General features: G+C 44.6%; 1 protein-coding gene and 1 long non-coding RNA gene across 22 annotated transcripts; one reads left to right on the forward strand and one right to left on the reverse strand.

Annotated features, from left to right (window-relative positions):
* Positions 1 to 1,054: 1,054 nt before the first annotated feature.
* LOC135918737 (uncharacterized) lies at positions 1,055 to 46,924 on the reverse strand. 19 transcript variants are annotated; one of them, XR_011510298.1, is made up of 10 exons: positions 46,618 to 46,924; positions 44,228 to 44,274; positions 42,145 to 42,267; positions 41,737 to 41,832; positions 39,929 to 40,218; positions 30,821 to 30,882; positions 23,614 to 23,676; positions 15,233 to 15,283; positions 13,731 to 13,842; positions 6,176 to 8,777 (listed from the first exon to the last, which is right to left on the reverse strand). XR_011510298.1 is itself a non-coding variant. In XM_070530296.1 (8 exons), exons 4-7 carry the CDS (start codon positions 41,816 to 41,818, stop codon positions 23,649 to 23,651), a joined length of 462 nt encoding a protein of 153 aa, XP_070386397.1. In that variant the 5' UTR covers positions 41,819 to 41,832; positions 42,145 to 42,267; positions 44,228 to 44,274; positions 46,618 to 46,924; the 3' UTR covers positions 1,055 to 1,115; positions 23,614 to 23,648. The 19 variants fall into 19 exon arrangements, 7 of the variants coding, with proteins under 7 accessions (XP_070386397.1, XP_070386394.1, XP_070386393.1 ...); XR_011510300.1 differs by lacking the exon at positions 15,233 to 15,283; XR_011510299.1 differs by lacking the exon at positions 13,731 to 13,842.
* Positions 15,278 to 23,581, forward strand: LOC135897084 (uncharacterized). Of its 3 annotated transcripts, none has more exons than XR_011510312.1 (3): positions 15,278 to 15,903; positions 16,268 to 16,571; positions 23,166 to 23,581. It is a non-coding gene; the product is annotated as an uncharacterized lncRNA (long non-coding RNA). The 3 variants fall into 3 exon arrangements; XR_011510311.1 differs by having other exon boundaries at positions 15,278 to 15,592; positions 15,623 to 16,571; XR_011510310.1 differs by having other exon boundaries at positions 15,278 to 16,571.
* Positions 46,925 to 72,089: the final 25,165 nt, after the last annotated feature.

Genomic DNA, 72,089 nt, shown 5'->3' on the forward strand with positions numbered 1-72,089 from the left:
GGCAGCGACTTCAAATAGAATTTTCGACTTATTGTACCAGAAATGGTTTTATTTCCAACAAACTTTGTTGGGTGTCCTCAAGGCGAAAAGCTGCAACATACAGCTTTAACGTGCCTGAAGGCCCTTGCATGGCAGCAGTAAGTCTCCTATCGGCAAATGCATAACATACGAAACACTAATCTATCAGGATATACATTTACAATGTAGCAAAAGAAATGTGTGAAATCTAAAGAAACATTAATCTTTTCAGATAATTACATAGTATTTATAAAATAAATTCTTAATGCGCAACAAAGCCAAGATGCATATTATATGTGTTATATGTCCCAAAAGATCACATTTCAAAAATAAGCACTACAGACAATGTCTAGTATGTACACTCGGCCACAAAATATTACAGGGTGCGCGAGCGTGTGGAAAAACGACCCTTCTCCCCTTCTAGCTGTGCACCCACGGTATCAAGTTTGCACGCATGCGCATTCCTCCGAGACTGCAAGCGTGCATGTTTCTGCACTTCCTCCTTGTGCGCCGGCAATATCCGAATGTAGCCGTGAGGTGCCTCTCTTGCGATGGGCGCGAAACTATGTGAAGCCTGAGCTTGCGCGTGCCACTGCGGCTGCTTTTTGTCGAGTCACGAGCGCCGACGCGTATGGCCCGGTGGCGAACCCAGCAAGTAATTTTTTTTTTTAGCTGCACCATTTCGTGTCCAATCTTTGTTGTTTCTTTTTATGAATGGGGCATTCTCCCACAGAAGAGTGTGTCAGAAAATGCCCTTATAGAAGGAGACAGTGTCAACTCCCATTGAAGACCAGCAGTTAGGACACATGGACCTGTGACAGAGAAGCTGACGGATGGATCTGGGACAGCGATGCTGGCCTGTACTTTCCTATCGTCTCCATTATCCATGGCAACCTGGTATGAAGAGCATGTGTTAGCCATTTATGCTTGAACTACTTTTTCCTGGAAACAGTTAACAAAATGTTTTGCATGGAACAAAGAAGGTATGTTCACCTGCACAAGTATTGGCTCATAGGGAAGGCTGGCACATAGACTGGAGGGATCAAGGTCGGACATGTTGATCTGGACTGCACTTTTAACTCGAAGTCTATGGCAGCCTGAAAGCAAGAGTGCTTATGCTAATTTTCTGTTTGCCCTACGACATAGAATACACTGCCTACTTAAAGTACTCGGTAAAGCTGTTGAACAAGTCCAACTTAGGAGGAATTGTAGAAGCCCGGTAACCTGGGAAAGTTGGTATGATTTCACTGAGAGGGAAAATTAATTTGCACCCATTCAAATCTGAACTACTGGAGGCACCAGCACCTAAGCCAGAGAACCAGGGGTAGAGAGGCTGGCCAAGACTGCTTTCATCAAAACTCGTAGTAACATGATGGGAAGACGTCTGCCAGCCAATAACCGCTTCAACTAAAACTGTGCAGCATAATGTGGACAAAGCAAGACATAAAAGCTATAGAGACAAGCCCACGATAACTATGCTCATCCCTGTAATGTTGTTTTCCTTTTTCGATGATGCATGGCACAGTTTTACTTCAAACTCATGTTTACAAAATGGCCTCATACTATGTTTTATTGTGGAGTAACTGTTTATTCCATCACACAGTCAGCGAGATCATTACAACAGTCAAGTGAAATGTTTACCTCTGCAAGCAGCAACAAGCTTTCAGCACAAGCTTGCATGGGCTGTGAATATGCACAGAGTAAGTGTACGACATGGCTTGTTGTGTCAGGTGTACTGTCACATTGGCCAAGTGTATGAGGAAGCTTGGAGGTTCCAAGCTTGAGAGTATTAGTTATAATAATGGGAAGAATGTCATATAGCAATAATTCATTACAATTGAACCTTGTTATATGAAACAATTATAAATAGAATTATTGCTTAAATAACAGGTGGTGAATCACCAAGAGAATTACATGTATATGAAACTTCATACATCAAACTTGCTCAGACATTAAATGGATATATTGAACTCCGCAGCATTGGACATTGGGACACATATTAAAGGCTTCACTGCAGTACATCGGCAGATCCTGGTGGCGCAAATAGGACCTACAAATTCTGCATGGGCTAAAGGGCAGAAAGCGCTGCTCTGAATATATCTATGTAGTCAAAGCCTTTTTAACAAAGTGCTCGCACCTTCAAAATCCTTCGCTATGCAGGTCACTTTGTTTTAAAGGTTGCGCAGCTCACTGCTCACAATAGCTAAGCACTTTCAACAAAAGAAAATCTTTAACAAGAATTCAAGAGAGACTTAATGAAATAGACCGCTAATCTTTCTCTGCAAAATATCCCTGACAGCATGTTCTACTGTAGCCACCCTGTGCTCCATTGAGGTTCCCAGCTTGCTCTCCAACCAAATGCAGGAACCATGCAAAGCAAAGCCCCCGATTGTCTAGTACCCCAAGCCTCCCTTGCTGCAAAATTTTTGGTCGCCTTCGTTGACATTCGCAGCCTATCCATGCATTCGTCAGCCATTGATCCGTTACAACAAGTAGCATATGAGGTGAGTGAATCCTGGGGCAGAGCAACAGCACTAGTAATGTCAGCACGCTCTTCAAATACACTGCTGTTAGCGCTAGCGCACAGCTTACCCTGGTGACATCTTCGCGGGGCAGTGGCGGCACTGGTGCGGCATTCGTTTTATAAACGTAAATCAGCCACCATGGACGCATTGGTTTCTTTGTACTACAGGCAAATTAATTGTGGTCTTCATTCTAGAGCTGTTCGATTGTAATCTAGTGCTTATGCTGACGCTACTTGCTGCATGCTGCGGTTCGTTTTCCTCACGTGATAGTGTGTGACGCTGTTGTATCTCAGCTTTTGGACTTTTGGAAAACCAGCAAGCATCTAAAATGTGCTGCATAATAGACAGTTTTAGTTTAGCATACATCACTGTGCATGCGCAGAATGCTAAACGACCCATTGCGTATAGCGTACACACACTATTTCTCAGATTGAGCATTAGCGTCTTTGTGTGGTTTGCGGAATTGGCGTGAAACATGGCGGCGGCCCCGGCTGCCAGCTTTGATCGAATTGAATTTGGCGTTGCTTTTGTAAATGGATTTCGTTCTTAGCAACTGACTGTGTAAATGGCTTTTGCTTAGTCTCAGGCTGCTTCGATGACAGAGTATTATGGATAACCTTGTGGTGTTTCCGAGATCGCTTCTCGTTTCGAGTGAGTCGAAGCCTAACGAAAGAAACATCCGACATGTTAGCACCACCTATAGCTACAGTAGGGAGATAGCTGCAATGACGGCACATGGCCTCTGAGATCTGAACATCTCACAGGCCAACTAAAACTAAAAAAAATGTGTGCTGCTTAGCATACGCTATATATACTATAGCGTATAGCCTACGCTATAGTTGCGTACGCTAAATTAAAGCTGTCCAATGTCAGACCCATAAGTTAGCTTCATCCCAATACAGTGGTGTTACGCATTCAACCATGCACTTAGCATTGTGATGAAGTATACCAACAGTGGGAAAGGGTCACAAACACTGGACATAGCAAGGTTACGCGGTCAAGCATACCATAGCGCTGAAGCATACTGAAAGTGGAAAAAGATAAAATTACATGCAGAGCATCCTGTCGGAGTTATCTAAATGATGCATAAGCATTTGCTACTGATCACCTACTGTTTTGTCGTCATATGCTGCTGCGTTTCATATAATTGCGAGAAATGCCACGAAAAAATCATGAAATGGAGAAGCGCAGATGCAACACCAAAATGTTAAACCAAGACCAGCATAAGTATGAAGCAGAGGCCAGTAGTAGCACTCTTCACTTTTTATATCATGGTGCGTTTGGATGATGTTTCTGCTTCATGGAAGATGAGCATTGGCCAATGCGTGCTGTTCTACGTGACGTAATTGTACAGTGTCACGTTAGGTAGACGTCATACGTAGATGTCAATGATGCTGCCTCCTCTCGATGCAAACCATTATCAACTGTACATTAGCGGCCGCTGCTTATGGCGCGGCTGCGCAGGCCCGATCTTACAATTCGCTCGCTCATGCGGGCCTTATCTTGAAAGCAATCATCTTACGTGACGGACGAGTTTTTTCATTGGGTAAGCATAGAAACCTTTACGCATTTTGTTTTAAAGTGAAGCTTTCTTTGTCTCTTCTTTTCACTTTCCCACTCCAGCTGCTGATGTCACACACACCACGTCGGAGGGGGGAGGGGTTGTTCAGAGTGTGTATATACATGACAGGCACAAGTAAGAGAGGAAAGGAGATGGGAGAAGCTTGTTTTCACCCCACCGCATCGAATGTGCACAATGCCCTCTGGAGCTCCCTGGCCGTTGTCACATTAGCCACCTGACAGCTGCAATTATCCGCGACTCCTTTCGGAAGCACTGAAGAAACTGCAATGCTTACGTGCGAGGCCAGAGGGGACACAGATAGAACTGTAGAGAGAAGAGGGAGAAGAGGCAGTTCCCATATAAGATGGGGGAAGTGACGTGAGAAGGCAAGGAAACTCCACTAACATACAACAGCGATTGCGGGGTGCTTATGTTCAAGGCACAGTGCAATATGTTGCTGCTATTTCTGAAAAAATAAACACCATGCAAATATGTCAAGCGAGCAACTCACACAGGGCGTGCAGAAGCAGAGCCACATTAATTAAAACGCACCGCAGCGTCCAGGAAACACTACAGAAGTGGTTGACCGTCAAATCAACACTTCTGTGCCCGCTGCATTAGCTCTGCTGCTATGGCATTGCGAGAGGTCATGGATTTGATCCCAATCGCGGGAGCCACATTTCGACAGGGGCGAAATAGAAAACCCATGTGCACTTAGATTTTGGGACACATTAATGAACATCACGGTGTCAAAATTAATCTGGAGTCTGCCACTATGCTGTGCTTCATAATCTGAGTGTTGTTTTGGCACGTACAGCCCCACAATCCAAGTTTAATACTTCCGCCATAACGCGATGTGCCATATGAGGAAATGACAACACTCAACCTTCTCAGGAGTTATAAGATATGGCCCACAACAATGCCTCATGCAAACACCCCTCCCTGTGTGTTCTGCCTATTGCGCAGGCAAACAGCAGTGGTGCCCACAAGGTAACGTTTAACATCAATTCGCCAATCTCATGTTAGCCTAAATGTTGAAGAAATTAAGCTTTAGCCGTCAACACTGCTAATTATCGTCAATCAGAGCATCCAGCATGGAAAGCTTCACTTACATCAATTCCCACAGGGTGTGGGATCTGCATAATTTTTCTCTTATTCCTCATTTTTGTGTGCGTAGCATGAACAGGAAGATGTTCCAATGAGCTAAGTTTTGAAAATATACTATTATATGTGCAATCTCCGGTTACGGTAAAAGTACCGAGACCCTTAAGAAGTGTACAGGCAGGAATTTAGGGCTATTTCCGGCAGGGTTGTGGTGATTTGGGCCCTTGCTTCGCCCATATGCAAGCTCCGTATACGAGAATGCAACACAGCCTTGCACATGTTCCCGGCTATACATGCGCACATGTGCCGTCATCTGTCGCAATATGAGCACCGAGACATCTAATAACTCACCTGACACCCATTCAAAGCTGGTTCTGACGTTGCTGCAGTGATGGACCGCAATACATCACGGAAGCTCCAGTGCACAACACAACTGCATTGCGGTGAAGCTCAGTCTAGGGCATTGGCATTGAAACTTGTTTAAGCAATCACATTTCCTCAAGCCACAACCAGCATGCGTATTCGTGCTCTTAAACTGCACAAGGGCCATCCATATGCCGACGTGTCGGAATGTTAAGTCAGGTGTAGTTCGGACCAGAATGCACATATTGTTTGGCATGTCTAGAAAGTGTTCCTTAAGTCACCTCTGCCGCATTACAGTTGAGTTAAGCAGGGAAGCTTATGCAATGTATTGCATTGAAGCATGTTAAAAGCAAAAAATTGCAATTTAATTGCTGTGGTGATTTAAGCCCCTTGTTTGGGGGGCCCATGACCGTGCCCCTCTGGAGGGCACAAAGGAGTGAGGAATCATGGTTGGAGAGCATGACACGAACCCTGGCGATGGAGAAACAGCTTTGATGACCTGCTCTACAGAAACTGCACTGCTTGTTCAGCAGGCGTTAATCAAGAAGCTAGAAAAATGAAACCTAGTGGTCCGGATATTTATTGACTACAGCAAGGCTTTTGACAATGCAACACAAGATTTTATTAACAGAGTTCACTGCCAACGGTGTACACGGAATGACACATTTTGTTGTGTTCGTATCTGCTTGATTGCAGGCAATACATTGTCATTGGAAATAGTATTTCCTTCGACAGGGCAATATTGTTAGGTGTCCCACAGGGCAGCATTTTAGGTCCCCTTCGACATTTACGTTAATGACATGATAGACATACGAGGGTTGATCCAGAAATAAGGTTCCCATCAATTTTAGAAAAAGACAACATTGTTTATTCTCATAGAAATTTACGTTATTGGAAAGATGAAACTTACATAATCGGCATCTTTTCGGCAACTTATAAGTAAAACTTTTACAAGTAAAACGAAAACATATAGCTTATTTGTCCATAAAGCATCTAAACATGAACTTGTAATGCGTTACCGGTCCATTTTATCCAGTGGAAAATAAACCCCATCTTGGAATGCATCTTGGGGAATGCCACGTGATAGCCAGCGAGCTTGCATTTTGCATCCAATCTGGTCCTTTCTGATGCTAACGTGCTGCACAGCGTGCATCACATACTCCCGCGCTGCGAGGTTTTCAAATAGGTCAGCATGCGCACCTTCTAGCAGACATAAGTCTTCGTCTGTGCAAATCTATCTTGTAAAGAGCAAGGCAGGCAAGGTGCCTTGATGCACGAGCCAGAGTGGATGTGTGCATCGACCACCCTTGCTAGGAAAAAATGGCAGCAACCTTCTGCTCAGGCAGCTTGTAAGCAAACCGTGTTTCTGACTCCGCCAGCCCGCTTGCACCTAAGCGGAGGGCACATGTGCATTCGCGCTTCCGCTCAGCTGCTTAGCAGAGTGTAAAAACGGCAAACTCTACTAAAGCAACCAGATCACTTGGCTTCATAAGGCACTATTTGCACCCGGCTAACTCCAAGACAAAATTTCTCGCTTACTTGACTCCGACTCTAGTTTGTGTCGAGGCCTACCTCGAACACAAACTAGTCCTTGCAAAATAAGGTTGCTAGCTTCATCACAAGAAACTACTCGCATACATCTAGAGTTACGGAAATCAAATATTAAATTAATTTAGCTTCTCTCAATATACGCAGGCTTCTGACAATATTGTCCTTCTTTCATAAACTTTACTCCAATCGGTTGTCCCACGTTACTCTAAATATCAGACTAGCTTGTGACGTGTGTCTTGACGGCTTGATCACCAACTTAAAATCGCACCCATCTTCGCCCACACTAATCTGTTTTTCCACTCACCTCTCCTCCTCGCTATCTGACACGACTCATTTGTACATAATTTGAAGTTGTTCCTAGATATCTGAACTACCTCTTACCTTGCTGTTCTGTTCCAGTTGCATTTCTTGATGTTCTTATTTAATATGCAATTTTGCTTTCCTGTTTAGGAATCTATACTTAAATTTTTTTCCATTGTTTTGTAATGTGAAACAGCTCATTGTGATAAGGCAAGTATTTTAGGAACCTTGAACCTTGTCATTACTATGTTTTTTTCACACACTGTATATACCCTGTAATAAGTCATTTTTTTGCACTAATTCATGTTGTTCCAATTCATATTTCTTGTTTAGTTGTGTACTTTTGGTATTTTTTGCTCCTTTCATTGTAATCCCTGTAAGAGTTGGTGTCTGCCATGAAAAGGGTACCTGGCCCATACCATTGTTCGACTCATTCATGCTAAGGATGTTGTTGAAGGGAGGAACTTGTTCTCATTAAGAATGAGGAGTAGGGGATTTATTTACAATATCTACATGAAGGGTGGAGAACATTACATCTGATCAGTCTAGCATGACTGAAATGCACACTGAACAGCCGAAAATGCTTAAACACTCTCTGTCCTTACTAGATCCCTAGGCCAGGGAAAGCTGCCATCCAACCTTCATCCAACCAAAGCGTCCAAAGTCGTCGAAGTACCCGCCTTTGAGGGTGAAGGTTCACACACTCTCTTGCACTTTTGTTTTACTGAACACACCAAAATGAGTGGGGCCTCATAGACAGGTGTTGTCGCGCTTGACTCAAGCTGGCACGTCTTGGTTCCTGAGCTGACTCTGCAGTTAGCTGCTGAATCTGTCATGACTGTGACTTTTACCAGAGTACATGGGGGAACGCCATAGAACAAACATTTCCAGGAGTTTTCTTGCTCCAATTGGTCCGTGAAGGTGACAGCGAACCAGCTAACAATCCTGTCCGCCAAACGTGTCTAGCCTTACTGGCTCCGAAGGGCTATTCGAAGGGGGCGTGTTGTTGGCTTCACGAAGCGATTTATTGCAGCGAAGCCAGAAGGTCACTATCCCCGCTGGCCAATCGTAACATCCCCCACCCCTATGCCTCCTGGGCTCTTTAGAGTACTTGAACAAAAAAAAGTGTTATGGAAGTTAATATGACCGGTATAAACAGCAGCATTGCAGCAACACGGACTGCTGCAGACGGCAGCACCAGGTGTGCTGATGACATTCTGATCATTACAAGCTGATACTGCTCTTTAGTGCCTTATCCATCTACGTCAAACCATTATGCGCTGCGTGGACCATATCTTGAACGCCGTGTTCTCGTCGCTTTGCCTTGAAGAGCGGGCCCATATCTTGAAAGCGATCTGCGAAAGGGGCACGGTGCGGTGTGTGCTGAGAGATTTGCGAGCGCTGCTTCGATCTCGTGGTAGCGACAGGCAAAACAAAGGTAAAGCCACTTGCTGCTGCATGCTCTATCTATATTGTATGCACTTTTCACTTTGTTGAGTGCTTGAAGGCTGTTCACCTCCGCCGTGGGTCGGCCCACATTTTTATCTTGCGTGATGGAGGTTTGGTAAGCATAGAGATGCTTACACATTTAAGAAAATTTTAACACCCAGAACCAGCCAATTGGTACCATGCCAGTATGTTGCAAGTACTTTTATTTAAGTAGGTAGAAAGCCTTTGTAAATAATTAAATAAAAGTTTTGTGGGCTAATGAAAGCAGCTGTGTGCCTAGGCGTCGGAGAGGTAAGAAATTACAACTGCACTAAAACAATTCGCTCTGTCACAAATAACAAAAGAAGTGAAGGTGAATGTCTTATGTGCATTGCAAATGACGCATGTGCTTTCATATGCACTATGGCATATGCACAAGTGTATTACACCCGATAACAATGCAAGAAGCTCGACAAGAGACTGCCGCGAGGCTATGAACGGCGTCCAGAAGGAGGGGCCATAGCACAAATGGATGCAAAGATGGCAGTGGTGGACACAAACAACATTGCTACCATTCCATGCACTCTTTTGTTACAAGGTGGTTTGCTGGCCTCTGCAAATAGATATGAGTCGATTCATCAGCTAACTGTAGCTTTAGTTGCTGATACCCAACCGACCTGATGAAGCGGTGCTGATTAGGGCCAATGGTCAGGGTAGTGTGCCATGAAATTAGCTTTTGTTGATTGTGATATGGGCTGCAAGCAGTCGCAGGAAGCATGGTGTTAATATATTGGTACGATTGGCGATTGTTTCCGAGATCATTCGTATGGGTTTTTGATAACTGATGAAGCACTGCTGTATGAGTGCATAAGATCGCAGCAGATCTGCTTTCCATGTGAAGCTTTCATCACTTTAACTTGCATATTATTCTACTATATGCAGGGCTCACAAACCATATACGACATTTTCCGGACAATAATTTGAACCTGGCACAAGTAACCTCCCCCTCTTTTCACAAGTCAACAACCATCACAAGTGTGCACAGAAGTTAGTTTCTGTACTTAAAGGATCACAAATCGCCATACAGTTCTGAACCACGTGCAAGAACACATGTATGCAATGCAAACTGTGTGCCTTCCAGTGGTCAATGGGTCTCAGCGCATGCCATTGTGCTTGCTATGAATGCTGCTTTTGTCACCGTACCCTGTTAGCATTGCATATAGTATGTGCTTCGATTGGTGTTGACAGCCAGGACGAATTTTTACTGAGAGAGGCATGCCTGATAATCAGATCGTGGTATTGGCATGTAAAAACGCAGATTTGTTTTGTGTTCTTGTTTAGAGACAAACCAAGTGCCCTTGAAATGCTGCATGCAATGCATTGACCTCGGGCAATCCATTGCATTACTGCAAATATTACTCAATATTTGAAAAGTCTAGTAGATGATCCATCTCAAACTGAATTACTTGCACGTTCACTATTTGTTTCCTATATTTAAGTCTTCTTCTCATACCCCTGCTGAAAACGCTGCGTTGCCCTGAAAGCGTGAAAATACCGCACCTTTGCGCCGTTCACGTAGCCAGGTTTCAGGCAAGTTGAATAGTAGCTAAATGGTGTAAATGGTGTAGTAGAACCACCATTAAGCATGTGCTGGAAGTCCAGTGCTTAAGTTAGAATAAACCACCCGGTTATCTTTTTCCACAGCTACAAGTAAACAAAAGCTGAAGCGGCCTTCAAGTGTTAAGTGTGGAAAAAGATGTTTTGCGGCAATGGCTGTGACTGAAGACAACACATGTATGTATGTGGTTTTCCAATTCAAGCACAGAGGCCACGACTTTGAACTGGGTCGTGTTTTTCTGTCCAAGTCGGAAAGAACTGCTATTGCTGGTAAGAAACCGCTTTTGCTCTGCTTTATAATACATAAAGAGTGGTTGAGTTTTCAACATCCCAAATACAAGGCAATACTCATGCCAGACCATGCAATGAAATTGGAGCACATGTTAGTGCATTTGAAATTCAATGATTTCCACATAATTCGAGGCCACCTTTACCGACTGCAGGGCATTATAGTTAAAGACATCATAAACATGTTTATCATTTTGCTACATTGTATCAATGCCTGAAGAGTTCAGAGAGAGAGATAGAGAAAAGGGAACCGCTCTCCAATTTCACAGTGGTAACAACTACCTTGGCACAGCCAGTGGCCTATATTTGACCTATATGGCTATTCTTATTGCAGGCAACGACTTTAGTTATTTTATACTTGTTTGCATCACTTCATGTACCAAGCAGGAAGGTGTAGTGCCTCCTGGTGCACTGTAGGCCACGCAGCAGACTGTGGCTTTTTCTCTTTCTGCTTTATTTTTCAGGCTTGCAGTTAACTGGATTGGTATGACTTATGATCCTAGTGGGATTCAATGTCTCAAAATAGCAGTAAGCTGGAATAATTTCCACTTGGGATTACTTAAGGTGCATTGTACATAATTATGTCTGCCATTTTGCTGAAACTGATGTGCAAGTATTACAGACATTGATGAAACTGCGACCTCTCACCACTACTGTAGGTCATCCACAGCAGATGTGCTTTCCATGTGAAACTTTCATCAGCTCAAGTTGTATTTTACTCTACCATATGTAGGGCTCACAAACCATGTGCCATACTTTCTGGACTATAATTTGAACTGTTGTACAAGTCACCCCCTTTCCCCCTCTTTTCACAACCTTCAAAGAAAAAATATGTGTATATAACTCATTGTATAAGATGCATCTATTTTAACTTGGGTCAGCATCGTGAAATGCGATTGTGCATGTTTATACACTTATCCTAAAATGTCGTACTTACCCATTTCAGGGCAATAAACTTAAGTAAAAAAAATTTTCATGAGCCGCACATTCTAGCAGGCAAAATAAACTGCAAGCACATTGCTGGAGAAAAAGATTATCTCATGTTGGTCTTGCATATATAAGTTACACTGTTGTATAATACGCTTGGACGAAAATGAAAAGAATAGTGGCACCTATGGTACCTAAATATTTTGAATGCTCATGAATCAGCTATGTGAATAAAACATGATTGGAATGATCACGATAATTAGGCTTATACCCCGTCACACGGCAAATCTAATGTCATTTCCAACAAATGACATTTCTCGCGATTAATGTCATTATCACAGTGCGCTGTCACACGGCGAAAACTGTCATTTGAAAATGATGACAATGACGATAGTAAAAAAAAGACACGGCTCAAACCCACTTTTGTCCAATAATTATTTTCCAATATGCTAAATTCCACTAGAATATGTGATCGTTGCTTTCAAACCGTAGCGTTTGATCACTGACTTGTCGACATTGCCAACGAAGTCGAGTCCAGCTAAGGCAAGCAACAGGGCGAAGAGAGCGATACGTGCGTCCGCTACATCTGCTAAAGTGGTAAGAGAAGGGCAGTTGCATGTCATCGCCGTTCTGATGTGCATGTGAGCTTCTAATATCCTCATTCTTGGAGCGTGCCACAGGAAAACACGTGCACGCTTTTACGCCAAGTCAATTGAAGTGGCCGCAGCCGATGCTCCGGTGAGAACCAACACAACTGCTGCAGCGAAAGAGGGCTGTCTGGTCACTAAACTGAGAGTAGTTTTCTGAATTTACGCACGTGATGGACTTTAATGTCGTTAAAGCAATAATTAGGTAATAAAATGGATAGAATAACAGTTATTTCTTGTTAAAACAAAAAAGAAGCATGTACTGTTTGCAAAACACTGGTAAACTTGTGGTGTCGAGGATACGCATTCAGTTCCAAACGAATGCAAATGACTTTGGCGAAGTCATTTGTTTGTAAATGTCAGTTCCGAAAATGTCCTTACGTTTTACCGTGTGACACCAAAGAAATGGCATTATCAGGAAATGTCATTCGTTGTAAATGACATTAGATTTGCCATGTGACAGGGGTATTCAGGGTGCCTACCAACCGGGAATACCGGGAATTCTCAGGGATTTTGAGTAGTCTGGAAAAAGTCAGGGAAAACTCAGGGAATTTGGGCCTCTATCAGGGAAAATTAGCGGCAATTTTATTGAAAGGGTCGAAAGTCGCGGTAATGCTGGCTCGAGTAGCAGACAGGAATCGTAATGACTCGTCTTTGACGCCCTGTCGTTGGCAGGAGGAGTTGCCAGTGTACAGTCAACGAGCGACTTTCCGGATTCCTGATAATTTGGACGGCTTCGCGGCGCCACCTCGTACCCCATAGTGTCAACGTATCAGAACGTGTGAAATTTCCGACGTAAGAACTCCTTGCCGTCCGATTTTCCGGACGTTTTGCCGCGACCGCAGGTTCGAAACGGCGTTAATCAAAGGCACCACCGCTGCCGTTTTGATTACTTCGCCGCCTCGAACCGGCACTCGCACGCAGATCCGCTGGCACCCGTTGCCACCACTGCGGCAACGCTAGGCCTAGCTGCTTCGAAGTTCGCTACGAAGCTTCTTGCCATTAGGTGCCGAACTTTTTATTGAAAGAATTCGCTGCTGTCAGCAATGGCACGGACTCCACCTTTGTGGTCCTTGCGATTGGCTTAGAAACTTGGAAAACACTGCGTTGCATAATGCCGGTTCGTGAAAGTCAGCTTCGCCTCTGTACAGAAATGTTACTCAGTAAAGCTTACGGAAAAGTATTGCAGTGAAGCATAACAAGCGTGGGAAGGGGCTATTGCCACGGAATACAGTATGTATAAATTACGCACTCGGGCACCCGGCATTTCCTGTCACAGTACGAGCACAGGTATGCCTAATATGTGTACCGACAGGCCTTCAGAGCGTTTTCGAACGTGCCTGTGGCGGTTTGAGCCCCTAAGGGCAGTAAATGACACGCATTTATTTTTTTCCAACTGACCGATTTTTCGGACGTTTTCGCAGCCCCAGGGAGCTCGAAAAATCGGTCGTGGACTGTGCAACTGATTAAGATGCTTCAAATGGTCCTTGGGGCGGACAAGAACAGAAGTGACCTACGCATTGAGGAATAAACGAGAAAGGAAGCTTGTTGCCGCCGTTTTGAAAGAGCTCGAGCTCAAAAAGTAAAGTTTTGGCTGAAGCCGAGATGCAGGTGTCTCTCATCCAAACCAAAATACACTCTTTGAAGCAGTGCAACACAACACTCGGGCGTTGTGCGCGGGCTGAGAGTATGTCAGGACTGTTGAGGTTGACTTACGAGCTGTTGAGACAGAATCTCAATTGTGAGAGTTCAGGCCTCATGCCACTGAGGTTGCTATCAGTTGATAGAAATAGCTCATATTAGAAAATATTTGCCTTTGTATGCATCTCCTTTTTATTCGTATTTGATGATGTCCGACCCTATTTGCAATTGTTTTCGAAGACACTTTATTTGCTGTGCATTTTAATAACCCCTGCCGTCTATTCTCTTTTTGAATAACATAAACACTGCTCCTTAGTATTCAAATTGGATTAAGTTGCTTTTTTTTTTCATGTGCTTACTAGAGAGTGACAGCATCAGGTGATATGGTTTCAGCCCGTGTTGATATAAAACATAGTTCTGCATCACTCAGGGAAATTTGCTATGGCACTCGGGGAAAACCTGGAAAACTCAGGGAATTTGGAAATGTCAACTTGGTAGACACCCTGGGTATTAGACATGAACTCGTAAAACAGCTTCAAGTGTCCAGTCAGTACTCTACTTGACTGAAATAATACCTTTAACTCAAAAACCCACATGACTGCATAGCCTTCAAAGCATACGTTCACAGGTGTGTCTGCTCCGTAAATATGGATGAGTGACTGATAAATCAACTCTATAAATAATTGCTGAAAGCTTTAATTGAAAATTTTTATATTGACATCAATCAAATTATGTCCATCAATGCAGTCAGTAACAGTGATGTTAATATTTAAGTTAATCTGGAAATGCTGCACGTTTTCGATTGCCGACTCTGTTTTGCCCTTCTATGGTGGCATGCCACTATGGAAGTGGCAATAACTTCTGCTATGGAATGTAATTGGAAAATGAAGTTCTAACTGAAGGATAGAAATTGTAAATAATGGCAATATTTAGTAAAGGAAATAAAAGTGGAAGACATTTTTGCCCTGGGTAGGATATGAACCACAATCTTCACATGTCCAGTCCAGTGCAATGCTTTCACAATGCTTCAGTAATGTCTTTTGTGCGGACAAGGTTACCAACAGTGAAGGATGAAATTGGCAGCCTAGCTGTAAACTTGGTACACACAATAAATTTCTTCACTTACGTACCTGATAGCACTGGTGCAGATAATCCCTATGACGGTTTATCAATGACACCAAACATTGAAACACTTAAATATGTAATCTTGCCTCTTCAAATGTAATGTAATCGTGTAGTGTAATTCAGAAATGTAATCTTGCCTCTTCAGCAGCTGAAGGCTGCATAGCACCATGTCCTTGCAAAGAACTGACCTAAAAAGAACAAAAATTGCGACAGCTTGAACTATTTAACACACACCATTGCAAAAGGTTTTTGTAAGGCAATGTAACTCATTATTCAATTAAAGGAATTCTAAATAATGATATTAAAAATGTTCATCAGTGCCCATTTCACTTCGTTGCGTGCTCGGTAATAGTTACTTATGCTTCAACTAATATACACTTTTTCTCTACTCTCTCAAGACAAGCTGCGAGAAGGCGTGTCCATTGATGCAGTACTGGATAATGTGCAGTCCAACGTGGATGAGACATTGCACCGCATTAACCTGTTAAGCAAGCAGGGTCTCCGCAACATAATGAGGGATGCCAGAGGTCTCCGCAACATAATGAGGGATGCCAGAGTCTCAAAGACCGAGCGGCTGCATGATAATGACTATGTGAGCGTGCAACTCTGGGTTGAGAGGATGCATAGTGAAAAGGAGAACCCATTGCTCTTCTTTAAACACCAAAAAGTGACATTCTTTTAGAGAAAAAAATGAGGACCTTTTGGATGACAGATTTTATGCTAGTCATCATGACCATACCACAACAGGAGCTTTTCAAGAGGCTTGGAACTGATCGTGTATGTGTCGATGGAACACTTGGAACAGCAGGTGAGCAGTACTATATAAATGCACTAATAATAAAAGCAAAAAAGAGGGAATGCTGTCTGAGAATAATTGCAATAGATTTGATGAGTAGTATTCCTTCACACATGATTTTTCTCTTAATTTTTCTCACATTTTTTAATTGATGCAGTTCTCGATTATCAGTAACAGAGCAAGAATGAATTCATCGCTCTGTACACTGGTGATATCATTCCATTGCTACTGTCCTCATCGCTACATGCCCTGCATATCCTGTCTGTATTGGCACCACGCAGTTATGATAGGTCACATAATACAGCTCTTATCACATTTGTCTTGTGGGGATGCGCGACTGTCGCACGTCCCCTGATATGTTGTTTTTCCTGTATAGCTTCCGTCTCCTGCATTGCGGCTTCGCCGCGGGCCCCAGGCCATGCGAGAGATGGCGCAAGTGTTGCACTGCCAACGCCGCCTCACGGCAGGGTTACTTGGGGGCGCAAGGGAGAACACGCTTCCTCTTTGGTTTGGGACGGCAAGCAGCGCGGACGTGCCACGCGTGCACCGATCCATGCTTCTGCAAGACCGTCTCGTGAGGCCTTGTGTGAAAGAGCCACCGTTCGCGTGACCGTGCACACGAACAACCAGGCGTTGGGATCCAGCAAGGGGCAAACATATTCGCTCGCTATCCGGTCACGGTGAGTCGGACTTCCGCGATTTGTCGCGCGCCCATTGGCATGTTTTGTGGATAGCAACTTGGCTAGCAGGCATTGATCTATGAAACGTGCAATAAATTCCCTTGTGATTGTTTGCACTACTGTACTGTCGTCCCTTTGACCCAAGAGTAAGGGATGAGAATCCCACAGTCTAAAGTGCATAAACAGTGCATTGCACTGTGTATTAGTGCCTTCTGTCAGAGGTACAGCTGTCTCGAGGCTGTTTGGCATCCTGAACTGTTTGCCAATTAGGCGAATCACTGATTACTGCTACAGTCAAAGGTGCTTTTTCTTGGCGGCAAGGGGTGGTTCCCTGAGGACTGCAAAAACAAAACATTTAGAAAATCAGGCAGTCCAAAAAAAAAATTTATGCATGCCTTTTACTGCCATTTAAAGGGAGGTGCTAGTCGAAAACATAACAAGAACCTAGAACTATGAAACCCCAGCTGTTTACATACTCTCTTTGGGTAATTTGAAATACTATATAAATAAGTTTTATAGCAACTTGCATAGGTTTTGTTCTGTACAACGACAATGTGTAAAACGTAGACATTCTTGCCCCCACTTTTTTATCTCTAAACTTCCATAATTGCAGACCAGTGATGGCGCATAATCCTCCAAATCAACTGTAGAATACTGAAATATGTTACCGAAATTGATACCAAAATTGTTATTCACTGTTATGTTTTAAAAAGTGCATATAACAAGTGTTAAATTAGAACCTGTGAAACCATTTCAAAATGTTTAGACAACCAGTAAGTGTTACTGAAGATTTTATCTAAGTACATAAGTGATGTTGAAGATCAACCCCTCAGTGGTGGTGGTCAAGACAGTTTAGGATTTCAAGCACAAAGTTGTCATTCTGGAGCAGTTTAGGAGCAGAATTTTTTTTTCTACTTCGTGTTCCAAAAGATTTTGGGACATTTGGAGTAGTACAGAAGTAATCTAGCCATTTGGTGGAGCTTGTTATTACTGTGCAGTCAGTAAGTGCTGCTCAAGAGTGAAGCAAGACACAAAGCCAACAGCAACCAAGTAAGCTTGCCTTCCCAAGGACGGTATACCATGCACATCATGTTGCAAACATTTTTGTTTGGATAGGCAAGGAACTTAATTTTGTACCCGCCCTAGTTGCTTAGTGGCTGTGGTGTTGGCCTGCTAAGCACGAGGTTGCAGGATTGAATCTCGGTCAGAGCCGCCACATTTCAGTGGGGCCAAAAGGCGAAAACACTCATGCACTTAGATTTAGGTGCACGTTAAAAAACCCCAGTTGGTCGAAATTTCCAGAGTCCCACACTACGGCATGCCTCATAATCAGAAAGTGGTTTTGGCACACAAGACCCCATAATTTAATTTTTCTTAATTTTGTAAACCAACCACAACACTTATTAGGCTTCTTGGTGCTTGTGCTGTAACAGAAGAGAGTATGTATGTGTGTAAATAAAGAAATGTAAATCATACCATGTTACAATGGCCCCTTTCCACTGCTGGTATGCTTCACCACGATACATTGCATAAGCTTCTTCCCGTAGCAAGCTATATTGCAGCAAAATTGACGCTTGAAAACCGGCATTATACAACACTCAACAATGGTTCCAAAAATCCAAAATTTCAGCTGTCCTTATAATTAATTGCCTCTATGAGGTACGTGGCTGTGTTGCAAAGATACCCAAATTCTCATGCATGCCCAAAAAATAGTTTGTTGGGTGTATTTCTGCTTGGTAATGAAGACGGCTATAACAGTGCACATTGGTGACACAACAGTGGCCAAATGCTCAGATTTCTTTTAAGTAGAGTGCTGTGTGCTTTTATGACTTTGGTGAAGTTAGCATCTGAATTTGCCATACACACGCCTGCAAGTTATCTATTTATTAAACTCACGCACACATAATATCACTATAATGAGAAATGCATAGTGTTTTAGCTGTTCCCTGCAGTATGTTTTCTGACAACTGCTTTGATGATGGATGGATGGATGAATAAATTTCTTGCGGTCCGTTGGTACATGCGATTGGTGCGCAGCGGGCCAAGCCCACGTCAAGACAGAGAGGCCATGCCCCTCCGCCGCGTCGCAGGCTCGATGGACAACCCAGAGCTGTGCTTCAAGGTCCGAGCTGTGTGGAGCTTGGTCCCACTCTCCCTTGGTGGTCCCGGCACCAGGGGGCAAGCCCAGAGCATGTGATCAAGGCTAGCTACATCCTTACAGTAGAGACACGCATTGTGAGGGTGCGCATCCGGAAAGATTTTGTGCAGGAAGGCCGGGCATGGGTAGGTGCCCGTCTGAAGCCACCTGTACATGACTTCTTGTGCTTTATTGGGCGCTTTGTGTGGTAGCAGCATGGTTCTCTTGACTAACTTGTAATGGTGGGTGAGATCGTTGTAAGTGACGAGGGGATCGCGCTCGCTTGCCCATCCTGCCGAGAGGGAGTCCGGGCTCACACAGCGAGTTAGATCTTGTGTGGTGTCGTGTGCTGTCTTGTTGAGGTCACTTTTTAAGAACAATATTTGATCACGAATATACTCTTAATGCTTCACACACAAAACAATTTGTTACCTTGTTGTGTCCATGAAAGGGTTGTATTAAGAATAATTTTTGGCAGCCTTGTTGACAGTTTGACAGCATTAATCAGTGAATCCTTAACCCTTTCAGTGCCACTCCCGAGATAACTCGGGCGACCACACATGCACACCCCCTGCCTCGCCCGAGTATACTCGTTTTGGCTTTTTAACTCACTCCCTGCCGCTCCCGATAATACTCGTCTAAAAGAAAAATATACAAGCATGTAGCGCCATCTATGGAGATCCCACATAAATAACATAAAACCAGTAGGATGATTTTTCAACAGGTGGCGCGCATGTTTCTACGTCCGCGTCGCTTCGTCTTCGTCTCGGCAGAGCAGCGGAGCAGCCATGGCGAGGCAGCGTTCCACGTTTGTCCGCTCTTTGACGGACGAAGAAATTCAAGAACTGCTTATGAATTCGGACTCCGACGACAGTGACAGCGAGGAAGCAGCCCATCTAAGTGCCTTGTCGAGTGATGAGAGTGATGATGAGCCCCTACCACCGAGAAATCCGCGAAAGAAGAGGAAACCTGGCGAGCGGGATTTCTGCTGGAAGAAGAAAGAGTTCAAGCCCCAGGAGCATGCTTTCGATCCAGCTCACTCAGGAATCTGCAATGACATCACAGCGGCGTCCAGTGAGCCGTCCAATGCCGTCCAGCGGCATCCAACACGGCTGACAGCGCGCCACTTCCTGTCTCTAATACCACTGACTACCGCGAAGCAGAACCCAACACGAGTCTGCCGCGTCTGCGCTAACACACAGCATCGACCAAAGCAACGAAAAGAGTCTCGCTATCTGTGTTCTAGCTGCCAGGTGCCGCTTTGTGTGGTGCCTTGTTTTGAAGAATACCACACCAAAAAAGTATTCTAAACACCTGGACATCCTAATTAGCAGACAATTATTGCTAATTAGTTAAGTGCCAATTTCTTTAAGGAAAACTGGTATCTGCGAGATAATCCAGAATAAAAATGTTTACATGACGTTAAGAGCATTGTAGTGTGTTACTAGCATAGGATTTTCAAGAAACTAACATGTAAAAAAAAACCTGGCAGGGAGTGTGCGGCAGTGAGGAAAAAACCCGGCAGTGAAAGGGTTAACAGGCACTCTGCAACACTTTTTCAAGAAGGAAAGCCAACCTACTCAGTCTCCAACACATGCGATTTCACATTTTGTCACAATCTTAATGCAGCTGGCACATCTGGGTTCAAGCTTATATAGTGCTAACTTAGGCAAGTTGGCACATGTTGCAGCACTTCATTTGTCTCCTTTATGTCCTATGTGTTGTAATGTTATGTTTTTTATTCAAGCTCATACTTTTGAGCAGCAAGCAAAATGCAGTTAACTTCATTCCGTTAATTCGACTCTGACGGGACTGATGAAACAGATTGAATTATTTGGTGGGTCAAATTTAAGAAGATGCAGAAGAAATGCCAACACGCATGACTGATTTATTTGCCATGGTTTACGTACAGATTCTAACATGCCCCAGAGTGAAACACACGCCCGCTGTCTGTGTGTCCAAAGTGTAAACTAGCATAGAAAGGACAAAAGCCCCTAAAATGAAAGAAAAATCAAATGCGCACACAATTTCTATTTAAAAAAAAATGGACTAGGGTCCAATGTGTTGCACATTGCAACCAATTTTCCAAAGTGAGCTTCGCCGCAATACATTCGTGTTATGCGGTAAAGCATACGAAAATCGCCAAGGAAGTTTTGTTAAAGATGGCACATTAGAAATGGGTAAATAACACAATCAGACGTTTTGATCTGTGATTACTGCTTGGAGCTCCTCCTGGGCAGGCAGAAAATAGGCATTTCCTGCAGGAGATAAAGTCTGTTTAACACATCTACTGTCCTCTGAGGTGTGTCACCAAAGGGGTCGCTTATTGGGTTCACTGTAGGGGTCGGCATGCATGCCGACTGCTCAAGTTGGAATTATTGGGTGAAGGCCTATTTTAGTATCAAAATAACTAAAGTTTGGACCTATAGAAATGCACGTGTGTCGGCTGGGACTTTCAGCCGGGATCAAAGTCTACTGTTCTGCAGCCACTGAGCACTGCAGTATGCCAATATTCTGCTATGTGTAGTAGGAGATACATTCTCGCTGCGAAGTCCACTGCCTTATATATGGTACAGTCGACTTCTGTGAATTCGACTCCGGGTAATTCAATCCTGGCCAAAGGTCTTGGCCAGCAGTCATACATTTCTACAGTCCCGAATCTCTTATTTTGATCGTAAAATTGGCCTTCGCAGGATAATTTGAACTTGGAACAGTGACTCGCTGTTGACCCCTATGGTGAACCCAATAGCGACCCCTTTAGTGGCAGCACGTCTACCTCGGCGATGCTTAGGAAACAATGTATGCATTCAACACGTGTGATCGCGTGTCAACAGCTCCCATTTATGCTTGCCCTAGGAAACTTTTCAAGCAAGAACCATATATCACAACGTTTAATTACGGTATTTACCTGATTCTAATGTGTGCCTCATATGTTAGCACTAGTAGAATGCAATAGTTGTACACTTTTCTTTTCAATGACACCCGCCGTGGTTGCTCAGTGACTATGGTGTTGGGCTGCTGAGCACGAGGTCGCGGGATCGAATCCCGGCCACGGCGGCTGCATTTCGATGGGGGCGAAATGCGAAAACACCCGTGTACTTAGATTTAGGTGCACATTAAAGAACCCCAGGTGGTCGAAATTTCCAGAGTCCTCCACTACGGCGTGCCTCATAATCAGAAAGTGGTTTTGGCATGTGAAACCCCATAATTTAATTTTTTTTTTCAATGACAGTGGTAAGCTCCCAGCCATAATTTGGTAATGCCTGCCATATGCATATCAACCCATTTTTATTCTTAAGTAAATTGCCTTTTCATGATCAGGGTCCCTTGCGGGCAACTGACCTAGGTAAAATTACTCCTGTACAGACTCTAGAGGCTGACTGGCGATGTGAATTCTTGAACATTGTCTTCTGCATATTAATCTTCAAACACACTCTAACTCTTTTTTGGTCAAGGTCACTAGTAATTTGTCCCCACTGTTGCCGAGATATTCACCATTGATCTGCAACTGCAGATTTGAAATGGCATTAATCAAAGTCAACACCGCCGTGTTATCTCGCCACCTTGAATTGACACTCTCACACGCAGATCCACTGGCCACTGTAATCACCATGGCGGGAACGCTAGGCCTAGGTATGCTATTACGGTTCTTGCCATTCAGTGCTGTCTTTTTCATTGAAAGAATTCACCGCTGTCAGCAATGGTACCCACTCTGCCTCTGCAATCCTCGTAAAGCACGGCGCGTTGCATATTGCTGGTCCTCGAAAGGCAGCTTTGCCTCAGCACAGTGATGCTACGCGGTGAAGTGTATGGGACGCAGCACATATACGTGCACTTGCCGTCGCCTGTCACAGTGCAAGCACCTATATGCCTAATAAGTGTACTGGCAGACCTTCAGAGCTTTTTCGGACGTGTCTGTGGCGATTTGGGCCCTTAAGGGCAGTAAAAGACATGCATTCATTTTTTCGGACATTGTAGCGGCCCTTAGGGACTCTGAAAAATCGGACTGTACAACTGATCAAAAGGATGCTTCAAATGGTCCATGGGGCGAACACGCTGTGGAACGAGGACAAGAATAGGAAGGACCATTGCTTTGAGGAATGACGGGGAAAGAAACTGTGCCGCCGCCTCTTTGAAGGAGCTTGAGCTCAAAAAGCAAAGTGTTGGCTGACACTAAGATGCAGGTTACCCACATCCACACCAAAATAAACCCCTTAAACAGTGCAGTGAAATGCAACACTGAGGCATTATGTGCAGTCTGAGAGTATCTCAGGACAGTTGAGGTTGACTTTCCAGTTGCTTGGAGAATCTGATATGTGACAAAGTTCGGGCATAATACCAATGAGCTTGCTATCAGTTGATACAAATAGCTCTATTTGCTTTTGTATGCATCTCTTTTTATTTGCATTTTAAAATGTTCGACTATTTTCCCTGAGCTAGACCACTTTTTTTTACAGTGAAGCTGTCTATTGCGAGGATCTGGCGGATCGCATCCGCGCATAGACCAACAATTTTTCATACGATGGGCCGATCCTGAAGAAATTGCAATACCAGGCCAACCCGAGGCAGAAGTGAAGCAAGCATTAAGCACTCCCCATATGTGGGCTGATCCCGAAGGTCGTGAAATGAAGCAGGCTTTAAGCACTCCCCACACATGGGCCAATCCCATAGGTAGTGCAATACCAGGCTGACCCGCAGCAGAGGTGCAGTTCACCATTAAGGGGCCCACATACGCAGCTTCGCTGGTCAGCCTTCACAGAGTAAAGGGGCACCGGGTTTCTTTCGAAGATATTTTAGTAGCTGTGCATTTTACAAACCCCTCGTTTCAGTTTTCTATTTTGAATAAAATAAACACTACTCCTTACTGTTCAAACTGCATTGTTTTTATTTTTTTAACATGCTTACCAGAGAGTGACAGCATCAGGTGACATGGTGTCAGCTCATCTTGACGTGAAACTTGGTGAAAACCTGAAAAAAATCAGGGAATTTGAAAATGTCAACTTGGTAGACACGTTGTTCTTCTAAGCATGCAGTATGGCACATAAGCCTGGAGGTTAACGAAGAATCTCGAGAACGCGTTAAGGACCGTACAAAGAGCAATGCAATGATAAATGTTAAGAGACAGGAAGAGAGCGGTGTGGATAAGAGAGCAAATGGGGATGGTCGATATTCTAGTAGACATTAAGAGGAAAAAATGAAGCTGGGCAGGCCATGTAATGCATAGGGTAGATAACCAGAGGACCATTAGAGTTGCAGAATGGGCGCCAAGGGAAGGGAAGCTTCGCCAAGGATGATGAAATTTGAAAGCACAAGTTTTGCAGGGAGGTGCCTTCGTTCTGCATTGAACTTTAAGATAGGATGATGATGATGGTGAATGCGTGCAACTCTTTAAAAAGAAATTTGGGCCGGAAATAGCTTGCACAGTTCACCACGACACAAAACCAAATTCGTATGCTTTGCCACTAACACGGATGTATTCCAGCGAAGCTAACTTATGAAAAGCGGCCACCATTGTGTAATCATCTCTATTTCATTGTTGGAACAGCTTGCGAAACATAGCATGATGTGTTGGAAGGAGCCCCGTAACTTTTTTTCCTTTATAGCCGGCTATAATATGCACATGCTGAATTTTTTATAATTAATGCTATGTGATGTGCAAATTAAGCAGCAATTTTATCCAGTATTAAAACGTACCTTAGTGTAACAATACAATGAGAGACGTAATCAAGAATTTGTATGTATGCACATCTGAGTGCGCATGCATGCGTGCTGTCATTCTTGAGTGCGCAAAGACGTGAAACTGGTCTTAGTGCAGCTTGGTAGCTCATAGTTTGTGAGGGGATTCGTAATGGCAGTGCTCCACCACGCCACAATGCAGCAGTCAACGCTGATGGTGTATCCACACGACGGACGGCTCCGCGCAAGTCTGTGCCGCAGATGCTTAATCCGCCGCCCATCCAGACGATGGACAGACTGAGCAGACGACCGCGCCGGAAAAATAAACATGGCGGCACCACCCGAAGCGACTGCCGTCCGCCTCGAACCTGTGAAGTCGTCGTCGTCCACTGTGTGACCCGTAATTTTCAAACTGAGGCTTGTATTTGGTTTAAATTTGTGTCCAGAAGCTTCGACAGCAATCCATTCGTGATGAGTGGGCACCGTTTCTGAAAGAGATACTCAGATTCTCGGCGTGTAGGCTTAGAGTGGCTGTATGGCTGAACATGGCGTCGACGATGTTGTGGCGGCCCGGGCGGATCTCAGTGGACGTAAGTTATTATGATTGCTTGTTTCTACTCACTCTAGATGGCGCCATCGGTGTAACAAAGACTTTGTCATACGTGTTTTTCACTCTGAATGAAAATGGCAATCGAAAGGAAACGACGGTTGGCCGCAATGGCTGTCGTTTTGTCCGAATTGGATGATGACGAGTGCTTGTTTCATCGAAAGAGGTCTTGTTACGCTCTCATGTCCGCGTTATCGGTGAGTCATATCCCACAACGCGGCGAACTGCTCCACAAGATGTAAGAACAAAGTTACCTCGTCCGCTCAGGTTCATTTCAGTCGCTCTTGTGAGAGTCGCATGCTCGCGAACAGACATGAATGGTGTCAGCAGCGATGAAGCTGTTTCAGAAAGATCCCAAAGTCGCGCTTGTTGCCACACTGTAGAGCATGCTAGGCTAAATCCGCAGCGTTCAACTCCCAAAATCCGGATGCGAAAAATAGCACGGCATTTTCCGTCCGTGGGGGTGGCGGACGACGCGCGGACGGTACAAATCAGTGACGCATAGTCACGTGATGCGCCGTCCGTCGCGAAAAAGACGGATTTCGTCTGTCGTGTGGATCCACCATGAAGAGAGGAAATGCTAATCTTACCGACACTGCACATGCTCAACAGGCCAGTGAGAGTGCTGACACGTGAGCTTGAAGCTCGGCAGATCCATCTAACAATTTGCGCGTCGTACATGACAGCATAATCAACATTTAATCATCGATTTATTTCAACTACCATGTACGTCGACGTTGTCTCTTTAGTGTTGACCCCCTCCCCTTTTTTCTTCGAGGATACTTCTGACAGTGAAAAATAACACTGAATGTCAATGTCCTGTTGATACAGGAACGGGCACAAGATGCAACCACTTGCAACCTTTTTAACAGAAGCTTGTATTGCCTCACTGGTGTCGGTGTTACCGCGCGAAAAAACCCAAGCTGCGCAAAAATAGGAATTGCTTATCAGGCTGCGGATTTGAACCACCGACCTCCGGATTGCGAGACCACCACGCTAACCGATTCAGCCAACGTCAGTTCATCAAACGCTGCCTTTAACCCATTGAGGGTCGACGCCGTAAATATACGGCGCCGCGAACAGGTCCGAAAATGGTCGATGCCGTATATTTACGGCGCCGTCTGTACGTTTAAAACGCGCGCTAATTTCATAGCTTTTTCTTGCCTGGCATGTGGTGCTAGTATGTGGGAATACATGAAATTTTTTTCTCGCGTCTCTCTCTTTCAATTTTCGTTCTATAGTTTTTTCTTGCTCCGGCGCGTCTGCTACTGCTCGCGCATTGGCGCGCTCGCGGGCGCGCGGCGGTTAGTTTCGGTTTTGTTCCGCACGCGGTTTCGGCTTCTTTTGCTCGCAAAACTGATGGCTATCTCGTTCTTGTCACTCAAAGGGTGACCGCCTGTTACCCGCTCGGTTGCTGCTCACAGGGGTCCGCATACGAAGGATGCCGCCGTGCATGCGTTTCCTTTTTTGGCCCTTTATTCCGAAGTTGCCTCCCACGTCTGCTCAGGGAAGCAGTACCCAGAGGAGGTGCCATGTCTGCGCCAACACCACTTGGCAGCAAAAATATCGCGAGGACACAAGGTACATGCGCGCTGAGTGCAACAAACCGCTCTGCGTGGAGCCATGCTTCAAGAACTACCACACGCTGAAGAAGTATTAGTGCAAAAGGAACATTTGAGACTTGCAAAAAATTTTCGTGTGCGCATTCTTCTTGTGTATTTTTCTCGTGTGCACATTGTGTATAACAATGCGCCAATTTTTTAAAAATCTTATAACTTTATTTGCTATTTTTATTGTTTTTCATGAATAAACAGTCCATCTATGCCAGCGCCAAACATTTTTTTCTCACTTTACGGTCACCCTAGAAAAATTACAGTAATTTTTTTTCGAAATAGCTCCCTCTGAAGAATTTAAATGTGCAATAAAAAAAAATCGACACTGAGTGGTCGCATGTGGCGAAAAAAATCGACCCTCAAAGGGTTAAGGTGGGTAAGTAGAAGCAGCGCATGGCATGAGCCAATCACGGGCGTCCCCTTCCTCCAGAGAAGGGAAAGGGTGTGTTCGCGTGCCTGACACCAGTTCAGGCCCAGCAGTCAGATGGGGAGGCCGCGTTTGGTCTGTTCTGCCAAAGAGCAGGCTGCATTGAAGGAATGGCAGTGGGAGCAGGCCACGTGTTGTGCGTTTGGCCAAAGAACAGGCAATGTTTGATTGATGCCACCGGGAACTCATTCGAGAAAGGGGTCAACGTTGATGTGCCGCTCTCGCCGTGAGGCGTTACAAAGAGCAGCAGATCCCAAGCTTCGCTTGCACCCCGCTTCACAGCAGTGGAAGGGCAGTAACTTTTTTGGCCTCCATCCTTGTGTCATAGTCCAAGCATGCTCTTGCTAAATAGAATCATTCTTGGCAACTAAAGGTTAGTGTTTAAGTGCAATTAAAGCTCGTCATTGGAACAGTCTCCAGGACTTCAGAATTTCACAATAAGCAGAATACCATTTTGTTGGTAAGTACCACGGCAGAGATAGTGACCTATAGGTAGATACTGAAAGAGCCAGTATTCAGTAAAAACTTATAAATGTAAAAAAATTCGGCCTAGTCTAGTTTAGAGTAATTGGCAAGGATACCTGTTTTTGCAGTCTTATTCTAGTGAAGGTTTAGCACTACAGGACTGTGCCAGTTCCATTCCAACTAAATCTGCCCAATTGATGCCATTATAGATAAACATTACTGAATATATTCTGCAATCACATTATTTATTCATGAATTACACTTGCGCAGGTAACATGCATGTACTGTCAAAAAGAGTAGATATGAGAGAGATTATACAGCTAGCAACGCACTGCAAAAATAAAAGGTCACAAAGCGAATATGTTCTCGTTAAAGAAGCATAACATTATCTGCAATGTTGTCAGAACTTCAAAAATAAGTTTTTTGTTGAAAGGCACAACTAGTAAACAACTATAGTAAGAATTTCATTTAAAGTTGGAGAAATAGTACAACTCTTGGCATTCTGGGGAGTTAAAAGGAGTGGAATTAAGAAATCTCAACTTTGTCAAGTAGGAATGAAACGGAGGGCCCGCCCCATTCTGCAACTTTACTGTGGACCAGTGTACGCCAACATGGCAAGTAAGAAAAAAAATTTGGGTATTTCATGGTGCGTGTAGATCCATAGACTTTTGTTCCCAACGGTATCTTTTGATGACATGCTCAGGCTTTTTTTTTTTTCTAGTCACTTGTTGCACTTTAATGCGATAAAATCTACTTGAACCTCTTGTGGTCGCAAGATCCGCAGGCGAGCTCGTTCCCTCAATCGGCTGCCACCACCCAGCCTCTACTCAACCATATCTTGTGAACATTATATATTTTTTTTTGCCTCCTAGCATTTTGGGTGATATCCTGAGTGATGAAAACAAGCACTTCATAAAATCAGCAACATCTATCATTACGACAGAGTCATAACAATAGTGCAGCCACTACATTGTTTTAGCTTTCCATACTAAATAAACTCACTGGGTCTGCGTTAGTGTGGGCAGGGGTAAGCTTGCACACGTAAGTTTTTGTTAACATTCATAACAAAGCAAACAAGCTTTCAGGACTATAAACCTTTGAGTCGCATCAGCTACGTGGGAGCAAAATATACATTCAAAAAACAGGAAAAATAGGCACAGTGTTATGTGCCACTAATGCTTTCCTAAAAAGCTGCAAGAATTTTAGGCGGTTTTGATAGAACTATAGCATGGCACAAAACTGATGGTGCTGTGCATATGGTCACTGCAAGCAGCTGTACATTGTTAACCTCTCTGGCCAATCATGTCTGCTGCAGAAGCATCCCTAGTATGTCTCCCAATTTCAAGATACTTGATTTAGTGCAGTATCACTCTTTGTTGGCCTTTTTATCAGACTGACGCAGAAGTGGGAGCACTGTACACTGTTCACATTTTCTTTGTGCGCAAAAGATAAGTATGCGTTGCATTCACCACTAAGAGAATGTATTTAATGCTGTTCTTAAGTTTACAGCACATGACACAGGTATTCATGACAAATCTGTGCATGTCATACAGACCGCTGAAATTTCAAATGAAACACCACTTTCCTCCCTCTCGAGAAAGTGCCACACCCAGCCAGAGTCAAGGCAACACAAACAAAATAGAGTCTTAAAAGTGTCGCTCGCCATGACGCATTACTTAGGTAAATCGCCCAATTCAGAATGCGCAATGCCACGGTGGAAAATGTGCCATGCAACAAAACCGGATAAGGAAAAAAAAAGCGGGTGGTGCTAGTCACGTGAACCCAATGTGGTTCTTCGGCTCAAGTATGTGACAAGACGAGGAAGGAACGTCGCTCGCGGAGGCTACTCGAGGCAGAGTGTCTCTCTGTTGGCAGTCATGCTCACCTCATGGTGGTGTGGTAAGAGGGCATTCAATTTCTGCTGTCTCCTCTAATAATAAACCAGTTTAAAAGATTATTTCTGTAAAGAAATGCCAGAAGTCTGAAGTCGTTACTCCAAACATTCATCGTGGATATGAAGTCCAATGCATGTGGAACTGTCGAAAGTGGTTCACTCATATTCTTCTCATCTACTTTCAAGAAATTTCACACTAAATTGATGTAGACCTCTGCATTGTCACAAACAGCAGGACGCAACCTTGAAGTCTGTTTTGAATTCCTCATTAATGCATGAAAATCCAGGATGCAGCAGCCAAGTAACAGTCTACTACACATAACTCCATCTTCACCTCTGCGTTCAGGCAATGAAATGCAGTTTTTACCATAGCGAGCATGAGATGTTTACTTGGAGATGCAGCTCTTAGCCTGTCTACGTATGACTGTGATATTTAAAAAAGATGCCAGTTATTTAAAACTATGTTATTAAAAAAACATCTTTCATGTTCGAAACATGCCTGGAGGCAATAATAACCAGCTTGAAAAGTAATTATGTCCCATGGCTGTATTCGGGTCTCAAGAAGCTTTAAATTGCAGTGTAAACTAATAGCGTCCTCGATCACTCGCACCGGGGCGCCTTGCTGCGCACTTTAATCCTCGATCACCGGAAGCGCACCCTGTTGGAGCGGTTTTCCATTGCCCCGTCTCGCACCGAGAAAATCGGCGGTGCGCCGGGGTGCAATCCCAGCAAGCACTGCGGGACGCGCGCGCGCACTGCCGACTGCAGAACCGTGGATGCTCTGGCCTGATAGCTGCGGTTGCAATGGAGTTGACGGAGTTAGCCAGTGGAGATGTCGGCAATGAGAAAGGAAGCGCTGCTAATTGCCGCAATCGATGAGCTTTTTTCAAGTTCTTCGGACAGCGAAGACAGCATGCTTATCGACCTCGTCCAAAAACAATGTGGTGAAGAGCGGCCGAAAGTGGACAGGTTCGTTGAAAGGGTCGCCAGGATTATTTATAAGATCCATTGGTGTTTGCTTGCAACCAGGTATGTCGGAGCATGCAGTTTGACAAGGTTTGAGCGCTTGCCGCAGATGCTCAGCACCTGCAAACAACAAAATGTGCGCGCGCGCGCGCGCGTTCGCGCACGTCTTGCGCGCCAGGGGCAAAATAGCGCTGCATGCAAGCACCCTGCAATGGGTGCAGTTTTGTCCTCGATGTTGACCCTCCGCAGTGCACCACCACGGCAGTGCAAGGCGCACCATTCTGGTTTCAGCGCAACCTCGGGGCAAGGTGATCGAGGACGCTATAAAACTTGCTAGGGGGCCTGATGTAAGGCCCTCAAAAAACAGGCCAAACAGGGGGCTAAATGTTTCTTCAATAGGATAGAAAGTTTGCGCTGGAAAGTTAACACCAAATATAAATGAAAATATATTACTTCAGACTTACCACCAGACTTTCACAATTCGAGTCTTGTTCTCCAAGGTGCATTGCCATTCCGACTTGTCCAGCTAGAGAGAAATGCAGTTCGTATTGCCTCCGCCAATGTGTTGCACATGCACATGTGATGAACTCTACAAAATGAGAGCAGCATTGAAGATAAACTGAGCAGCTGAAAGTGCGCGCACTGTTTCTTCTACGCACAATATGGAAACAGCAGGGGTAAATTTCGTTAGAAGATTTGCGTAACACTTCATTCCCGTTCATATTGAAACATAAGTCGACTCTGAATATAAGACAACCCCTACTTAAAGACATCGCATTACAGTTCCCTTTATAATGGAAAACTACATGTTCTATAAAAAATTGGGCACTGAAAGCACCATGCCCCGCTTTGCATCAGTTGTTTCGCTTAAATCTTTTGTGTACCCAGCAGAAATTCTAGATTCTAAGCATTTGTTTTAAATGTAACGAACCTCGTCAAATTTGGTGCAGTGGTTGCCGAGAAAAACGAATACTCCGTTTACATGTATTTAGATTGGAACACCCGAGCTAAAGCTTCCTCTTAAACGCGCCCTCCACGCGGAGGCATTGCCGAGCCCGAACCGAAGGAGCAGTATGGTATCCACATTTTGTCTGCTGGAGGCGCCGCCAAATTATACTAAACAAAGAAACATTGCGTACACTTAGTACACGTACAAATTTCCTCTTTATAGCGACAAGGTAGGGGACTGTGGCTAGCAGTGGCAGCCGGCTTTACCTATGCGCCGCCAGTCTGGTTTCTCAGACGTGTAACGATTGCGACAGTGTACGCGGCGGAAAAAGCACCTGGGACTCCTGCAAGACCAGACAAAACCTTGCCTCTGTGCATTATCTAACTCCTTCTCATTACCGTTAAACAAAACTCGAGAACGCAGTCAAGAATTTCGCATTGAGGTGAGATAAGCAACTGTTCAATAACTAGAATAAATACGTCCACTTGCCTGTCTGTTCACGCCAATACCGCAAGCTCTATTCAGAAGCACGAGACGGGCGCTGAAAAGCGTCGAGACATTTCACTCGGCGAAATTAACCGCTTGCATTTCCAATGCAGCGAAAAATCAAGTGAACGATCAGAGTGTATTAACGACGTCGACGATGCAGTCGGCCATTTTGGGAAGTTTTAGGCGTGGATCGGCTTGGCTATTAGCCCCGAGAACGAACACGAGCGGCGCTGCGAGCGCCGCTAGCGTGACGTCAGGGCACGGACTCTCGCCTGTCGTCTGCTACAGTTCGGGCGTTGTCCGGGCGCTTTCTGCGGTGTTTTCGTTTGTTCGCCCTCGTTCTCTCTGCTTGTATACTTATGGTGGTCGTCTCAAATATATTTTTACGACGTCTTCCTTTGAGAACATTTATTCAAAGAGCTAATTTCTTAGACAACAATGCAGCTCTCGAAGGCAGCGCTACAGTGCCAGCCGAAGCGACGCAGACCAGCCCGTTGCGGGTTTTTCATACGCGGATAGACAATCGCAAAAGCATAGCCTATAGGAATCCAGTTATGATACCATACCTGCCGCGGTGCAACAAGTATGTCACAAAGCTGGCTATATATGACTTCTACAGCAGTCACGTTGATTTTATTCCGCTAAAACAGGTTAGCTCACGACGAGTAGTTCATGGTATAATATCGAATTTTTGCATTTCCTCACAGAAACGCTCGGCAGTAGCACGGGGACTTAACTAATACTGGAGATAAGATTCTACACGCCTCACTTGCTTCTTTACCTGCTTGTCAACACTAGGCGGTTCTTCACGTGTTTATTTTTTATACGCGGCGGAAACTTGAAGTAAAGTTAATGAAGGCTTACAGCTATTTACATAGTACAAATAGGAATGTACCAATATATATTCCCTTTTCCGTGCTACACGTTCAACTCACCTCTTTGGAGCACGTTTGTTAATGATTACAATGAAAGCTCGTTAATTCGAACTTCAATAATTCGAATTTATGGATAATTCGAACTGTACGATTTGGCCCGGCCAAGCTCCACAGAAGTCTATGTATAAGAAAGTCCGTTAATTCGAACGCGAGAAGGTGCCCTCACGGATAATTCGAACTACGCTCGCCTGGCACACGGCCAGAGAAACGCGCCTACTGCCTACACACAAGGCTGTATTGCCTCCGAAACGGAGAGAACGGCGACAGAAGGCAAAATCGGAAAAAAATCTAACCGACGCGGGGTCAGCCAGAAGGCAGCGGCGGCTGCCGCCTCTCCGTTCTACGTAACCTCCGAGACTTCTTGCCCGTTGCGAATCTCGGAGGCTTTGCAAATCTTGTACAGCTGCTAATGTTGTGCGGAGATGGCACGGCAAGCTCCGAAACACAGCGAATCAAGTACGTCGCAGCTGCGCTTACAATCAAGAACCTACGAATCAGGGCCTACGCCACCTTCACATGTTCAGCGTCTTTGTCTCGGCAGTCTTCATCGGTTGTGCACCTCTGTTTTCAGCTTAGGAGGTATCGGCCGTCGCGATTCATTGTGATGGGTGTTAAGCCTCGGCTCACGTTCGTTTCGATGGGCATCGGTGGTGTGGCACAGTCGGACCCGGAGCTTCGACTTGAAGATGGCGTGTGCCCGCAGCACACGCCATCACTTTCTGACATGCCCTACTGCTTCCAAATCGCAGTGTACTAGTTGCCCTCCTTCACTTTCATTAGTTCGAACTTTCGTTAATTCGAACTGAAGAGGCTTCCCCTTGCGGTTCGAATTAACGAGCTTTTACTGTAATAATGTTTGTTATGTTCCTCTTTTTTTGTTTATGGTACCTAGTGTATATCATTTATTTATTTCAATGCCGCAGTGTGTTTTGCATTGTTATTGTGGAAATATTTCACTGTTCTTTCATATATTCTATAACTGCAATGTTTTATGGCGACTATATAAATGTAATTTATATGGCGCTTGATGTGTTACCCCATGCAGCCATATTGTACCTAAGGGGGTGAGGTTACCTCAAGCCGCGTCTGTGCGGCTTTTTTCCCTCATCCACCTCCATTTACCACTCCTCTGTACATGTGTGTGTGTAAATGGAAATTAATAAATCAAATCAAATCAAACTCATTTGAGAAATTTACTAGTGCTTGTTGCTTGAGGAATATACATGACGAATCTGTTTGGCGAACTGACACAGGCTACTCGGCCCAATTTTTTTAGTGAAGCATGCCTGCTGGACCGCATAGCTGCAGCTAGAAAGAAGTCGAAGCGTCAATGACTAGTAGTATGGGACATATTCAAGATATCGAAATTCCCCCGGTGGAGGGTCAGAAATTAAGTGAAAGTATATGCAAGGCTTGTGGTGTGGTGCTTTCTTTATGAATGTTTGCGATTGGATTGGAGCAAACTTAATTTAGCCTGCAAGGTTCTCTTTTATGTACCGACGAAGCGAATTGTTATCCGTTTGTATAATTAAATAACGCTGGATCGAGACATCATGAGACAGAACGTGCTTGAATTTTCCTTTTGTAGGCAATCTAAGCTGCGGTGTAGTAGCTCGAGAATACTTCAGCCATTCCAGTTGGCGCTGTAAAAAAATGCTTTATGGTTTTAATTCGAAGTTGTAGTGAACTGATGGGTTTCGCGATCATAGCGTGCCTCGCTATACGGACAGTCGATTGCTACCGTTACGTGATCAGGGGTGTGCCATATTGTCGATAAAGGCTACTTAGGGCCACTATGAAACATTTCATCACTTTCAATTGAGTGGCTCTCGATCTTAACAATGAAACTTTTCTCTCAGGTGATTGCTACTATGGTGTTTGTGAATTAACTATGTAAATACTCTACATGACGCGCCGTCGTGTTAGCAGCCATGAGCAATTTGTTATTTGGAGGCCTGTTTCAGAGGGGGATGAAAGTAGCAGCAAACTTTTTCATAAGAAATACGCGCCTAACTATTTTTTTACGCATTAATGAATGGGCATATTTGAATAGAACAACACACCAGAGTAATAGGAATCATGATGACAGCTTCGCTGGGCAGTGTCTTTCTAACATCGGATGACATGTTGACGCCAATTACCAAATTTTTCTTCCACGTAAAATGCAATGCCTCTCATAGCTAAATACTAAAGGAATGTTAAAGGGAAGCTGAAAGGTTTTCCAGAAAAAATGAGTGAACATGTGTACATAATGGTTTTCAACCCTCCGAATTCGAATATCGTATCGAAATTGAGCGAAAGAAAGCGCAAATATATTTTATTTCGACGAAAAGTGCAGCAGCGGACACGCCCAGCTCGCGCGTCTCGTTTCCGCCTGTGATTGGTTGGGCGACCCGGGACGTCAACTTTAGCGACCGACCGCTGCCGCTCCCCATGAAGCGCGGTGCCAGGTAGTTTGGTGCCGTAATGGAAAATTAAGCGGTAATAGAAAATTGAGAGAGACTGCGTTTTTCTGAAGAGTTCGGCGTTGCTCCCTACATGTACGAGCCGATTGCAAAGAGCCGGCCTCTCGAAGAAGTAAACGATGCTGGTGCGAGCAGTGCTTTCGACGAGAACGAAAGCGAAGTCTTGGGATCTCCTCGTGTTGGAAATGCTCTTTGGTGAGTATGTTTTTTGCAAAGCGATCTAGTGATCTCGCCGATCTTTCGCCGATCTAGTGAGCTCGTTTCCGGTCAAACAACTGCAGTGTTGTGTTCCTGCATGCCTCCTCGTGGAACGTAAGCGGGGATGCGATCGTCGGCATTTGTGCGCTGTCCAAAGCTGTCGGCAACCTACAAAGACGGTTCAAACGCGTGAAAAGCTTCCCGGTTCATGCAGTACGTGTAGTGACCTTCATCTGTGCGCCATCCGCACACTACTCATAACCGAAGTCGTAAAGGCGGCGAATTCCGTCGGCTACGTGAGACGGTCGGTTTCTCGCTGTGCGCGAGAGACGGGGGGAGCGTAGCATCCTGGCGTGCGCCGGCTTTCCAGAACATGCAAACTCTACATTTGCACTGCGTTATGGTAGCTGCGTGCAGGCTGTTTTACAACACACGTGCAAATAGAAAATTCGCGGCGCTTTGCGACGAAACCTGCGTCGAGGGCGGGAAATAAACATGCACCTTCCGTTCAGCGTGCTGACATGAAGGAGCTCGCAGTAAATCAAAATCCAGGTTTGGGCGACTTCGTGTATTCATAAGGCCTTCCAACACCAGTTATCATCAGTCAGTCCGCACTCGTGCCGTCTTTGTTTTCGTTGCTCCGATCTTTTCGCGCTGCGTTTAGAAAGCCTGCTAGTGGAAATTCTGGTGATAATCGTCGTCACGGAAATGGTTGCAGCACAGCAGTGTTGTTCTTGAGGGCTTGAAATTCTTTCTCTTTACAGCAGCCTCCCACTTCCTTAAAAGCTTCTTGTCTTGTGGGAAGCAATGGAAGACAACATTGTCGCGGCCGCTGGTGTTCGTGCAACCGTAGGCTGCACAGAAAGACGGCATGATCGGCCCACCACATCAGTTGATGCTGCGCACGTTGACCACCACTCTACATACACACAGACGCAACCACAAAGAAATGCAGGGTTGATCGAAGCAGATTATGACGGCACGCACGCAGAAACAAGCACGGTCAGGCACGGTCGCGCAGGCTGCGAAGGAGCAAAACACTAAAGTTGACGTCACAACACCGCGGTTTCCGGTCTCCGCTCGCATCGTCAGCGTCAGCAGCAGCGCGCGGCATTCGACGGGGGGCGGAGCTACAGTGCAATTTCAACCGACGATTACGTCGCTCCTATTTGAAAAAAAACCCCCAAATTTGACCTACATGGTTTATAAGGTTCCCGCATCCGTATATGAGCGTCTTATTGAATTCGACAGACTCTTCAGCTTCCCTTTAAGTGTTTAGCGAAGCATCACACACAACTTCGCGCGTTGAATTTGCAGATATTCTTTTTTTTGTCAAAATTTACCGATAGACACGGCGCATATATGCATTGCAAAACCTAGTAGACCCCTTTAACGCTGCTTAGCTTGCGATATCCAAGCCGCAAAGTTTCTCGACTCACACGCTTTTGAAGAAGAAACTGTGGTTAAGGTATGGCAGCTGAAAGAAGCCGACGTATTCTTCAATACGTACGGCTCGAGCCACCCATACCCCAAGCATACACGAAGGGAACGAGCGCGCGCGGCAACCGAGCGAGCCAGAGCGAGCGGCGTCCTGGCCGTGACGTCACTCGCGAGAGGGCGCCACTCCTAATTCTCGCCGCTAATAGCTGCGCACAATCTTTGGAAGCGACCTTTTTTTGTTGTTGTTGTCGCCAGACGAAAATCGCTGTGTTACTTTTTTTTTTTTTACAGAGAAGATATGTTTATACTAAGGGTATGGTGGCTAGCATACACTCTTAAGCATAATTACACCCTTTTGCCATACAACTATAATTGTCATCTGCTTGCCCACATTTCCTTTCTTTAACGCGGCAAGCCCGGTACTTTTCAGTAACGAACGGCATGCGCGTTATCAGAATGACATAGCATTCCCGACAGGAAAGTAACAGGCAATGCTATCATGCTGATAACGCGCGTGCCGTTCGTTACCGGGCTCGCAGCGTTAAATAAAAAAACGCATCAAGGCAGATGACGATTATCGTTGTGTGGCAGAAGGGGCACTCGAAAGGGTGTAAACTGTTCTTTGAGTGAATAATCGTCACTCTTACTCTAAAAATATTAAGTGCAATATTATGGCCTTATAAATAATATGTACGAACAATTTACTGGATGTACATGTTAATGAAACAGGTCTATAGTTACGTCGAGTTTAGAGCCAGATTTGTGCACAGGTATTACTTTGGCCCTTCGCCAGTCATCAGGTATCACTGAAGTTTCCAAAGATCGCCTGTAAATTACGTGTAAGTATTTTGACGTCCAAACTGCATGCTTTTGCAAAAATGCATTTGATATAAGATCACGGCCACAGGGTTTCTTTACATCCAGATTTTGTAAGAGTCGAAAAATTCCTTGTTGGTCGATATCTATTTCAGGCATTGGAGTCTCGAACTGATACTGTGGAGAGGGACAGTTAAAGGTAGTTCTGTTAAATACAGATTGAAAAAATTCATAAAATTTGCTTGCTATGACGTCAGGCTGAAGAACTGTCCCGTTCGAAACAGTAATCTGCGATACGGTGTGCCGCTCCCTCGATAGGTAGCGCCAGAATTTTTGTGGTTTATTCGTCAGGTAAGAAGGCAGAGTAACAGTGAAAAAATGCTCCTTGGCCATATGGATCTTATATTGTAATAAGCGTACGAGATCTTGAAGGTCACGTGTGGTTTTCTTTCTGCGCTTCCTTTTAATTTTTCGTTTTAAATGTATTATTTCACACGATACGCAAGGATGTTCTCTGTTCACTCGTTTATTTCTGGAGGGAATGTAGTTTTCTTCACAAAAGCGCACAATACGCTTAAAACGTAACCATAATTAATTTACATCATGAAGTAATGAAAACTGCAGAAAGCAGGCGTTTAAATATTCTGAGATAGCATTGTCATCCGCTCTTGAGTAATCCCTGATAACAGCAATCGATGGCTTAACGCGTTCACGGTTTCCTAAAATTGGACAGGAGAATACAATCATTTTATGGTCCGAAATGCTATTTTCAACGTTTAATGTGTTATTTTGAAATAGACTGCTTACGAACATCAGATCAAGCACAGAACATGACCGACCAGCTATTCTAGTCGGTTCGGAAACTAGCTGGTCTAGAGAAAAGGTAAATGACATGAACAATAGAGATTCAGCACTTTTTGCGTCACAGCTGTTGTGCGAAAGATTAGACCAATTGATTCCTGGTAAATTGAAATCACCTGTGATGATAATATTGGAACGTGAATTAGTGTGTTGTGCAATGTAAGTGTGCATAACGTCTAGGTATACAGGGGGCGCATTCGGAGGTCGATATAGGCCACCCAGAAATATGCTTTTTCCATTAAATGTAAGTTTAAACCATACACTTTCATGGTCAGGTATGCTTTTTAAAACTGTGAATTTTATGTTAGATTTAATTGCGACAGCAACACCCCCCCCCCCCCCCCGCGATTCTCTGTCTTTCCGTATGAGCCGATAAGGTGGAAACACTTCGGAATCCTGGACGCTTTCGTGAAGCCAGGTTTCCGTGATGACTATAACGTGTGGTTGATGGGCTGCAACTATGCTTTCAAGTAGGCTGAACTTATTGACTACACTGCGCGCATTTTGTCACGTGCAATCGCGAGCTGCTGAGCCACCGTGTGCAGAAGTTATCGGTTTAGATAGTTCACTTCTTCTGTCCTCACACTCATTCCATATGAAGGTTTTGCCATTTATTTTTAGTTTATCAAATGCCAGAGATACCTTTGCCCCTTTCGCCTTGTCACTTACTGCAGAACGCCATAATTTAGCAAGTGTGTCGCGTACTTTCTTTGAGAAATCTTCGGATATTGAAATCTGGGTATTTTTCAGCTTGAAGCAGCTTGATAATATTTTGTTTTTCTCAGCGAAGTTGAATAGCCTGATAATAACGGGGCGTGTCCTTTGGCTTTGCTTTGTACCGATTCTGTGAACTCGTTCTATTGAGTTAACTTCTATTCCTAGGATCTTCCTAAATATACCATCTCGCACTTCTTCTTCAAGTGTTTTAACATCTTCAGCAGAGCTCTCTCTTAATCCATAAATTACTAGGTTATCCCGCCTACTTCTATTTTCTAGATCATCGACCTTCGATGCCAGAAATTCTACTTGCGTCATGGTAGATTTACAAGATTCCTCGCAGTGTACTATCTTGTCTTCGCATTCTTTCCATAATCCCCTTTCATTCTCAATAACTGTCATTCTTTCTTGCAAATCTGCAACTATTGTCTCCACATGCTTGATATTTAAAGACAGTTGTTTCAGTGTTTTGTTCGTTTCCTTTTGTTCTCTTAGAATGCGTTTCATTCGTTCCCGTTGCGAACATTCATCTGAATCAGAGTCAGGGCCTGGATTTTGTTCAACGTCTCCGAATATTAGTAACATTAAGCGGACAACATTAAAACAATCCCGCAAAATAGCAACACAGCATTGTGGACTTGGGAGCACCGTTAACGTTATGTCATTGTCTTTAGTTGAAGAGACTAAATGCTGGTCACTAACCTGTGCGATCAGAAAAAATTTGATCAGCATCTGTACTCGTTCAGTGCTTCCAAGTCCACTGAAGGTAACGTCGAAAAGGCTGCTGCTTTTATCCGGGTGCCATGGTGTCTCCGTCGACGTCACCGTGCTGGTCAGGTGGTCCCAGTGCAGTGCACGTGGTACAGCATCCTGCGACTTGTTTCGTCCGATGAAGCCAGCAGGGCAGACAGCCAGAGGTACCAGTAGATAGGCCTGATGCAGTGCATGCTCAGACCCTGCGTCGACGAATCTGGTCCTCGACAGCACGATCTCTGCGATCAGAAAAAAATTTGATCAGCATCCGCGCTCGTTTGGTGCTTCCAAGTCCACTATGATATATGCAACTGAGCCTGTGTTAAATAATAATATGCAAGATAACAGATCATAATTGTATACTGGGAGTCATTTGACACAACTGTATTACAACTAGTTTCCATGTAATAACATGAAAATTTCTATATGTATTTGCGCTTAAAAACTCTTATATCCACACTTTATCCGTAATTGTATTCCTACACCAGCCGCTTCCGTGCCTGTCTGGGAGACCGGAACTTTGTCAAGCCGAAGAGAATTCGGTTTTATCCCAGCTCTCCCTTTTTCACCTTGTATCCAGTGGTGAAAATAAAAATGATGATGATGATGATGATGATGATGTAGCAGAATATGTTCACAGGAGTGAAATGCCACTGTACTGAATTTTGTTAAACTGAAAGGCATTTGCATTGGGTTGAATGGCGTTTCGATGGGGGACATAAAAAACTTCGTACAGCTGACTAATTTGTTCAAGTGACGTTCAAGTGGTAGTTTACTGTATATTGGTTTTCTTGGATAAAAAATTTAGTTGGAAACAGTGCCTTGTATGTCCTCATTTTTTCTTAAACATTGCTCGATGAACAAGAGGTGCAAAAAGAGACCTTTCTATTTTGTCTCTTCTGACCTAACTGGCATTTGGCGAATACCTCTTGCGTGCGGGAGAAAGTGGGGGGGGGGGGGGGGGGTATATTGGAAAAAGTTTGGCAGTGTCTGGCTCCTCCTGGGGTGGTGTTAGAGGTGTGTATGAACCACTGCTTAGATAAATCGAACTCAGTACCTTTTTCTCAGTACAAGCATTCGTGAATGTTAACTTGTTATTCCAGCAGTTTAAAAAATGCCTGCATAGGCCCTATACCACAATATGTCCCAAGCCTTCTATTTTTTTTTTATTTAAGAGGACTTGAAAGCATTTGAACTTCAATGTTAATGAAAAGAATGTTACAACTTTCAATAGCAAGGGATTGTTGTTATCAAGACTCCACAAAATGATGCAAAAAGAGCTGTTCTGCCATGAACAATTTCCAATATTGTAATTCTGAGAAGCGGTTATTAAGTTTTGAGGAGAAAGTTTGTTGAATGTATGTTCCAGCTTGTAAACCGCGCACAAACTATTTGAGGGCGGTAAGAAGATTTTTTATAGTTTAATATCAAGAGTTGACGAACAGCCACAGTTCAGCAATGTCATGTGTTTTCTCATTTTGAAGAGCAAAAATTATTTCAACATATCTGAGCTATCAACCCTACAATAGTCATGACATTAGCCATTAATCAAGTGGGGGACCAAGATTACAATTTTTATTCTGTTGGTCTAATAGGGCGATGGTTCATCTCAATATCCCCACTCACCAGAGGGTTACAGGATTGGGACACCACCTGGGCAACAAGTAGGAATAAAATTAAGGCACCGACTATGTGGGCAATGAAGCTATGAAGCAATGAAGGGATGGTCAGAACATATGCAGTAAGTGGTACCACACCTATTGGTGCTGCTGCTGTCTTGCCCGCTGAAGAGGGGCAATCCAGTGGTGATAGTTTTGTAGACAGTGCCATCGACATCATGATGATTTAAAAGTCTGAAGTGGTATCATTATGTAAATTATTCACATAGTCCAGTGGGTCACTGGACAAACTATGACTGTTTCCCAAACAGAAGATAAATCAGTCCATGCTTGCATGGAGGAAAAATTGCACAAGCTTAGCAAGAGTCAATGACACGAATGCAGGGAAGTGAAACACTGTGGCAACAACAAGGCAAAGAAAAAGAACTGCACGAAGCACAGAGATCTAAGCATCGTGCCAGTGCTGCTAGAGGATTGCTCACTCAATATGAAAGTTCAGTTCCAATCATGCATACTACCTCTTGGTTTAGCTTAAGGATTGCTTACCTCAACAAAATAATGCCTCTTGTCACTCTCAGTTGTCCCCATGAGTTTAAAGCAGTCTTTCACAACCTAGGCTGAGAACACTCCCAGGAAATGTTGTATCCTGTACACAAGCCATGCAAGTTCCTGTAATATTTGAAGGATCCACATCTCACAGTATAACACAAGGTTGTGAAGAAGACAAAGGCATATTGAAATGAGCATGACAGCTCACTGCCTACTGGCAAAGGCTTTGCAAAATGTTTACAGCAATAATGCATTGTGGTGCCTCAGAACCACTGGGATTAGCAAGATTCCACTGTAACTGGAATGAGAAAATACTGCGTTCTAATTGACTTACAGTGCAGTGTTAAGCACGACAGCAGCACTGCATTAAAGCATCAATGTTCTAATCGATTTTCCTCAAACATGTTATGGTACGACTTTTAGTGACTAAGCAGCATTTGTACAAAGGCACCAAGCTGGTTTGCTTCAAGAAGTGTCTTCTGATCTATACTTTGAGAAAAAATGTTGCACTTATTGCTGGTTCTTTGGCATGCAAGTCTTAAAAAAAAATGGGATTAGCATGCATCTTACTCAGTAACAGAAACTTAGCAAGTGGACATACTTGGCTTGGACCTTCAGGGTGACAGATAGATGGGCATTGACATGTACAGTCAAAGACATAAGAAAGTGCCTGGGACCTCCAAAATCGTTCGTAATACCGGTCACATCGTTGTAAAGATTGTACACCACACCGCCGCCAACAATTGAGCTGGCTGGACATGTTAAAGTAGAGAGAACCCTTATTCTATGAATTAAGGGACACTTAGTGAAATAGGTCACTAGTATTTTTGTTTATAGTTTGTGTGGCTGAATGTGCGACTAACATGTCACTAACCTTGCTCAAGTTTAATGTTATTGACGCATGCACAGCAGGAGTTGAATGACGATGACTCGCCTTCCCTTTCTTCTTTTACTCTCTTTATGCCCATTGCGAATTGTATATATTTGTGCACGCTTCAATAAAGGTGTTGTCGGCAGTCAGTGCTCGTTCTGTGTCCTTCCTTGTCCGTGTTTTTTGGTGCTGTTTTAAATATGAAACATCTTTAGTGGCTTTCTTGATGACCGACGCCGGAGTTCTACGGCAGACATCCGTTATCCTTGCCTTGAACTAATCTGACTCTGTCTCAATTACGTAAGCAAGATCATTCACATAAATAACCCCAAAGAAAGAAATCGAGTGGAGAGAGGTCACATGACCTAGCGGGCCAATTCACAGGCCTGTGCCTTCCAATCTATTGCGCATTGAAAGTCGCATCCAGCCAGTTTTGTGCTTGGCTGCTGCTGTGTGCGGGTGCCCTATCTTGCTGATACCACAGAAGCGGAAGAGCTGACAGCGGGACTTCACAGAGAAACTCATCCACCACTCTTTCAAGGATTTTGTTGATGTAACACTGTCCAGTGAGTATGTGATCGAAGAAGGTGGGACCGATTATAGCACCAGCATAAATTCTGAATCACAATTTGGGCAACTACTGGTACTGGTGCCTATTGCACTTCACACAGCGTGGATTGGAGTCCCTCCACTAGTGCACATTATGCAAATGTACCTAGGCGTTTCGGCGAAAATTGGCTTCATCTGTGCACATGATGTTGCTCAAAAGGTATGATGACTCATGGGCTTTTGCGAGAAATTTAAACGATTCTACGGGTCCCTATCTTCCAAGCATTGTTGCTGGTTAAGGTGGGACGGCTGAAAGGCTGTCATTTAGAATTCTCCAAACTGACTTGGAAATTGGTACCTGGGCGGCCACGTTCTGCATGCTAGCATGAGGATTTGAGGCCATAAATGCTAGAACATCCCTGCATAGGCTAGGACTCAAACATGGAGTCCTCCGCTGGTTTGTTGAAGCTGCCGGTTTGTCTCAGGTTTTCACAATTTCTGATGATAGTCGATGTATTTGGTCTACCGCCACACTTCCATTACTGATATACATATTTGTAGTCTTCCTCTTGTTGCCATTTGCAGATGCCAAGGCGAGGATCATGCTTACCGGGTGCTCATTAGAGAAACACATGGCAAATGGGATGGAACAAAACGTACCTTTAAATCTTTGCACTGACGTCAATTCACTTTTGTGGTGACAGGTTCTGTAGCAAAAAAAAAAAAAAACATTCGTGCACTTTATCTACACTAAAACAACAGCTATCACAACTATTTTCCAGGTAACACCAAACAAGACGTGTTACTTCGGCAGGGATGCGGCAGATAAGGCATTAGGTCGATCACAATGTTTTTCTTTATTTCCTTTATTTCGTCCTGGATTACTCAGAGGGAGCATGTTCGAGGGCGCTGCTTTATGATGCGAGTGGGAGCACAGTCATGTAGTATTCTCCATATTTCACAGGGTTTATTTATCTATCATAAAAAATTAGTACACAATTAGTACGTCGCTGAAAATATCGCAGTTAGGTGTCCCTTGGCTGTGCCTTTAGATGCCTCATTTATCATTTGATAATTAGGATAGTACATGTCGGCTTAGATAACTAATTAAATGACCAAATTAAATCTGGAACGAAAAAATTACTGGCAGCTACTGCAATGTACTGCAAACAATATGCGCTAGGTTTTCTTCGAGTAACGCATTGCTCTCTTTTTAAATCTTGGTGCATTATAATTAATTGGGACACTCTGTATATATTTACGTTTGCATGTAAGTGACAATGTTCCCATACGTAATAAATGTTGTAAGTTATTAGAAATGTTCTTTTTTTCATGAGTCGTTGACATTGCTTACTGTAAAGAGAAGCAACACCGAGACACACAACATTCACATGCATTTCATACGCCGTGGATAAAAGAGTCTGCTGACGGGGTCAGTGAAGTTTATAGGTTTCATTAATGATCAAAAAAGCACGCAAAACAATTTGAAGCGTCGTGAGCTTACAACAACATATTCATTCTCTAGACATAGGCTATCCATACCGTTAGAAATAATTCTTAATTGGCTGCCTCCATCTCTTTCAAAAATATTATAAACTTTGTCCTGTGTGTATATTTAAATATATTGCATATGTGCATGGTGTTTACAGTGGAACTTTAAAATAATGTTGAAGTGAGAAAGTATGGATAAGGCAGCCACCGCGAGTGCTTCTGATGGGCGTGTCCCCCTATTGTCAGGATTTGAAGAAATAAAGTGACCCGCCGTGGTTGCTTTGTGGCTATGGTGTTGGGCTGCTAAGCTCGAGATTGCCACATCTAATCCCGGCCACGACGGCCGCATTTCGATGGGGGCGAAATGTGAAAACACCAATGTACTTAGATTTAGGTACATGTTAAAGAGCCCCCCGTGGTCCAAGTTTCCGGAGTCCCCCACTATGGGGTGCCTCACAATGAGATCGTGGTTTCGGCACATAAAAACGCATAATTTAATATTCTTTTTTGCAGAAATAATCGAAAATATTAATTAAAAGCCGTTCAAGTCTGCGCCAACAAGGATGCAGTAAGCTATTAGCCTCAGTAAAATTTCAAGGGAAAAAGTCGAGGAAAGTGAAAAGAAACCTCAAATGATGTGGGTGACAAAGCACTGGTATTGGCACTTTAGGTGTGTGTGTGGGGGGGAAGAGGGAGGGAGGCTTCGGCTTCGCCTAGGCAAGGTTCTGACTGGTGTTGTATAAGTCGCAGGTCGCTTTTTAAGTCGCGACGATAGATTGGATTTTTTACAAGCACTGCTCCAGGAGGGCACATGCAACCAAAGGCCTCAGGAGAGGACCTGAGAGCACCCAAGGGGTAGTGGGGAGATCAAAGCTGGAAGCAGGATGGTCCGTAGATTGGAGTGGCGGAGGCCTAAGCGTGCTGGACTTAAAATAAATATTATTACGTCCAGCCGCCAACTTGTGACGCCAAGACTTCTGCAATAGCAGTCAGAAGTTTGCCGTTTAACATACTAAGGCAGCAGCGGAAGCGGACGAAGACACAGAAACGTGAAAAAAAAGACCGCACGCTACAAGTTAGTAGTATTTTAAAGTTTAAATGATGGCAATTGAATAACGCGCAACTGAGCCCTCTCGAAGCGTTCGACGCATGGAAAAATTCGCGAGGACGGTAAGATACCAGTGTGACAGAGGCACAAGCAAGGAACGAAAACGCACACACAGGGCAAACTGTGAATATACTATATATTTTGCTATATATGTAATATATGCTATATCTATCAAGTGACTAGTGCCATGCTCTAATCTTCAAAGGTCGCAATGCTTTCGCAATGAAATTGTTGACAGTGTGCGCTGTGTGTGTATCTTGTGTTCTGGCTCACTGCTGATCGCGATCACGCCCGATCCTGATCGAATTTCGCGGTCGTGATTGCCTCCTTTGGACAAAATGAGCGAGAGACCCAATCACAGTCGAGAATTTCGATCCGGATCGGTGCCGATCGCGATCAGAAGTATACGTGTGACACTGGTAGTGACAGGGCAACGCCATATCATACTCGCCTTCACGGGAGACCACTGACGAAATGACAACAATCGTTCGCGCCAGTGCACTGTGCCAGCAACACCCAAGGAGACGCACGAGGAAAACTTGTACACGACGGACGGATCGCCAGCCGACGGATGGCAAAATGCCGCCACGCCAGGCACGCCTAGGGACAGAACGAGCAAAGAAACTGCTCCTCCGTGGTACCTAGGCAAAGGGAGAAATTTCAGGCGCAAACGCCCCCAGATTTTCTCTCTCGCACCCGCTGAAACGACTGGCCAATCCCGTGAACTGGCGTTTCCTCTAATGACCGTCTCGTGGTGCGCACCGGTGCGGTTGATAGAGGATGAAAGTGCGCACCAAGGCGCCCCGGTGCGCACCGGTGCGGGTTGTCGAGGTTTGTATAGGTGTTGTGTGCTGGAACTTCCAGTGTGTGTCGCCGCGCGCGCCGTTTCCTTTGGGTTCATTTCAACGTTGGGTTCATTTGGTTACCTTGAAGCCCTTGGGTTCAGCGGGAGCAGTGGTAAAGCAAACAGGTCCGCAATAGACATTAGTAAGAGGCGATTGGAGGATTGGTGGAAGAAAAGTAGGGAAACGACAAAAGACGGAGACGTACAAAAACACAGTTCGCAATAGGGGATCAGAAAATTTGGACGTGGTAGTTCATAGCGTTTTTCTTTCTTTTCTTTTTTCATTGGTTAACCTACTCTTAAGCAAAGTTACACCCTGTGGCTTGCCCCTTCTGCCACAGAACGATAATTAAGCATAGAACAGTTTACACCCTTTAGAGTGCCCCTTCTGATAACGCGCGTGCCGTTCGTTACTGGAAAGCACCGGGTTCGCAGCGTTAAAGAAAGGAAACGCATCGACTCAGATAACGATTATCGTTGTGTGGCAGAAGGGGCAAGTAAATTTGCCTAAGAGTGTAGGTAGGATATTAGGCAGCATTATAGTGTACTAGAATAATGCCTATAGTGTAATAGAATAAATCCATTATTCTGGTACACTATAGACAGCATAGTAGCAAGAGCTTGGTGGCGCAACCCACCGCCCCGTTCCAAAGGGGACGCTCATAACATCCATCCACCCATCGATCCTTTCTTGTTACGCCATCCACGCGTACCGCCGGTTCCGCCGTTGGTAGCGTATTGCCGTGCAAAGTACGCTTCTTCGCGGAAGAACTCCGAAACGTTGTAGCGGGCGCTATGAGATGCGTCGCCATTGGCTGCCAAACAAGAAGAAAAAGTGGACTGCGCATCCATTCGTTCCCGGGGGATCCCAAGCGCAGGTTGGAATGGGCTGTCAAAGTGAATATTGCTGAGAACGGCAAACTTTGGGTGCCACCAAAGGGCTGCTACTACTACGGTGTCTGCGAGGTAGGCTCCTTTGTGTTTCTTTGCGTAAGATGCGTGTGCACCGCCGTTAATTATGAAACGTAAATTTAAATAATTTGAATCTATGTTCTACTCAGAGCCGCTGTCCCATCTTGTTGTTCCTCAACGAATGCGTAAGTCGTGGCCTCTGAGATGGCCGATGGTCGCAGGCTCCTGCGCTGGGCGCAGCGCGGTCGTTTCGAAGAGTGGTGTGATTTATACAATTGGTGGATGAAATGACCAAGTCTCGAGTACGAAATATTCATCCTTATCTTGCGCGTGTATATGCACGAGTTTGTATACCTCGGTGGAACAATGCTTGCGCGCATGTTGTTAGAAACAGTGGGAACAGATAGTGGATTTAGCGCTGAAAATGCGCTTTATGAAGTTGCTCCCTTTTAGTATTTTGAACTGCAGTTTGTTAAATGTGAAACTGTTTGTGTTACAAATGTCACACACACAGTTTCATATTTAACCAACAGCGCCGTGACAAATCGCCTTTTATTTGTTGCCCTTTTGTTGGAGGAGTTAGGGTGGACATTTCATCCTTGATGCTTGTTGGACATAGGCTGAGCCAATGACATATTGCACGCCCGATAAATTCGGCAAAAAGCTTCTGCATCGTTGGCTCGGGTAGCTTGAGCGCTACCCGAGCCAACGATGGCAGGGCTGTTTAAATTGAGTATCATGGCCTCATTCCAAGCATCTAGGGCATAAGCCATTTCATTACTCATTCAGATTTATCGTAAAACTTGTACTGGAGGGGGGGGGGGTGCCACGGCTACATTCGGTCAGGATCGAATTTCGCGTTTGCGCAAGCTGCAGAAGGCAGTCAGTCGCGTTCGAGAAATTTCATCCAGGTCGCGTTCGATCGCGATCAAATTACCCCTTGGGACCTGGGTACTAAAGGCTGTAATAGGAAACTTGGTTGAGGGCACGTCGAACCTCCGCATCTGTGATGGGACTGCAAAGCTCCTCATTGGGTTCACCAGCATAGTCGGGCATGGGTATGTGCGTAGGAGGGGGCATATGTTTGGAAGCCAGGTTGCTGAACATGGTCGGTAGTTCGGCTGCGTGTTCATGCAGCAGTTTATTCATCTCGTGGTTATTGTGCGTCCTAAACGTGGTGGGGTCGAGCAGGTGCCAGAGCAATGGCCAGGTCTTTTAAGTGCTAACATTACCATGCGCTACTTCGCAAACCCGAGTCCATTGCTGTGCCGCCAATTTGATAGCGTATTGTTGGATTTGAGAGTCTAATTTGGCGATTCTGATTCGGAGTTTGTGATTGTAACGTGCTGTTAGCCATTTTCTAAGTAAAGCTTGCTTTGCTTCCCACATCTGTAGGTGTGTGAAATCAATTGTGGCCAAGGGTGCGTCTAGCGGGAGAGTGGTGGTATGGGCCTCTACGTCTGCCTGCAAGACGTTTGCCCATTGCTCAATGTCGGTAATGGTTTCTTCGTTAGTGTTGCAGCGAGATTTTCTGAATTCTGTCCAATTGGTAAGCCTTAGTTGTTTCGTGGCTAGCGGTCTGTGCTTAATATCTACACGAAGTCCGAGGCTGTAATGGTTGTTTCCTAAGTTGTTTTGGATGTTTTGCCAAGTCGTCTGAGTAATGTGGTGACTTAGGATGAGGTCAGGGGATATATCCCTACTGACGCTATTTCCTAGCAGGGTAGGAAGAGTGAAGTCATTGAAGGTAGCGAAACCTTGATTTTGTATGTGCTGCCACAGAGCTCTTCCCTTGGGGGTGGATGCAGAGCGGCCCCACATTTGATGGCGGGCATTGAAGTCACCTGTTACGACTAGCAACTGTTTATTGGCGTTAGCTTTGGCTTGAGCAAGCATGTGCTCAAAACGGTGTTGTTGAGCATTGGGAGGGCTATAAACATTCAACACGCATAGGGTGGGTTCTTTCTGGCTTTGAAATAGGATTTTGATGAAATTGTGGGGGGAGAGAGAGAGAGAGAGATGCAAATGAGAGAAAGGCAGGGAGGTTAACCAGACTTAAGACCTCGGGTTTGCTACCCTGCATTAGGGGAAGGGGAAGTAAAGACGGAAAGAGCGTGACAAAAATAAAAGTGTGAGGGAAAAAAATATGAAAAGGGATGAAATGAGGTCATTATAGTCTTTCTAATAGGCCACTGTCACGTAGAAAAGTCAACAAAGCCTTGACCGACTTTTGCTGCGACACGACAGTTCACGTCGGCATACCAAAACTGACTGTTCTGAAAGTGGCCTGTCGTCAAGGCGTGCCAACGCAGTCGCTAGTGACAGCCGTTGCGCGCTGTATTGAGGACAGTGGCAGAGCACGTGTTCGATGGTCTCCTCGCCACCGCAGTGTCTGCAAGCCACGCTGTCGTTCATACCGACTCGGAAGGCGAAGGATCTTGTGTAGGCGACACCAAGCCACAGTCGGCAAAGTACTGCTGTTTCTAGTCGAGAGAGTCCAGATGGGGGTCGAAGTCGAAGGGATGGGTCCAGTCAGTGTAGACGTGTATGCTTTAAGATTGGTGTGTTCCATAAAGTTTTGATGGCTTCATTTGCAAGCACACGAATTTTCGCTGCAGCGTCTGTTCTTGAGAATGGAATGGAGTCTTGCAAGCCCTCCTCATGTGCAGATCGTGCTGCTGCGTTGGCAAGTTCATTGCCCATTATGCCACAGTGGCTTGGAATCCACTGCAACGTGATGTCGTATCCTTGCTCGACGAGGTGGTGAAGCAGCAGTCTGATTTCTAGAACTAGTTGTTCGTGGGGTCCTCGGTGTAAGGCAGAAACCAAACAATGAAGAGCAGCCTTGGAGTCAGTGAACACACTCCATTTCTTGGGTAGTTCTTCAGAAATTACACGAAGTGCACAACGAATAGCAGCAAGCTCCGCGGCAGTCGATGTAGTCTGGTGAGAGAGTCGAATCTTTATGGTGGAAGGTTTTGCAGGAAAGATCACCGATCCTGCAGACCCATTCACCGTGGTTGAAGCGTCAGTATACAGATGATGATGCTCGTACGTCTCGTACAGCAAGAGCAGTGAAAGCTGCTTGAGTGCTGGAGACGAGAGTTGGGCTTTTGTTCGTATTCCTGGTACTATAAGTCGAACCTTTGCTTGAGCCAAGCACCATGGTGGAAACAGAACTTTCGCTGGAGCTGATGAACCTCATGACGACAATCAGTATGTGTGCATGACTGTTAAAAATAGGAAAGTCACCGTTGCACTCTTGGGGGTGTATCTGTCTCCATCAAGTCGATTTGACACCAAAAGACTAGAAGACATCTTGAAAACACAACCTGGTCCATGGATTATCACCGGGGACTTCAACGCTCACCATACCATTTGGGGAAGCTCAAAGGTTAACGTGACGGGAAGATGACTAGCTTCATTAGCTTCCAACAATGGTCTCTACCTGCTGAATGACGCGAGTCCAACAATTCTGCGGGGAATAACGTACAGCAGCTGCCTCGAATGACGCTGCTGAATGACGCAAGTCCAACATTTCTGCGGGGAATAACGTACAGCAGCTGCCTCGAATGACGCTGCTGAATGACGCAAGTCCAACATTTCTGCGGGGAATAACGTACAGCAGCTGCCTCGAATGACGCTGCTGAATGACGCAAGTCCAACATTTCTGCGGGGAATAACATACAGCAGCTGCCTCGAATGACGCTGCTGAATGACGCGAGTCCAACATTTCTGCGGGGAATAACGTACAGCAGCTGCCTCGAATGACGCTGCTCAATGACGCGAGTCCAACATTTCTGCGGGGAATAACGTACAGCAGCTGCCTCGAATGACGCTGCTGAATGACGCGAGTCCAACATTTCTGCGGGGAATAACGTACAGCAGCTGCCTCGATTTGACTTTCGTCTCCCACCGCCTTACCACACATGTTAAGTGGTTTTTGGACATTGAAACGCATGGAAGTGACCACATCCCCACTTACCTCAAGATCAAGGGAATGTCTAACACGTATACGTCCACCACGATACGAAGAATAGATTGGTCTGTCTTTAAATCCCAGATTGAGGATGCTTGTCACAAAGGCCTCTCTTGTGGACTTCAACAAGCTAGTTGATTTGACACCAAAAGGCTAGAAGACATCTTGAAAACACAACCTGGTCCATGGATTATCACCGGGGACTTCAACGCTCACCATACCATTTGGGGAAGCTCAAAGGTTAACTTGGGTTAGCTCAAAGGCAATTGTGGGGGATTTCAGTACTGCTGAATGTGTCCCATTTAACAGAAAGATGTCGTCTTGCAAGTATGGCAGTGTTTGTCTATGTGAGGGTCTTGAAAGGTGTTGTATTCAGGTAGTGTGACTTTCCCGTGTGTTTCCTGCAAGGCTATAATGTCGGGGAGCTCGTTAAGGCCCTGTAGAAATAGTGTTAGACATGCGCGCTTGTTGCGGAACCCCCTGCAGTTCCACTGCCAGATGACTAGACTACGGGCTGGCTTCATCATTATTGTTGTTATGAAGGATGGGAACTTGTGACGTCGCGGAGCGTCTTCCCCAGCTGTCGATTAGATCTCGGAATATGAAGAACTGTGCGGATACCTCACAAATAAATGCATCAAGCTTGCTCTGTAGCCGATTTTCAAAGGCAACAAGTTTGTTTTCCAGGATGTCCATGTGGTTAGCAAGGACAAATATGGCATTTTCAATGTGTTCTCGGTGTTTATTTCGGCATTCTTCCTTTTTGCGGGTGGGGGCTGCGTGTGTGTTGAAGGCAGCATTGGAGTTGTGGCTTCCATCGTAGCAGTGGATACAAGAATGTCCATTTGTACTGTTGGGGGACGTGTGAGTGTGCGTGCAAGCGTTTGTGGCAGTGGTTTGGAACTAGCAGCAAGAGTGTCGGAGATTTCTGTAGGGGGGTGGAGCATTGCTTTAAGCTGCTTGAATTCGCTTTTAAGCATTTCGTTCTCATTTAGCAAGTATTTGATGAGAGAGCTATCAGCATCTTGTGAGGAGCTGCTATTGTGGGAGACTACTGCTGCCCAGCTCACCTTTTTATGGTTGATGGGCAGTCTATTTTTGCTGCATGGAGTCAGCGGAGGCCAAGCTTGCTTCGATGATGGGAGCTGCACCGCTGTTGCAGTGTTCTTGCGGCCAGAGCTGCTCTGCAGCTTCTCTTGTCCAGTGCATTGATTGGGGGCCTGTACTGTGTTCCTGGCCGGAAGTGTCAATTTATACTCTGGAGGTGCTGGGGGCGGTGTTCGTGGTTTGTAACGAAGTTTGCACTCTGAGGAACCAGTCTCGTGTGTTCCGTTGCAGATGATGCAAGTGGGATTGCAGCTGTGGTGCTGAGGAGGATCTGGCGTGCCGCATTTTGGGCCGAGACATGGTCACATTGGGGCAGACGTCTTGACAATGGCCAAGCTACCGGCACTTAGTACACGCCTCCACTTTTTGTCGATATGGTCGGCAGCGGAGGTCTGTGCGGAGGTAGTCAATGTAGAAGGGGACCTTTGAGCCTTAGAGAGTGACCAGGATGGATTCTGTAGAGCCCATTCTTCGAGCAGCTAGGATGTTGAATGCTGGATTGGACTCCCGAAGGTTAGCCAACACATTCCCTTCTACCAGGGAGGCCTGCAGCTTGATGATACCCCTGCACGAATTTTTGGGGTCTGCCACATGCGTGGAGACCTCGTAGCTCTTGCTCATGATGGGAGGGTGGCGATCTTCAAATAGCGATCAGCCCTGTCCATGCAGGGAAGTGCTTATGATGATTGTGTTGTTAATCTCGTTGGCCTGGAGTCGATCTAGCGATGCCGCAGCAGTAGAGAGAGACTGGGTGTATGTTGGCACAGTTGACGCCACCGTGTACACGAATAATTATGTTGTATTCAGCTGCTGGGAGTGGAAGAGGACGAGGCAGAATGTGGCTTATTTGTGGTGGAGTTTTGAGGGTGCTGGGCGAGGTTGGCGAAGGCTTCTTGGTGTTGGAGTAAATAAATTAAATTTAGTAAAATTAGTAAAATCGAGGAGAAAAGGGGTATACTCAGAGGAATGGAGGGTAGCCAATACTATCCTCATACCAAAACCAGGAAAACAACTCACTCTGGACAACCTCCGTCCTATTTCCTTCACGTCATGTCTAGGCAAAGCTATGGAACATGTCATCCTAAATTGACTCACTAAATACGTTGAGCAGAACGACATCCTCCCATACAACTTGTTCGGCTTTCGTCCTGGGCTGTCAACTCAAGATGCTATGCTGCTGATCAAACACCAACTTATACAGGCCAGCCCAGCGCATACGAAAGCTCTTTTGGGATTGGATGTGGAAAGAGCTTTTGATCGTATAAAGCATAAGGCAATACTTGGCGTCCTCTCGGAGATGGGGTTAGGTAAGAGACTTTTTAACATGATTAAGGACTTTCTTAGAAATTGAACTGCACAACTCATGCTGGGTGAGCTTAAATTAGAAGCTAAGAATTTGGGGAATAGGGGCACTCCACAAGGGGCTGTGCTCTCACCCATGCTATTTAATTTAGCAATGTCCAAGGTTGCAAGAAATCTGGAGAAAATTGAGGGTATACATTATCTGGTATATGCCTACGACATAACCATATGGAGTGCCAAGGGTAATGTAGGAGAGACAGAGGCCAGATTACAGGAAAGTTTATATGTTGTAGAGAACACACTGAAAGACATGGGGTTGAAATTCTCGGCAGCCAAATCAGAACTTTTGGTCATTAAACATCGCAGAAAAGGTCGCAAACCAAGAGGTTACGTTCCGGAAGATGAGCCAAGAGTGCTTATACACTCATGAAGGATCCGCAGTCAGGCTAGTTGAAACAATCAAGGTTCTTGGGTATCATATAGACGGAAACAATGCTAACTATAGAACAATACAAGATATCTCGAATAAAACAGATGAAGTCATTAGGTTACTAAGGAGAATTACCGATAGACACAGAGGCTTAGGAGAAGACAGCGCTTTGAGGCTTACACGCCTTTGCTCTCTGTCACTTCACTTATGTGGCTGGATTATTCAAATGGAAGCAGGCAGAACTTATCAAACTTAATGTGATGCTCAGGAAGCTCATTAAAGTAGCCCTAGGGATACTCAGTAACGCTGCAACTGACAAACTTATGAGTCTAGGGGTGCACAACACAATGGAAGAAATCGCAGAGGTCCAACAGCTAGCACAACACGAAAGATTGACAAAATCACGAGCTGGCAGGAATATATTACAGGCAATAGGTGCAGAACTGAATACATCAAGGAGCCCAATAGAGGCTGAAGTAGAATTAAGGACTGACGTTAGGAACAAGATCAGAACCAACCCTCTTCCCAGCAACATGCATCCAGAATATAATGTCGAAAGGAGAAAGGCAAGAGCTAAAGCACTCTTGCAGGAAATAGAACAGCAGACCCAAATGGCAGCTATAGTTGATGCAGCCTGGGTGAAAGGTAAAGGAGCATATACGTTCATTGTCTCAAATTATCAAGGGAAGGTGCAAGATGCTATCACTATTTTTACCAAGGACCTCATGGTGGCGAAACAAGTGGCAATTGCTCTAGCCATCAGGAGTAATAAGTGGGCCTGCATTTACTGTGATTAGAAATCCGCTATAAAGTGTTTTTATAAAGGCTACGTAGCTTGTGTTGCAGCTAAACTTTTTAAAAACATTGGGATTATGAAAACTGAAATCCGATGGTTTCCTGCGCATGGCGCATGGTAAAAACATTGGGATTATGAAAACTGAAACGATGGTTTCCTGGGGATTTTAACTTGCCGGGCATTGACTGGGATCGTATTATGTCTAGTGCCGGTTCTGTTACCGACGCAAATGTGCTTTTTGATATGATGCTCGACCACAACCTTGTACAAGTAGTTCGTGAACCTACCAGATTTGGTAATGGCCCTGGTTCGCTCCTTGACCTTGTCTTTCTTGAACGCTCCTTTTCCGATTATTCTGTATCTATCGAACCTGGGCTGTCTGACCATGCTCTTATTGTTGTATCATTTCCCTTGAATGTTTCCCGCGCGCATGGCACGCATGCGCTTACAATTGTGAAAAATTTTGCGCAGGCTGATGATGTGCGAATAACAGATTATCTAGACTCTTGTCTTTCTGAATTTCGCCAGAATGACGTTCTGCAGCTTTGGGAAAAGTTTAAAGCAATGTGTTTATTCTGCATTGATCAATTTATACCTAACAAACTTAAAAAACCTGCTAAACATACACCATGGATGAATAGACGCACTATTCAATTAAAACGTAAAGCCAAACGCCTAAGAAAGAAAGGCCCAGCTACTGACAATTTAACCAGTGTTCGTGTCGCCCTTTCAGAGGCCATTGCAGAAGCAAAGAATTTTTATTTCAGCAACACTTTACCAAATTTTATTAAGGACGATCCCCAGAAGTTCTGGAACTTTATTAAGGAACGGAATAAATCCATAACAAACATTGTCCATGATAACATTCCAATAACTGATCCCAAGGCTGTTGCAAACCTTTTAAATGACCACTTCCACAGTGTCTTCTCACCACCAACTGAACCCTCTTTCCAAACTTCACCATCCTGCTCTTCTGACGTTAACATTTCTCATGAAGGTGTACTTAACATGCTCCTCCGGTTAAAAGTAAAATCATCTGTTGGTCCAGACGGCATTCCCAACACCTTCCTTCGGCGTTATGCGGAACATTTAAGTAAATTCCTTGTAGTAATCTTTCAGGCGTCTCTACATTCCGCGGTACTTCCACTCGATTGGAAAGTAGCACGTGTTGTCCCTATATTAAAAAAAGGTGACCCAAGCTCAGTCCTAAATTACCGTCCGATTTCCATATTATCCTCTTCTTGTAAATTAATTGAACACATTGTTGCTGACTACATTAATGATTTCTTAAACAAGCGTAACATTTTATCTCCTTTCCAACATGGTTTCAGGAAGGGGCTCTCGACAGTCACCCAATTAAGCACAGTCATTCACTCGTTTGCTTCTGTCCTTGACAAGGCTGGCCAAGTGGATGTGATATTTTTGGATTTTCAAAAAGCATTTGATGTAGTTCCTCACGACAAATTAATTTGTAAATTAGAATTCCTTGGTCTTCCTGCCTTTATCCTGTCCTGGGTCTCAGCTTACTTGACGCGACGCACACAGTACGTAGTGATTGATGGGCAGCAGTCCGATTCTCTTTCTGTAACCTCTGGCGTGCCTCAAGGCAGCGTCCTTGGCCCGCTACTATTTCTTATTTACTGTAACGACATAGTAGATGTAATAGAGGCCCCTGTCAATATTCGTCTGTTCGCAGACGATTGTATCATTTTTAACGATATTAATACAGTTCATGATCAACTATCTCTTCATTTAGCCTTAAACAACATTCTTGAGTGGAGCAACAAGTGGGGAATGAAACTTAACTCAGATAAATCTGTGCTTCTACGTATAACAAACAAAAAACTACCCCTAAAATTTTCTTATTCTATTGGCCAAGATCCCTTGGCGGAAGTGAGCGAGTACAAGTATCTTGGAATTACAATTACTAACAACCTAAATTGGAATAGCCATATTGCTGCTACCGCCTCCGCTGCTTTCAGAAAGCTATGTCTACTTCGCCATAAGCTGAAACATGCATCCCATGAAGTGAAATCCTTAGCCTACACCACATTTATTCGACCCAAATTGGAATACTCGTGCGTTATTTGGGACCCGTTTACAAAAACCAACATTTATGCCCTTGAAAGGATACAGAGAAGAGCCATACGTTTTATTTTTTCCAAATACGGCCGAGAAGAGTCTGTTTCTGAATTACTGCGTACAAATGGCTTTCACACCCTTCAAACGAGGAGAAAAATAATACGCCTGCAGTTCCTCTACTCCTTGATAAACCGTAAATTTTCTTTAGATCCTAGTCCATACATAACACTCTCCGCATCCAGGAAAACCCGTCATTCTCACCCCCTCACTCTCTCCCCTTACGTTGCCAGGACAAACCTCTTTAAATTTTCATTCTTTCCTCAAACCATAGAAGAATGGAACCTCATCCCTTTCCATCATCTCAACTCACCTGAGTCAATCCAAACTCATATTATTAATATTTCCTAACTAACATTGCTGTTTCGTGTTATATTTCATTTCTTGAATTTCATATTTTTTGCAATTCTGCCTTTTATACATGTACTTTTATTTGTTACCATGCCCCTCCTGCTTGGGCCACACGGCCTGCAGTATGCTGTAAATAAATAAATAAATAAATAAATAAATATGGGGAAAGTGGACGAGACTCGTATAAATCTCAATGAGGTTGCTCATGACTTGGCACGAAGACTTGCTAACCGTGACAGTCACAACCGAGCCGTTCACCATCAAGCCAGGGAATCTAGAGATCATTTAATAACATACAATGACATTACCAAACACTGCTATTTAGGACGCAGGCAATTCCCATTTCCACATTCAAAACTGAACAGGGCTCAGGCAGTCTCACTGCGCTTATTGCAAACAGGTACATATCCCACACCGTACCACATTAATGAAATATATCCAGAGAGGGGGATTACGATGGACTGCAACGATTGTAATTGCATCATTGGAATCAGACATGCTGGCGGGGTGTCCCGCGACTCTCCCCAACCTCGCTGAAGAATGGACACAGTGGGAAAAAGGGATTCAAAGCCCATTGTTACAAGACCAACTAAGGGCCGTTGAGAGGGCCCATGATATCGCTGAAGGGCTTGGCCTGATAGTGCCAACAAGGGAGCGGCCTGCCTTGGCTTAAGAAGCCGAGCCTCCAGACCTCATTACAATAAATGTTTTCACACACAATAATCGAGGATCTCTTCCGGAGTCATGCTGATGCTGTCGTTGACGCTGTCCTGACTCATGGCTGCTGCGGCTGTTACCACTGATGCATACTGCCGGCGTTGCGCGGCAGGGGCGCGGGGGTTAAGCAGAGCATTGACTCGTACCCCTGTAACACAGAGGCCATAAGCAGTGACTCGGCTGTCGCTGCGTTGCATGCTCATTTTCACCGCGGCTCTCGGATTGACAATCAACCCTATCCAATGCCTCCCTGGGAATTCACCAGCATCACGACTAATAAGCCAATGAAGTTACGATGCAGCGATACAACAGGTACTATTGACGAACACAACATCGTCGATGCATCATGTGTTAACACCTGCAAAGTCTATACGGATGCTGCCATTCTCCCAGACGGCGGAAGGACATCATTCCTGAGTACTACGCATAATTTCATCAGCGGCCACCAGCGCTATTTATCTACGGAAGCCAGCGCTCTAGTAATGGAACTTCCAGCCATCCACGACGCTGTGCAAGATGCAACATCTAAGCTGCCTACCATCAAGCAACTAGATATCTTCACGGATTCTTTAGCGGCTATTCAGGAACTCAAGAAGGTTGATAAGGCGATGGAAATCTGCGAGAGAATACACACTATGAATAGTAAGACAGCTATTTGCGTCAAGGTACACTGGATTCAAGGCCATTCAGCGAACCCTCACAACATTGCTGCTGACCAGCAAGCACACTGCCCTCCTAATCCTGATCCTCCACCTATTGCCCTCCCACCCCAACCCTATAACTCGCTGCGGGCCCGTAAAAATGTTCTCCGGCAGGACACACGCGCTCTTATCCCACCGTGTGTCTGCTCCCTCCCCCTTCACCTTACTAGGGCGGAGGAAGTTGTGCTTAGGAGGCTTCGGGCCGGGGTGGCCCTTACACCGGCTGTTGTCTCAAGGTGGAACTGGTCGCATTTACCACTGGGTGCTACGTGTCCATACTGCTCCGTTCCTGTGGTGGAATCAGATGCATACCACCTAATATGGACATGTATGGGTTTACCATCGGAACGCTCGTGTCTCCTACTGCAAGCCGGCCTCCGCTACAGTGTGACAACCAGCTATGACCGCTGGATACATGACAACAGATTTCACAAAACACTGCTTCAATTCATACACAACACAGGCCTCACAGCACACATATAATACACATATACGCTCCAAGAATTATGCCTTAAGGGCAAGCCTTCATCGCAGTAAAAAAAAAAAAAAAACAATGGCTCATACCCCTGCAAGCAAGAAAAAGTTTGTGTTTGAGTTTCCACATAACAAAATTATGTTTTCTCGTGTACTCAAATTATTTTCTTGTACATTCAAATTACAATCCAATGCTATCATGGCTGTAGGTTGTATGTTCGACTTTTCACGTTTTCGAATGCATTTGACTTCGAGAAATTCAATTAGTTCAGTAACGCCTATGTGCTATGTGGAAGGGGCTGCATAGTTGTGGCTCGAATAATTTTTTATGACGAACAACGTTGCCAACGGCCCTTAACAACGTTGCCAACGGCCCTTAACAACGTTGCCAACGGCCCTTAACTACAGCTGAAGTTACATTATCTTTCTTAATTGAGTGGCCATGTAAGTAATGCTTTACTATGTATCCCCTGCTTAGGCAGCGAAAATTGTTTTCTGTGCCTCCTCGGGACACGCTATATCGGACAATGAACGGTGTTCTCCGTGCACACTCACATTGCTGAGAAAGCCTGGCTGTGGGCAGAGTCCTCCCTAACAAATGTCAGCTTGCGCTTCTTGTAACATGCCCATTTCTTTAGGAACGCTATATCTGTATTTGAAAATAGTCAGCTTGCTACATTTAACCTGCTGGCAAGGGAGAGGTCCATATAAAGTATTATAATTGGCTGCACGCAACGGCTGGTGGGCCTTATAGCATGAAAGCATTGGATTATGAAATGCTGGAACTATTGAATCTCTGTCCAGAGGTAGCCTACATAGTGCTGCAGTCTCAATATCTTATTGCAATTAAAATTCTAATCAAACCTCCTACAAGTATAACTGTTAAATTTGATTGTGCAATCACAATTTATCGTAGATATGTTCGTGAAAGTAGCCTTGGTGGAACGTGCTGAGCCATTACAATACCTATAAAAAAAACACTGACTTGAATTTCTTCTTAAGGCATCTGTCACTTATGACTGTTAATATTATTTTCAGGCTGTTTCTAAATAAGAACTACACTATTACTTGTTTCCCAGCAGGAGTGAAAATGGGAGATATTTCATATTTTGAAGAAATGGGGGCCATCTTTTCATGACATGTATAGAAAACTTGAACTGTGTAGATTAATTGTGTGCTCTGAAAGCAGTTGCTGAATACTCGCTTTCTCCCAATTTTGATGCGCTATGCATAGCATTCAGTTGTTTTCCCCACTATCCTCGTAAACTATACAGGGCACAGTGTTTATACTTATTCTAAGTACGAAGCAATGTTCTAAGTGACGAGCGATAAATGTTTATTCTGTACAGGTTCAATACAGCCTTTGCAAAATGTTACTCATACTCATTAGAGCATTCCATTGTGTCAATGCCGCTAATCAATGTGTTTCCCACACTCCTAAAACAACAGAACGAGATACAACCTTGAAATTACGTGAAAATAGGGAAAAAAGTTGAGCGCAGTGCGTTGTGAAACTTTCACTTTCCTGCTTTTAATGCAAGTGTCGCAGATTATTACTAAACCCTCGGTTGGGATCAGGCACCTCTGGCAGGCACACATTGCCTTCTCTCCCTGTATCATCATAAGATTTTATATAGTTGAAATAAATAAATGCAAATTCAAATAATTTTTTGGGCCCCCATAGTTCACCATGTGTTAACATGCTCCTTGCGAAATTCGTAGTTTGTTTCTCCAGTCTTCTCGGTGACCTAAAAAGGCATATTGTTTACATTTGGGGAAAATTAGGAGCATGGTATGGATAATTTGTAGGCAGCATTCCAATTAGGTGGGTTAAACATGCATTTTTTAGTAGAATACGTATGCAAGTGGTCCAAATATTGCAAACATAGGGGAACAATATGCAAAGGTTATCTGCGGTGCTAAATGTGTGTTGATCATATACAGCTTTAAAAAAAATTGTGAGCAAGTATTTGAAAGTATCACCCTGCTCTTAACAGCTAGGTTTCCCAATGTCCCAAGAGAACTTTGCGTTTCAGATTTTTTATGCTTTGAAGGAATAGGCAGCATTTTAAGTGCAATCTGTCATGTAGCTTTAACGTTTCTGGCTTATTTAGAAGCGTTGGAATAATTACTTATATCTCACGCATAAAAAAAAGAGGGCTTAGGTTCACCTGGTGTCCTCACTGAACTAAAGTAGGCAGCTTCTTTATGTTTGGCGAGTGTCAGGATAAGGTAATGGGTGATGTGTAGGTCAAAATAGATGGGTAATTGGGAATTTCTCAACAAATTATGTGCCCGGGCCCTCTCGAATGTTATGAGCCTGTCTAATGAGCGGGGCAGAATTTAGCCGACTGCCCTGGCAGAACTATAAAAACACCAAGACCAAATTTAGCAAAAATTGGTTGTATGCTATGAAAACACTCTGTGCAAAGTTAAATGCATTTGGATCAAGCAGAGCCTATGTAAAAGATTTCTTATTCAAGTGTTAGAGAGTGGTATATGGCCGCTATCGGCTATGCTACCCAGTGTCGCGACATAGCTGTAGGATACAACAGGTTTATGTTTCGTGGAAAGGGCAAGGAGGTCAGGTTAAGTACAGTCTGTGCTAAAATTATTACATTCCCATCTAGTTAGAAGCGCTGCAAATAATTACTTTTATTTGCAACATTAGTTGGTTGCAGTGATGTCCTCAGTGAACTAAACGAGACACTTGTTTATATTTGGCGAAAATAAAGGGCACATTGTAGGCAATATGTAGGTAAACTTCAAAGACAGGGGACTAATGACATTTGCAGTAAGTTATGCATGCAAGCGGTCCAGAGCTTTATAAATGTGCTCTACAAAGCAAAATTTGTCCCACTCTCCTGGGGGAATTGTGAACTCAACCTAGATCAAATCTAGTTGAAATTGAGCGGGGGAGGGCACTGTGGTAAATGTCATGACAAAGTAACGTGTGTTGACGAATTGCTGGCTTTTTAAAAATTCCCAACAATAAATGCTACAAAGCATTGCATGCAGGCAAGGTTTCAAACGGAACAGTCGTAAATAGGCAACCTTTTATAGTTTGCAATATAAATAGAGGAAACCAAAACTTCTTGCAACTGTTCATTAGAAACAGCTTTGCTGGAAATAGGGTTATAATTCTCCAAAGTAGCACACATCTGCCGTCTTTTCTTCTTGTGATTATTGCAAGTCATTTATGTTTATTGTACTTCTTTACATATAATCTCAACAGTAGTCTTACCTGGACTAGCGATATGCTGTACACGTATACACCAAGTACAGTTCTTTGTTTTTTATTGAAATAGTTTGTAGCGAATGTGCATTTTTTATGTGTGCTGTACTACTGCTACTGGGTGGGATCAGGCACCTCTACCAGGCACACATTGCCTTCTCTCCCTGTATCATCATGAGATTTCATATAGTTGAAATAAATAAATGAAATTTCAAATAATCTTTTGGGCCCCCATAGTTCACCATCTGTGATAGATAAATCAAAGAAGACAAAGATAATGATAAATAGCCGGGCAAAGGGAAAAGAGTTCAAGATTACCACGGAGTCTGTGAAGGAGTATGTTTACCTAGGCCAATTAATCGCAGGGAACCCTGATCATCAGAATGAAATTCACTGAAGAATAAAAATGGGTTGGATCGCACACGGCAGACATTGCCAGCTCCTGACTGCAAGCTTACCATTACCATTGAAAAGCAAGGTGTACGATCAGTGCATTTTACCGGTGCTGACACACGGGGGAAAGACTTGGAGACTGACAAAGAAGCTTGAGAACAAGTTAATGACCGCGCAAAGAGCAATGGAACGAAGATTGCTAGGCATAACGTTAAGAGACAGAAAGAGAGTGGTTTGAGCTCAGAGAGCAAACGGGTATACACGATATCCTAATTGACATCAAGAGCAACAAATGTACCTGGGCAGGTCATGTAATGCGCCGGCTAGATAACCGTTGGACCATTAGCGTTACAGAATAGGTACCAGGAGAAGGAAAACGCAATCGAGGACAACAAAAGACTAGGTGGAGCGATAAAATTAGGAAATTCGCGGGTGCTAGTTGGAATCGGTTGGCGCAGGACAGGGGTATTTGGAGATCGCAGGGAGAGGCCTTCGTCCTGTAGTGGACATAAAACAGGCTGATGATGATGATGATTGATAAATTGGTCTGTCTGTTAGATATAAAAATAACTGACAGTTGCATTATATATATATATATATATATATATATATATATATATATATATATATATATATATATATATATATATATATACGCACACACACACACACATACATACACACACAGACACACACACACACACACACACACACACACACACAGACAGCGAAAGAAAGAGGCTCGGATCGTTTATGGTTTGCCCCCCCCCCCCCCCCCGCTCTTTTACACCAAATAATCGAATAAGTACGCATTGAAATGCTTGGAAGAGTGCTGTAAAGGTGCACGAACTCTTATAAAGAAAACAGCTGCACTTATGAATGTCAGCGAGTGCACCGTGCACAATTATATGCTATAAGGGAGATCAAAAGATGGTGCCACCATTCAGTGCGACATGCTGGCCGAGTACTCCTTTGAAATCTTCTGCTTCTGCCTTCTCTGCAGCCTTCCTTTTCTTTACCTCAAAATATCTTGAAGATGCATGCTTTTTTGATGTCGGAGTGAATATGGAGCGAATTTTTTTCTACTTCTGCTATTACAACAGCTGATCTTACTGCACAGTTGCACAGTGTTTGTGGATGCAGCCGGCGTGTGCATTGCCGGGGTTGCCGCTAGCAAACAGGTTGCACGTAAGGACACCTTTAAGATGTGTTCACGCATCTGAATGGATGAAGAAGCTGGTAGCTTCCACAGTGCTGAAAGGAACTACTGAAACAGTGTATAGTGTTTGGCTTTTCTTGAGCATAAAATGCTTTTATCTCCTGTTGTTGGCAACCTTCAAGTGACCTTGAGCCAAAAGCCAGAGCTGTTATTGGCACACCCAGATGAGAACATCCGGGCAAGTAGCGAGAACAAAACAAGATCATCTGGGCAGCCACTCAAAACTGAAGAAAATGCAGTCTCTGGCCCCCAACCATTTGTACAGGACTGCATTACATATGCTAGTTACTGGCCAAACAAGTTACAACAAATATTGCTTCAGAGTTCTTCCTAATGTTTGTTTGCAATATCACTCGCAATGAAGTTTTTGCCATTTCCAGTAGCGACGTTCAAAAGGCAGATGCAGGGCACCATACATTTCATTGTCATCCTTTGGCGCTGAGACACGGTTGCCTGCCTGTGCTCTTTTGAACGCCAGCGGTCCGTGAGTTCCATGGCACATGTTTTGTGTCACCTCGAGAGATGGCGCCATGCTGCGTGGCACCTCCTTAAGGCGCTTCGAACTGCCATGGTGGCTTAATGGTTGTGGTGTTTTGTTGCTAAGCACAAGGTCGGAGATGAAATCCCGGCCACCGCGGTGGCATTTCAGTGGAGGCAGAATGCAAAAACGCTCATGTCCCGTACATTGGGGGAATGTTAAAGATTTCCTGATGGTCAAAATTAATCTGTATTTCCCCACTACAGCGCACCTCATAAGCATATCATGGTTTTGGCACATGAAACCCCAGAATTCAGTTCATTCTCCTTCTAGCTTGGCAGTGCACTCTGTTTCCCCATCATCTTTTGCTTCCTGTCGTGCCATCTGCAGCTAGTTTTCTTCTTCTAGCTGGGCAGCGTCCATACGGACCAGTGCACACAGTATGGTGTGGTGCGGTGTGGTGGGATCTGCTGTTGCAAACATGCACTACACTCATTTTAAGATTGTGGATAGTATCATCTCCAACCAATTTGCTTTGCCGGTTGGCATTTAATGCTTACATCTAATATCGATATAGGAAGAGCCAGCAAATTCTTTTTTTTTTACCGTGAACTTTTGTGCTCTTCACAAAACGACAATGAACAGGATACAGAAACTCCTATAACTAAAGATGAGGTCAGAAGGGCCTTGCAAGGCATGAAACAGGGAAAAGCGACAGGAGAAGGAATAACAGTCGATTTAATCAAAGATGGAGGCGACGTGATGTTTGAAAAACTGGCAGCTCTCTATTCTATCAACTGCAAGGGTCCCAGAAAACTGGAAGAATTCAAACATTATACTAATCTACAAAAAGGGAGACATTAAAGAACAGAATTATAGACCTATTAGCTTACTCCCAGTATTATATAAAATATTTACCAAAATAATCTCCAATAGGCAAAGGGCAGCACTGGACTTTTAATCAACCAAGGGAACAGGCGGGCTTCAGGAAAGGATTCTCTACAATGGATCACATCCATGTCATTAATCAGGTTATCGAGAAATCCGCAGAGTACAATGAGCCTCTTTATATGGCTTTCATAGATTACGAAAAAGCATTTGATTCAGTAGAGATACCAGCAGTCATAGAGGCATTGCGTAATCAAGGAGTACAGACCATTACGTAAATACCTTGGGAAATATCTACAGAAATTTCACAGCCACCTTAATTCTACACAAGTAGGAAGATACCTATAAAAAAAGGAATCAGACAAGGAGACACAATCTCTCCAATGCTGTTCACTGTGTGCTTGGAAGAAATATTCAAGCTATTAAACTGAGAAGGTTTGGGAGTAAGGATCGGCGGCGAATACCTCGGCAGCCTTCGGTTTGCCGATGAAATAGTTCTATTCAGCAACACTGCAGGCGAGTTACAACAAATGATTGAGGACCTTAACAGAGAGAGTGTAAGAGTGGGGCTGAAGATTAATATCCAGAAGACAAGATAATGATGAACAATCAGGCAAGAGAACAAGAATTCAGGATTGCCAGTCAGCCTCAAGAGTCTGTGAAGGAGTATGTTTACCTAGGTCAACTAATGACAGGGAACCCTAACCATGAGAAGGAAATTCACAGAATAAAAATAGGTTGTATCGTATACGGTAGACATTGTGAGCTCCTGACTGGAAGCTTACCGTTATCATTGAAAAGGAAGGTGTACGATCAGTGCATTTTACCGGTGCTGACATATGGGGCAGAGACTTGGAGACTGACAAAGAAGCTTGAGAACAAATTGAAGACTGCTCAAAGAGTGATGGAACGAAGAATGCTAGGCGTAAGAGACAGGAAGAGAGTGGTTTGAGCTCAGAGAGCAAACGGGTATAGATGATATCCTAATTGATATCAAGAGCAAAAAATGTAGCTGGGCAGGTCATGTAATGCGCCGGTTAGATAGCCGTTGGACCATTAGGGTTACAGAATGGGTACCAAGAGAAGGAAAACGCAATCGAGGACAACAAAAGGCTAGGTGGAGCGATAAAATTAGGAAATTCGCAGGCGCTAGTTGGAATCGGTTGGCGCAGGACAGGGGTAATTGGAGATCGCAGAGAGAGGCCTTCGTCTTGTAGTGGACATAAAATAGGATGATGATGACTGAAGCCACTGAAATCATTGCGGCTTGTTGGGCCTCCCCGCTGCCCAGACCAATTTTAAGAACTAAAGAGGAAGGGAAGGAATAACCACTGTTGATGTTTAAAATGAAACAAAACAACAAAAGAAACACACAGAAAGCTTTGAAAGTGACATTGTCTCTGGTGTTGCTCAAGCTATTGCTGTCCCTGCTTTGCATTTAGAGGGACACTGTTTTATTTTCCAGTTGTAATGTTTACTGGTTTGATAACTTCCTATAAAAATTCAGTTCAGTTCGTACGGAGGAGTTTATGTAAAGCTGCATAAATTTACAGCTGTCTTGTCGTGCATTCTTGTAGTCCTTGCCTTTCCACTATAGATATTTAACTCAATGCATACAGCACAGTATTTTTGTTTGCCTAGCCTGCCTACTTCTTCAGACTTGTGGATTAACATTGCTATACCTACTGAATTATGGCTCTCATAACTCTGAGTGGAAGATGGTATACTTGGAGACAAAAAAAAAAAATTAAATTATGGGGTTTTACGTGCCAAAACCACTTTCTGATTATGAGGCACGCCGTAGTGGAGGACTCCGTAAATTTCGACCACCTGGGGTTTTTTAACGTGCACCTAAATCTAAGTACACGAGTGTTTTCGCATTTCGCCCCCATCGAAATGCGGCCGCCGTGGCCGGGATTCGATCCCGCGACCTCGTGCTCAGCAGCCTAACACCATAGCCACTGAGCAACCGCGGCAGGTATACTTGGAGACAGCCTAAGTATTCAGTACAAGCTCTACCCACAAAACCCCAATGCATCTGCCCTCCATACCTTCACCCTCCAAAACATGGTGCCCGGTGGAGGTGAAGCCAGCGCTTGCCCCAATTTCACCTATGAAAGAGAGCTGCACCAGCTGGAGCGCGCTTGCAGCTTAGGTGTTATTGCCCTGCTAATGTAAGTACTAGACTGACTGGAAAATAAAGGCTTGTTTCTAGCTAAAACCTTTGGATGAGTACTGTCACTGATATCCTGATCTCCCATGAAACTTGCCAAGACTTTCATGTGTAAAACTAAAACCACTGACACAAAAATAGATCTGTAGGGTGAAATTAGCCATCTCAATCCTTTCAAATGTTGTTTTGCACAATTGTGTACATGTTAAACTTACAGCTTTCTCCTCCAAGGGTGTTAGACACAGGAAAACAGAAATCGCTTGATGTCACAGAAATGAGCGAATGTAATCAGCTGGCACATCTATACAAATTTTCTTCGAGTTGGACAGTGGCATGCACAGTGGCATACAACTCTGAGGTGGTCGCTGACAATAGAGGTAGACTTACACGGGCTCATTGTAGTTTTTGGAATATGAAAACGATGAAAGAACCAAATGGTCTGTTAGCCAATGCATGTGTCCTGATAAGAGGGAGTTTAAGAAATAGCTATTGAAGCATCTTTGCACACCCGAATCCCCATTCCCTGCTAGCGGATATTTTTTATTTTCCTTTTTGCATTCTGTATGCTCGGAAGTTTGCATCCCTTAACTTTGGGTGTGCAAAACCTAAAACTTCCTATCAAAGCATGCTCTCAGCAAATGTTTACCTTGTGCAGTTACAGTCTACGGAGAGGTTCTCGTGTTCTCAAATTTTTGACGTGATAATGATGTGAAAAGTGAAAAAAAGACTTCTAGTTTTCTGCTTCACTAATGGCAAACAAAAACAAAACAAATGTTATCCCATATTGTTGTGTCATAATTTACTGTATTTACCAGCTGATGTTTGATAATTTTCACCACCCACTTTTGTGCTTTCTCATACTGACACATGTACTTGTTTATCTTTATCAGGCGACCACGTTTCTCCACCTAACAATTGTTATCGCAGAGTGCAGAACACGCCCGCATGTATCCGAAGTTTCTGGAATGTTATAGATGGTACCATTCGCAGTCTGTCACCGAACCTTGTGTAATCTGATTGCATGTATGCGCGACGCGAATAGTGTAGAACTTTGTGGAAGACATGCGGCTCCCAGCGAATACTCTAGAACGTTTGACGACTGATGTATAAAAGCCGATGCGCTTGACCCGCTGATCAGATTTTCGACGATCGCTGAGTGCGTTCACTGCTATCGTTGTTCTTGTAGTGTAGCCTGTTTTTGAGGGCACAAGTTCACCCAATAAAACGCTAGTTTCGTTAGCTACAGTTTTGCTGCCTTCACCGTCATACCACGGGACCTCTGGTGGAGGTGCTTTGCGTTCATGTACCTGATGCCCCCAAAAAGCTGTGACTCAAGCCCGAACGCGGAAGACAACACCAACGTCAACAAGAACTAGCGCGGTAGCCGCAGGCTGCAAGGACTGCCTCCGGTGCACAGACTTTTGCCTGAGACAAGCAGGAAGATTGCCTCCAAGTCCACCCCAATGGCAGCCCCAGCGTCCGCCATCGCGCTGCAGCAGCCCAGGGATCCTCCGACATTCCGCGGTTCAACGTTCGAGGATCCGGAAAGTTGGCTTGAGATGTATGAGAGGGTCGCTACATTTAACAGCTGGAACAGCGACGACAAATTGCGACATGTCTTCTTTGCATTTGAAGATGCCGCCAGGACGTGGTTTGAAAACCGAGAAGCCACCTTAACGACTTGGCACCTGTTCCGAAGTAGCTTCCTGCAGACATTCACAAGCGTCGTACGCCTAGAACGAGCCCAAGCGCTATTAGAAACTCGGGTGCAGCTGCCTAATGAGACCACTGCGATCTTCACGGAGGAAATGGGCCGTCTATTTTGCGACGCCAACCCAGAAATGTCTGAAGAGAAGAAAGTCCGCCTACTCGTGCATGGTGTGAAAGAGGAGCTTTTCGCCGGAATGGTACGAAGCCCACCGAAGACTGTTGACGAGTTTCTTCACGAGGCCACCAGCATCGAGAAGACACTCGAGATGCGAAACCGGCAATTCAACCGCCGCATAAGCTCTACAAACTACGGCGTAGTTCAATCACTGGCTACCGACGATCTACGGGAGACTATCAGAGCGGTCGTACAGGAGGAGCTGCAGAAGTTCTACCCAAGGGCGCAGTCTCAAGTGGATTCAATCGCTGAAATCGTCAAAGAAGAGGTTCAGCAATCGCTTGGAGTCCCTGAGGTGCAACCACAATCACTGAAACCTCAGCCGGAAGCGATGACCTACGCCGCCGTCGCCCGCCGTCGAGGTCCCCCTCCGCGACGACAGGGCCCTGTAACGCCGCAATTCTGTTTTCCACCACCGCCAGCATGCCCACCCGTCGCCCAGCGCAGCTACGCGAGGAAGACGGACATGTGGCGAGCCCCCTACCACTGAAGCGGTGTCGCCATTATCAGAACAAAAAACTCGCTGTACGCCGTCCTTGCACCACTGTGACTTCAAGCGTTCCAGTGCAAACTGTATGACATCACACACTCCTCTCCCTGGTGTGCAGTTGCTTAGTCACATATACATTGACACCTGTAATGACATGGCTGTCATAACGCATTTTTGGTTGTTGCAGTCATTTCTGGCACCTAGAACTATGGTCTTCAAGATTCTCTGTAGAGGTAATTGTCACTGGGGCTGATATCGGGACGCCGCCTATTGCTTCCGTCGTACAAAGGGCCAAAAGCATTTCCTTTAAGCTTCATTAATTCATGTTGCTCAGAAGGAGCTGCTTGGGCTGGTTGAATTATCCATCTATAATAATCCTTGACTGCCCAAAATGCTGGTTTCAGCCAAAGGGCATTGCATATGAAACATCTTGGGCAGTCCTGGACAGCCCAGGATAACTCGAATAGGCCCACTGATCTTCAGCTCCTGAATTTGCTTTCGGAGCTTGCAAAACACAAAAGCATGGCCTTCAAGATCTGGTTTTTAAGGCTGCTGCTATCAGGGGGCCGCCGGGGAGGAGTGTGATTAGGACACTACCTATACCAATCACCACCGCCCAAAGTAGCCAGAAAGTAGCCAAGTTGCCAAGCCCGAGTTTCATTCGCCAGGAGCATGACCTACTGAAACTTCAGAACTGCACAGATATCTGGCTTCTATGGGAGCCACTTGCATCCACTCTCATTCAACCGTTGGCCGTTGGTGTCACTTTTATAACCTCTTCGTCTGCTACTCTACAGTTCACTGGTGCGGCATTGTATTTAGTACAGCGGCTGTTCTGTGATGACAAACTGCTTGCCTACACTCGCGGACAACTTTCTGTGGCAATGAAGGGGACGGAGCTTCTGCACATGTGCTACCACACCGAGTAGTCCGCCAGCGTTTGACCGTGCCTTTCGTTGCTCGGAACAGACACTGAATCAGCGTAACTTCCATCTGCGACAGTTTCGCATTTGCCCAGACGCGTAAGGGAAAAGCCGCAAGATAAGTAAACTTCTACATTCATTGGTGTGTTTTGTCCTATTTAACTGCTGCTAATAAGGTGTTCTCTTCTCCGGCTTAAACTAACGAGGATGAAAACACAGGACACTTTTTAGAAGCACTCTCTCTTGTGCGTGCTTTGCCTGCTTAGCTTTCCCTAATTGCCACAAAAAGTTGTCGGCGAGCGTAGTTAATGATTTTTGCGAACACAGTGACAGTGATGTCACAAGGCTTTGATCGGTCACTTGACTACAAAAGTTGACTGCCCGAACCTGAAAAATGTCGGTGTGTGTTGTCTGCTGCTCTCTAAAATACCGTCCTTACCATCTCTAAATACGTCTCTTACCGTCCTTGTATCATATCTATCTTTAC

This window comes from Dermacentor albipictus, unplaced genomic scaffold, assembly GCF_038994185.2.
Source record: "Dermacentor albipictus isolate Rhodes 1998 colony unplaced genomic scaffold, USDA_Dalb.pri_finalv2 scaffold_76, whole genome shotgun sequence".
NCBI classification, from domain to species: domain Eukaryota; kingdom Metazoa; phylum Arthropoda; class Arachnida; order Ixodida; family Ixodidae; genus Dermacentor; species Dermacentor albipictus.

Excerpts from the sequence above, each read along its gene's own strand:
- LOC135918737 (XM_070530296.1), bottom strand. The coding sequence starts at position 41,818 with ATGATGTCGATGGCACTGTCTACAAAACTATCACCACTGGATTGCCCC. Across the intron at positions 40,219-41,736 it reads GACAGCAGCAGCACCAATAG|AGATCGTGCTGTCGAGGACC; the intron begins GTGTGGTACCAC and ends TTCTGATCGCAG. Across the intron at positions 23,677-30,820 it reads CGAATTGTGAAAGTCTGGTG|GTTTTCACCAAGTTTCACGT; the intron begins GTAAGTCTGAAG and ends GATTTTTTTCAG.